This window comes from Asparagus officinalis, chromosome 4, assembly GCF_001876935.1.
Source record: "Asparagus officinalis chromosome 4, Aspof.V1, whole genome shotgun sequence".
NCBI classification, from domain to species: domain Eukaryota; kingdom Viridiplantae; phylum Streptophyta; class Magnoliopsida; order Asparagales; family Asparagaceae; genus Asparagus; species Asparagus officinalis.
The window spans coordinates 142,227,292-142,292,293 of NC_033797.1; the positions used below are offsets into that span (position 1 = coordinate 142,227,292).

General features: G+C 39.0%; 4 protein-coding genes across 4 annotated transcripts in view; 2 read left to right on the forward strand and 2 right to left on the reverse strand.

Moving 5' to 3' along the window:
- Positions 1–446, forward strand: part of LOC109839611 — a 705-nt gene extending 259 nt beyond the window's left edge. Inside the window, exon 1 of the mRNA XM_020408102.1 lies at positions 1–446. This exon is cut by the window's left edge and continues 259 nt beyond it. Within this exon, the coding sequence (XP_020263691.1) occupies positions 19–348 (330 nt within the window). The 5' untranslated portion in view covers positions 1–18 and the 3' untranslated portion in view covers positions 349–446.
- Positions 24,489–48,305, reverse strand: LOC109839610. Its single transcript, XM_020408101.1, has 4 exons — positions 47,641–48,305; positions 47,199–47,348; positions 24,633–24,712; positions 24,489–24,559 (listed from the first exon to the last, which is right to left on the reverse strand). The coding sequence occupies exons 1-4, from the start codon at positions 47,723–47,725 to the stop codon at positions 24,527–24,529; spliced, it is 348 nt and encodes a 115-aa protein (XP_020263690.1). The 5' UTR covers positions 47,726–48,305; the 3' UTR covers positions 24,489–24,526.
- On the reverse strand, positions 48,405–52,307 carry LOC109839414 (maltose excess protein 1-like, chloroplastic; the record flags this gene model as incomplete). Its single annotated transcript, XM_020407839.1, has 9 exons — positions 48,405–48,811; positions 49,452–49,513; positions 49,604–49,666; positions 50,398–50,516; positions 50,615–50,716; positions 51,486–51,575; positions 51,656–51,946; positions 52,028–52,186; positions 52,251–52,307. Coding segments are annotated over 9 exons (1,026 nt in total), but the record flags the coding sequence as incomplete, so codon positions are not given.
- On the forward strand, positions 56,614–60,018 carry LOC109839612 (probable serine/threonine-protein kinase PBL15). The gene is given in 7 exon segments (XM_020408103.1): positions 56,614–57,116; positions 58,188–58,323; positions 58,420–58,556; positions 58,647–58,770; positions 59,368–59,666; positions 59,668–59,698; positions 59,701–60,018. Coding segments are annotated over 7 exon segments (1,251 nt in total). The 5' UTR covers positions 56,614–56,690; the 3' UTR covers positions 59,799–60,018.

Genomic DNA, 65,002 nt, shown 5'->3' on the forward strand with positions numbered 1-65,002 from the left:
TCTCTTGACATCTTACCTATGAAGCCAAACCAAAAACTGAGGGAATCACCATCATCACCGTGGCGGCGATTTTTCTGTTTCGGGTGTTTGTCGAGAAGGTCAGCAAGGAAAAAGCTCGAGGGTTTAAGACCTGATGACAACAGAGAGTGGGGAAAGAGCCCGGAGATTCTTACAGATTTCAGTACTTTCTCATTGAAGGAGCAGCAGCTGAAGCTGAAGAAGGCGATGGAGGAGGAGGAGAAGGCGAGCAGGGAGGCTGCGAGCGTGGTTGAGTGGGTGAAGCAGGCGTCGGCAAGGATGGATGTTTCTGCAGTTGATGAGTTGTTACTGAGTGAAGATGAAAAATAGTATGAGAAAGAAAGGTTAGAAACTGTGATCTGTATGCAAAAGAACATAAAACTGAGAAATTTTGATATTTCATTTATATGCATGTCATGTTGGGAGAAGCAATAGCTATGGATATTCCAGTCGTACCTTCTGTTTCAGGGTAAAACCGCATCCAAAAGCCTCTTATAATAGATAATGAGATAGAGAGGAATCAAGTTTCATGGACAAATATTCTTAGGCTTAGAGAATCAAAGAGTTACAGCGAGCTATCTAAGAAAAGTTATCAAATACACAACATCTCTTTGTTGTGGAAAGAGATTATGCTTCTCTAAACACTATATGAAATGCATCAGAATCCTCAAGTATATTGCTATATACTGCAAGTGATACCTACATGGATTAACCAATAATTCTTGATGGCTTGATCTCAATTCGCATCATTCAGTTCCAACTCTCAAATTTTGAATGCAGACGAAACATGGAAAATTGTAACAAAAGTTACAACAAGGCATCTAGTTTGTTATTTCTGCGCTCCCTTCCCTATTTTGCAGCAAATAAGACGAATCATAACCACCTATTAAGCAAACAACGGTTAGATTGAAAGCAGTGGTCCCTACTCCACTACTTATTCCACTATTTTTTCTTAGTGAAAAGTAGTGGAGAGAATCCGAATCCATTAATATATGCGTGTAGGTATGACAAAATGAGATGATGAATTGAGATTCTTTCATGGGCTCACTCAATACATTACTACTATGACCGTTTGAATATCATATGATTCGTGCATAAAGTTATATAGGCAGATATCTCTAGTCATTATATTTCTGTAAAATTAACGCTCGTATTTAGAAAATTCAAAACTATCTAAACTTATCAATATAGTTTAATGATGTTTTTAACAACTCATTAGACTAACTCATGTAAGATAGAAGCTAATCAGTCAATAAAACCATTCAAAAAGCCAGGAATTTTATGATCACGATGGCTGTTTCCACATACTCAGTTTTACAATCAGTTGGACTTCAAACCATCTTTATCATTTTCACACAAGGAGCTTCCCAAAGTGAAAAAAATTTCCAATTCAAAAAGAATCATTAGATGTCATCATACTTACTGGCTCATAGTTCCTTAGGACAAATTTTCAAAACAGTCCTATTTTGACTTTTATTTGCAAAAACCGACCCCTTTCGAACTTAATTGTAAAAACCGACCTGGTTTCAGTCCTGTTGCTGAAACCAGGTTGGTTTCTGAAAAAAAATTTACGAAACTTCACGAGAGTTCAACTCCCATGAAGTTTAGCATATTTTTAAACTTCACGGGAGTCCAACTCCCGTGTAGTTTAATTTCTTAAATAAACTTCACGGGAGTTGAACACCCGTGAAGTTTTACTCGCACAACAGACTTCACGGGAGTTCAAATCCCGTGAAGTCTGTTAGAGTGTTAAAAACTCCACGGGAGTTCAACTCCCGTGGAGTTACAGGCCAAATTTCCCAGAGAATCGCTCTCTGGGAAATTTAGACTGCAACTTCACGGGAGTTGAACTCCCGTGAAACTGCAGGTTTTACAAAACATGCACAGGCTGCTGTGCTGTGCATGTTTTGTATACATCTACCTGTTTTAACTCATATATATAACTATTTACCTGTTAACAACAATTACTACAATATATGTATGATTTAAACACGCACGAATCAAACAATACTCAAGAAGACAAACATGTACAAGTCGATCGCATCAATAACAAACATGTTATGAATATTGTACAAATTATTAAAAAATCAATCATCAAATATTTACTTCTTCACCTTCTATTTACCAAAAAATATTGTACAAATCGAAAACAATATTAGGAATAAATTTGCACAAAATTATATCGATCGCATCAAACATGTTATGACCTAACCCTAACCCTTTTATTTGCAAAAGGAGAAACAAAACCAAAAGGTCTGAAGGGCACAACTACACAATGGTCAGCTTGTTGGGGCTCGGACGAAGTAGTTGATGTCACTGATTACAAATAGCTGTGACCCTTACTGACTCTTTAAGTGGGTTGAAACTCTTTGATACGTGTGTATCTTCTTCTCTGCTTCGGGAGCTTAGTGATCCTCATGGGAGCTTGAGGATAGGTGATTCTCATGATATCTTGAGAATAGTGATGTGAAGCGATACGACGAAGCACAGGATGGAGCGTGAAGCGAGTCGGAAGAACAAAGAATCAAAGATTTCAGTTCTCAGCCTGAATGACGGGTTGATGAGTCGACTGACAGTTGATGAGTCGACTGTCGGGTTGATGAGTCGACTCAAAAAATCGCCTCTAGATAGCAAAATGCTTCTGCTGAGTCGACTGATGAAATCATGAGTCGACTCATGCAGGCTAGCACGGTTTGTGCACATTTTGAGTCGACCATGAGTCGACTGGTGATCATGAGTCGACTCATCTCAGTCATGAGTCGACTCATCGAGGTTTTCTGGGCAGACTTGGTTTCTGTTTTGAAAGAATCCTAGCTGGGTTTGGTTTTGGTTATTTACCAGATTGTCATCACGTTGTAAACCCTATAAATAAGAATTGTTTAGGGTTCTAAACAAGGAGGTCAGAGGCCAAGATGTAGATCTAAAGGGTTTTAGGTCTAAGTGATATCCTAATCAAAAGGATTAGGGTTTAAATTATGAGGATCTATGAGATCTTAAATCAGAGGTAATTAAGAGAGATTCTAATCATTGTATTAGGGTTTAGAGAGGAATGAGAGGTTGTTCTCGATTCTAGTGAGATTGTGAGGGAGAATTTTGTAATAATTGATTCTTCATAATCTAGAAAAGGTATTTTCCTTCGTCATACTGAATTATTCTTGTGTTTTAGTTGTCTTCTTCTCAACCCACCTTTTGATAATTCAGCGACCAAATGGTGCTCGCACGGTGACTCGTATCACTCTTCAATTTCTTTTTCCCAAGAGTTCTAACTTATAACTTCATCCTACTCATTCCACAACTCTATTTTCTCAAACCCTTAGCCTATTTAGAGGTTTTCCTATCTCAAGTCTCACAAAACCTCTCAAAATCGAAATACTAGTTTATGTTTCTCCCAAACTTTCTCGGGTCTCTCATTGCTCAACGATGTCTTCTCACACCACCGAACTTCCAACGGGCTTAGGTCATCAGGATCTCCAGCCGCGGGTTCTTGTAGGCGCCAATAGATGGCTCCTATTGGCCAATTTGTTGACAGAAGGGCCTCTAATTGCTCAACGATGTCGTCTCCCACCAGCAAACTTCCAAAGGCTTAGGTCTTCAGGATTTCTAGGCGCGGGTTCTTCTAGGCGCTAATCGATGGCTCCTATTGGCCAATTTTTGGCCTCTAACATGTATGCTTGATTGGAGGACAAAACTCTGGTGATGGGTAGTTTTGTGGATTGCAAAACTATCAGTATGGACAACAAGCTCTAAGGTGCTCTATCGATCAAGGTTGGATTAGGTTCATTGAGATAATGTCGATACACTCTGATTCTACGCGAAACTTTTTGTGAAACATCCATCTGGTTCATGACAATTGGTTCATGACTCGAGTGTTCCGCATGGACATTCGTATCTCTATCACAAACCTAGCTCGGGCATCCTAACGATGGTGTCAACATCTCCAGCAAAACAATTGATGATTTTAACTACGAGGAGGCAGAGATGAAGTACGATGTTGATGCGACTTATGACATGATTTTGGATGATACAGAGGCCAATCGCAAGTGTAAGAAGTTGATTACCCTCAACCAAGATGCTTGAATCAGTGTTGACGTTGTTACAGCTAATATCTTCCCAAAGGCGGGAGGCCGTGATGAGGTGTTTCATCCAGCTTTTTTCTTGAACTTGTTGCCTATTCCCCATGGCTCGCGTCAAAGTCAACATTGACAAAATTACTATTCCACAATCTCACCCACGTCATCCAGCTTTTTTCTTGAACTTGTTGCCTATTCCCCATGGCTCGCGTCAAAGTCAACATTGACAAAATTACTATTCCACAATCTCACCCACATGTCATCCACACTACAATTGGTTCATTACAGCTTTTTGATGCCAGCGCTTTTGACGAGCAAAGAATTACCCCTCGAGCGTGTAGAGATTAGTCAATCCATCACAGACTTCAAAGGCAAAAGCATTAGTATCATAGACGCCGGTCGAGCTCATAGTGATGCAATCGACAAGCTCCCCTTGCGACTGCTCCACAACACTTGCTCCTGCTCCTTAAAGTGAATCACCACTCGTTACTTTGCAGGTTCTGATGAGTCACGATGCTTTCCTCGACTATATGCAGGTTCCTTTTATATGTGATGTTGAGGACCACGAACTTTACTCTCAGTATATACGGACTGGGATGGAGGCGGTTCAAAGGTATCGCTCGCAGGACCACTCTCACTCTGATCAGGTTGTTTGTGATGCTGCTATGGCCTTAGGTATTGCTGACACTGCTACAGATGTCTGTGGATATGACGTTGATTACCCTCAACCAAGATGCTTGAATCAGTGTTGACGTTGTTACAGCTAATATCTTCCCAAAGGCGGGAGGCCGTGATGAGGTGTTTCATCCAGCTTTTTTCTTGAACTTGTTGCCTATTCCCCATGGCTCGCGTCAAAGTCAACATTGACAAAATTACTATTCCACAATCTCACCCACATGTCATCCACACTACAATTGGTTCATTACAGCTTTTTGATGCCAGCGCTTTTGACGAGCAAAGAATTACCCCTCGAGCGTGTAGAGATTAGTCAATCCATCACAGACTTCAAAGGCAAAAGCATTAGTATCATAGACGCCGGTCGAGCTCATAGTGATGCAATCGACAAGCTCCCCTTGCGACTGCTCCACAACACTTGCTCCTGCTCCTTAAAGTGAATCACCACTCGTTACTTTGCAGGTTCTGATGAGTCACGATGCTTTCCTCGACTATATGCAGGTTCCTTTTATATGTGATGTTGAGGACCACGAACTTTACTCTCAGTATATACGGACTGGGATGGAGGCGGTTCAAAGGTATCGCTCGCAGGACCACTCTCACTCTGATCAGGTTGTTTGTGATGCTGCTATGGCCTTAGGTATTGCTGACACTGCTACAGATGTCTGTGGATATGACTACGGTTGGTGACAACTTCATTGTTGCTACGAGCCATGGTGTGTCAACTTGTTAGAGGGCTCAAGTCACTTCCTTAGTACAAGTTCAAATTCGCTGCTTCTGATGACAATAGTGTAGGGGTATAGGATAGGGTATCTAAGATAGACCGTTTTTCGGTTTGGTTTATGAATGAACTTTTATTTCTATGTCATGTCTTCTCCTCGAGAAGTTAATGTAATCTACTTGTCGTGTCGGGTTTCCTTTATGATCGTGTAAAGAGGAAGTCTAACTATCCTCTATAAATATACATGCCATTTTGCTTGCATGTGTGTGCACTTGTGTGATATTGGGTGCAATTTAATTTGTAATCAAGGCATTATCATGATATATGCACAGATATAATACATGAGTCAAAATGTGAATATGAACAATTTAGCGGTAATTTGAATCAATGCAAACTTGAGAGGATGAAAACATACCTTAACTTAGTGCTTGGCGATCGATGATTTTGTAGGAGTGGTTTGGTCGTCGTGAGAACATGTAAAAACAATACTTTAACTTTTTTCTAACATTTTTCTCAGCCTCCACGAATTTAGAAAACCTCATTAAGTAAGGCTATTTCTTGGTAGACTTTAATGGTTTGAAAAAGTAAAACTTTCGAGAATAAATTTCTATTTGGAAACATTCCAAAACCTTGGGCTTTGTCACGCCCCATGAATTAAACAGCGTGTGACTGAACACACCTTGACAATAACGTCGTCGAGATAATATGCTTAAGCCTATTAAAACTAAGTACTATAAAGCTTTCTCGAAAAATGGGTCAAACAAATAATTTAAATTGCAGAATTTGAAGAAATCACTTATCTAATTCCAGAACCAAATATTAGGAAATAAATGTGTACAAAATTATCGATCGTATCAATAACAAACATATTATGAATGTTGGACAAATTATTAAAAAATCAATCATCAAATATTTACTTTTGCACCTTCTATTTACCAAAAATAAAAATCATAAAGAAATCATTTATCAAATATCTATTCTCTTTATATATAACCCTAACCCTAACCCTAAGGGTTTTATTTGCAAAAGGAGAAACAAAATCAAAAGGTCCAAAGCGCACAACTATACAATGGCCATCTTGTTGGGGCTCGAACGAAGTAGTTGGTGTCGCTGATTATAAATAGCTGTGACCCTTACTAACTCTTGCAGTGGACTGAAAGCTCTTCAATTTTTTTTCCCAAGAGTTTTAACTTCTAACTTCATCCTATTCATTCCCCAACTCTATTTTCTCAAACCCTTAGCCTATTTAGAGGTTTTATGTTTCTCCCAAACTCTCTCGGGTCTCTCATTGCTCAACGATGTCTTCTCGCACCACCGAACTTCCAACGGGCTTAAGTCATCAGGATCTATAGTCGCGAGTTCTTTTAGGCGCCAATCAATGGCTCCTATTGGCCAATTTGTCGACAGAAGGGCCTCTAATTGCTCAACGATGTTGTCTCGCACTAGCAAACTTCCAAGAGGCTTAGGTCAGACTTCAGGATCTCTAGGCGCGGGTTCTTCTAGGCGCTAATCGATGGCTCCTATTGGCCAATTTTTCGACAAAAGGGCCTCTAACATGTATGCTTGATTGGAGGAAAAAACTCTGGTGACGGGTAGTTTTGTGGATTTCAAAACTATCAGTATGGATAGCAAGATCTAAGGTGCTCTATTGATCAAGGTTGGATTAGGTTCGTTGAGATAATGTCGATAAACTCTGAGGCTAAGCGCAACTTTTTGTGAAACATCCATCTGGTTCATGACAATTGGTTCATGACTCGAGTGTTCCGCAAGGACATTCGTACCTCTATCGCAAACCTAGATCGGGCATCCTAACGATGGTGTCAACATCTCCAACAAAACAATTGATGACTTCAACTACGAGGAGGCAGAGGTGAAGTACGATGTTGATGCGACTTATGACAAGATTTTGGACGATACAGAGGCCAATCGCAAGTGTAAGAAGTTGATTACCCTCAACCAAGATGCTTGAATCAGTGTTGACGGATACAGAGGCCAATCGCAAGTGTAAGAAGTTGATTACCCTCAACCAAGATGCTTGAATCAGTGTTGACGTTGTTACAGCTAATATCTTCCCAAAGGCAGTTGATTACCCTCAACCAAGATGCTTGAATCAGTGTTGACGTTGTTACAGCTAATATCTTCCCAAAGGCAGGAGGCCGTGATGAGGTGTTTCATCCAGCTTTTTTCTTGAACTTGTTGCCTATTCCCCATGGCTCACGTCAAAGTCAACATTGACAAAATTACTATTCCACAATCTCACCCACGTCATCCAGCTTTTTTCTTGAACTTGTTGCCTATTCCCCAGCTTTTTGATGCCAGCGCTTTTGACGAGCAAAGAATTACCCCTCGAGCGTGTAGAGATTGGTCAATCCAACACAGACTTCAAAGGCAATAGCATTAGTATCATAGACGCCGGTCGAGCTCATAGTGATGCAGTCGACAAGCTCCCCCTACGGCTGCTCCACAACACTTGCTCCTGCTCCTGAGAGTGAATCACCACTCGGTACTCTGCAGGTTCTGATGAGTCACGATGCTTTCCTCGATTACATGCAGGGTGCTTTTATATGTGATGTTGAGGACCACGAACTTTACTCTCAGTATATTCGGCCTGGGATGGAGGCGGTTCAAAGGTATCGCTCACAGGACCACTCTCACTCTGATCAGGTTGTTTGTGATGCTGCTATGGCCTTGGGTATTGCTGCTGACACTGCTACAGATATGTCTGTAGATATGACTACGGTTGGTGACAACTTCATTGTTGCTACGAGCCATGGTGTGTCAACTTGTTAGAGGGCTCAAGTCGTTTTCTTAGTACGAGTTCAAATTCACTGCTTCTGATGACAATAGTGTAGGGGTATAGGATAGGGTATCTAAGGTAGACCATTTTTTGGTTTGGTTTATGAATGAACTTTTATTTCCATGCCATGTCTTCTCCTCGAGAAGTTGATGTAATCTACTTGTCGTGTCGGGTTTCCTCTATGATCATGTAAAGAGGAAGTCTAACTATCCTCTATAGATATACATGCCCTTTTGCTTGCATGTGTGTGCACTTGTGTGATATTGGGTGCAATTTAATTTGTAATCAAGGCAATATCATGATATATGCACAGATATAATACATGAGTCAAAATGTGAATATGAACAATTTAGCTGTAATTTGAATCAATGCAAACTTGAGAGGATGAAAACATACCTTAACTTAGTGCTTGGCGATCGATGATTTTGTAGGAGTGGTTTGGTCGTCGTGAGAACATGTAAAAGCAATACTAACCTTTTTCTAACACTTTTCTCAACCTCCACGAATTTAGAAAACCTCATTAAGTAAGGTTATTTCTTGGTAGACTTTAATGGTTTGAAAAAGTAAAACTTCCGAGAATAAATTTCTATTTGGAAACATTCCAAAACCTTGGGCTTTGTCACACCCCATGAATTAAACATCGTGCGACTAGGTCGGCAACAAACACACCTCGACAATGACGCCGTCGAGATAATATGCTTAAGCCTATTAAAACTAAGTACTATAAAGCTTTCTCAAAAAATGGGTCAAACAAATAATTTAAATTGAGGAATTTAAAGAAATCACTAATCTAATTTCAAAACCAAATATTGCTTCCACAAGTTATGTTCTCGACTTAGCCAATTCGCTACTCCAAAATTCATCAACCACCTGAAAGGATGGGGATAATGAACCGTTAGACATGTTCAGCAAGTACCGCCAAATGATTGGAATCAAAAGACGGACTTTTGAATAATAATAATTCCCAATAACAATAAAATCAACTGAAGATATATTTATTTAACGATGATCAAATAGAGAAATACTGAAAAGTGTGAATAGGAATGAGATAAGATAATGCATAATTGAGATGTCACAAGAACATACGCCTTTAAAAGGGTGAGAGTAAAACCTCAAAATATGCAAGAACATTTCATATTCATTGTATTTCGCAAAAATAAGAATGCGCATGTGGAGAAATTTGGAAAATTCAGGTTTTTGCAGATTCTGTGTCATAAGTCGACTCATGCACAGGCATAAGTCGACTTATGGTAAGTCGACTTATACAGACTGTTAAGTCGACTTACGTTCTGCTCTGGATTGTTGGTTTTTTGCTCTGCCAAGTCGACTTATCAGGTCTGATAAGTCGACTTACGATCTGTTCTCCAGTTGTTGTTTTTCGCTCTGCCAAGTCGACTTATGCAGACTGTTAAGTCGACTTATGACGGGTTTTTTGGAAAGTTAGAGTTCCTATTTGCAGTCTGTTTGGGTTTCTGTTTTGGTATAAATACCAATACGATTTGAGGGTTTAGTAGGAGCAAATCTGGGGATTTTGGAGCACAGAAAAGAGAGATCTTTCTGAGCTATTTGTTAGGGTTATTGGTTGAGAGTTTGAGAGATTTGTTGGTGAGATTAGTTGGTTCGTTTGAGCGATTTGTAATCTCAATTTGTACTCTCCTTCTCTATTAGTGAAAACCCACCCCCCTTCTTGCCCCGTGGACGTAGGCAATTGCCGAACCACGTAAAACTTTGGTGTTTGTGTTTTGTTTGGTCTTTCTCTCGGCGTTCGTTGGTTTGGTTTCTCAAAGCATCAGTCACAACAAGTGGTATCAGAGCACGGGCAACGCTTGGGCTATTTGGAGGAGTAGATCGCTTTGGAAGTTCATCTAGGGCTTCGTTTGGTGATAAAGGTGGGATCTTTTTTTGTAAAAATCTCGTCTTTTTCAGTTTGGATCTATTTCTCGTTTGTTTCCGCATTGGTTTGGTGGTGCCTTGAGGATTATGGCCGAGAAAGAAGGAGTTGTGGGCAGTACTTCCGGCGTGAAGACCGTCCAAAGCTTGAATATCCACTCAATGAAGATTGATGTGGAAAAGTTCAATGGCACAAACAATTTTGGACTTTGGCGATGCGAAGTCATGGATGCGCTCAACGCGCAAAATTTGGAAGATACGTTGGAGTTGGACGGGAAACCGGACAACATTGATGAGAAGGTTTGGAAAAAGATGAATCGAACGGCGTGTGGTGTGATTAGGTCTTGTCTCACACAAGATCTAAAGTATGATGTGATCAATGAGACTTCTACAAAGAAGATTTGGGAGATCCTTGAGAGCAAGTATTTAACCACGAGTGTGGAGAATCGCTTGCATTTGAAGAGGAGGCTTTACCGCTTCCAGTTGAAGAAAGGAACCTCCATTGGTGATCACATGAACCACTACACGAAGCTTCTTGCGGATTTGGCGAATGTAGATGTGGTGATTGAAGATGAGGACAAGGCGTTGTTGTTGTTGAGTTCCTTGCCCGACGAGGAATATGAGACATTCGTTCTTACTCTTATTAATGAGAATGCATCTCTTTCTCGTATAGTGAGGTCACCGCTGCACTTGTGAATTATCAGCTTAGAAAGAAGGATAAGGAGACTTCGATTGAGCCGGTAGCGGGGGCGTTGGTCGCAAGAGCAAAGGGTCCAAACCGTAGTGGGAGGTCGCAGTCTAGAGGGGCACATCTTGGAGTTCGTAAGAATCAGTGTGCCTTTTGCAAAGAAGATGGACATTGAAAAGCCGATTGCCCAAAGTTAGTTGATCGAGCCGGGAAGAATAAGGGAAAAGCTATTCAAGCTTCAGAGGCGAATGTTGTCAAGGCTAGTGGCAACGATTCAGATTCGGATTCTTCGGGCTACTCGTTATCTGCACTGCCGTCAGTTTGTGTTGCCTACTCTACAGAGTGGATGTTGGATTCGGGTGCTACATACCACATTTGCCCTAGGAGGGATTGGTTCTCCAGCTTTCAGGAGTTGGAAAGAGGGGATTTCGTGCTCATGGGGAATGATCACAAATGCTCTATTGGTGGTATCGGTACTGTTCGGATCAGGATGAGTGACGGGGTGATTCGGGAGTTGGTTGGAGTGAGGTTCGTTCCTCAGTTGAAGAAGAACATCATTTCACTTGGAGCTTTGGAGGCAGCTGGCTATAGGGTGACCTTGGCGGATGCACGCTTGAAGGTTACATTTGGGTCCATGATTGTGATGAAGGGCGTCAGAAGAAGAAATTTGTATTATTTGCACGGAAGCACGGTGATTGATAGGGAAATGACGACTTCATCAGATTCGGCTAGACTGTGGCATTGTTTGGTGCTGGGGTATATGATTGGTAATACCGTGCATTGGTTGTTGAGGAGTGCTATGACCTGCAGATTGAAGTCCTGTGAGCACATTAGGATGAGCGAGACCGTGGTGGAGTTTGGCACTTCTATCCATCGAGCGAGGGGTCTTTTTGGAGGTGTTCAGTCAGGCATTTGGGGGCCTTCCAAGGAGGCATCATTGGGAGGTAATCGTATCTTGGTTTCCACAGTTGGTGATTGTTCTAGGCATTATTGGGTCGCGACCAGTTCCCGTTGGTGTAAAGTCCTAGAAGTCAACAACAATTGGAAGAAGTGTATTGGCAGAAAGGTAACTCATTGTTTCAGCTTTGGTAGGGGTCCTTTCTTGCGTTGGTGCCGAGCTCACGGCAATAGGAGACACTTCATTGGTGTGGAGACTTTGGGGCGACGAGATGAGATGACAGTTTCGATGGGTCGTTCCTTTCTGGAGGAGGATCGGCGTTTGATGTCGAGCATTGGCATTGGTGTGCGGGCTTCGACATATTTGGGTCATCTTATGCATAGGTCGCCGACTGCTGCTTTAGGAGTTATTAGATCTGGTGGAGCTGCTTCAGATTTTGGGTCGCGTCGGATATTTGGATACCCAGCATTTGGTCACATCGTGGATGTGAGATTGGATCCGATTGCGCGTTTGGGGTTCGGAGGCTCAGTTGATTATCGTTTGGGAGCTTCTGATTTTGTTCTGAGCAGGTATGTCACTTTTGACTCTCGGCAGGTGGAGAGTGTTGATCAGGTCATTTGGATATCGCAGCAGGTGGAGAGTGATGCTACTCCACGTTGGGTGGAGATTACTCCACATACTCCAGATCATACTGCGTCATTTGGGATTCCAGCTAAGGTGACACAGGTTGGAGATCATTTGGTTTTGGATGCAGATGATGGATTGGTTTTGGATTCAGTTGCAGCTGGTAGATATAGTTTGGATATGGCCATTGGTTTACCTCAGGTGGAGGTGTTTGATTTGTCTCAATTTGGGGTCATTGGGAATACTATCAGTTGCAGATCGTTTGGTGATATTGGAGAAGAGTTGCAGACTTTTCTATTTGATTGAGGGCCTTTGGAGGCCGTTTGGGTGAACTACGTGAAGGCTTGATTCCTTGGGCAAAGGATACGTAGGCAGTCATTTTGATGCAGCCGATTTGGTGAGCGACATCGACATTTGGGGTGAGTGTTCACACTCTCATTTGGGTCTCAGCATGTGAGGCATTTGTTTGGTTGGTGTCGGCTCAGTTTTGGGAAAACTTCGCCGAGGTGGAGAATTGTGGAGAAGAATTGGAAAAAGCAGATTTTTGGTCATAAGTCGACTCATGCACAGGCATAAGTCGACTTATGGTAAGTCGACTTATGTTGGTGCATGAGTCGACTTACGTTCTGCTCTGGATTGTTGGTTTTTTGCTCTGCCAAGTCGACTTATCAGGTCTGATAAGTCGACTTACGATCTGTTCTCCAGTTGTTGTTTTTCGCTCTGCCAAGTCGACTTATGCAGACTGTTAAGTCGACTTATGACGGGTTTTTTGGAAAGTTAGAGTTCCTATTTGCAGTCTGTTTGGGTTTCTGTTTTGGTATAAATACCAATACGATTTGAGGGTTTTGTAGGAGCGTTTTGGGGGATTTTGGAGCACAAAAGAGAGATCTTTCTGAGCTATTTGTTAGGGTTATTGGTTGAGAGGTTGAGAGATTTGTTGGTGAGATTAGTTGGTTCGTTTGAGCGATTTGTAATCTCAATTTGTACTCTCCTTCTCTATTAGTGGAAACCCTCCCCCTTCTTGCCCCGTGGACGTAGGCAATTGCCGAACCACGTTAAAATTGGTGTTTGGTTTGTGCATTGATATTTGGTTGTTTTTGGCCTTCTTGGATCGGCGTTTGTTTTGGTTCCTCGGCGCCGCCGTCTGCACAACAGCGCAAATATAGGTGTCTGAGCTCTCGATGTAAAACTAAGCTCTATAACAATCTATAAAGCATCAACACAAAACAAGCTTAAAAAGCATATAAAGCATTACAGATTACATACAAACATGCGCATCTCAATTTAGTCCTAGCACACTTTTATTAGTTAAAGTTATTTAAAATTGGTTAATTAGGATTATTTAAGGTCGATAAAAATAATGACATGGAATATTTCCATCAAAGGGATCACCAGTAAAAATATGAATAATGGCCAGAAATAATATCAACACCTCAATATGTCTAATTATTTCTTAGTTTCCCCATTTAAAATCCAAGGTTTCACAACTTATTTTATGGAGATTACACACAATGTATTCCAGTCTCAGCTTTTCTATATTGCATGGCTAACTATTGAATGAATAATCCAGTGTCAAGCCAATGAAGGTAGTAAATCTCCACACTCGCTCGAACTCGTGCCCTTACTCAACACTTAGTGAGAAATATAGAATTTCTAAGAGATTAGACTAATAGGCTCTCAACTATCTGATGATTTTCTCAACGTAACATATCACAATCTTGATAGGCGGCAAGTTTGCACTCTCTTGCATCATCCACCATCTCAGCTAAAAGCCTACCACGTTGATCGTGACAAACAACCGATGTTCTAATTCCTATTGTCCAAGGCCACGTGTAATCATTTATGATAAGGGTATAATTTTACACAGTTGAACCAAGGTATTAAGAGTCATTAATGTGGTCCAATTATGCACTGAAAGCATCTAATAATGAAAAATAGGCTCCAGTGAAGTTTAATAGGCTCCAGTGAAGTTTCGCATATAATATGATTTTGGCTCAACCGGTTTAATATGAAAGGGGTTAAAAACACCCTAATAATATTTAGTTATTTACAAATTTAAACACAATTAATACTATCTAGATAAAGTTTGAAGGTCAGATGATAATGTACAAAAGAGTTATGAAGTCAAACAACTCATCAAAAGAATGTGCACAAGTCTGTTCATGTTTTCAGTCAGCTGAAAAATAAAATCCAACCAGCTGAAGGCTATCCAGGCAGCTGACATTAAAGATCCAGACGGCAGAAAAAAGCTAACAAAGAACTAAAGTCTGAAAGTAAAAAACAAAGCCAGCCGGAATGTGGTCCACCTGGCTTATCTCATGGCCAGAAAGTGGTCCACCTCGCTTATCTCATAGCCAGGTGACTGATAAGCAAGTCAGCCAGATGACTCACAGATCTGTTAGATTTTGGTGATCTGATTTTAACAATTTCAACTCGTTTCATCATCTGATCAAAAGTCTCTCTCTTCTCTAGATTTAAGGGATTCTATCCTAGATTTTAGAAGGAGAATCTACAAGAGTTTGGACCAAGAATTCATGAGAATCATCTCACGTTTTAACTAGGTTTGTGTTGAAATGTCAAACTATTATAAAGGTCAAGTCTTTCATTCAAGAACAAACTACTAATCAATAATTTAACCTGCTCAAAATCCAGAAACATGGAACTATTAGTTCCTGTCATTATCAGTAACAATCATGTTCTACCTATGCATAAATCACATATTTCTATCGAAACTATCAATAACGGAAAACACGACACGGGGAGAAACCTGATTTGGTGATATAGATCAATACATCTGTGATTATACATTTTAATACACAAGAATAGAACCAAAGGAGGAGGATAGCAAGCGGTGCAGCTTGAAATTACTCTACCGATAGAAGATGCTCCGAAAGGCTGAAAACTGACAAACGATTGTCAAAAAACTGATTTATCTCCTCTCTTACCTTGGCCACCAGCATGGTGTTCTCCAAAGATCTGAAATTCTGAACTCCTAGAGTTTAGATCAAATTTTATAAGGGTTTAGGCCTATTTGGTTAACTTGCGGTTTGATCGCTTTGGCTTAAAACTCGTTAATTCTAATTAACATAAAATGGGTTCATTCATATAAACCACCTTTAAAATAGTGACATTCTATAAAACCGACCTTAAATTTTTAATTTATACATTAATCACCCTTAAAGTGTTTTCTGCTGCAATCGACCACCTAGACTCACTTTTAAGTCGAGTTTTTTCGATTTTGTTGTAATAATTAGTTGCCAAACACCAAGTATATTAGAGAGATGATCCTTAATTGAGGTTAGGCAAGGTCAATTACCGAAAAACCCAAACGGTTGACTGCAATGAGAAACACTTCAAAGTTGGTTTTTATATAAATTTGACAATCAAAAATGGTTTCTATAGAATGACCCTATTTTATAGGTGGTTTCTATGAAAAATAACCTGAACATAAAGCCCTTGTAAAAACCTCTATTTAGCTAAACTAATTGCTGGAGCTTAGCAAATCTTATCACTCGAGAGGATATGACTTGATCATATCAACGAAAAACCCTAATGGTAACGGTTATTTGGTTAACGGCGGAACAAGGTGCTACAATTAGTCCTTGATAGTGAAGTTTGTAGGTATTGGAGGGTGGTTCTGTGCTAATGTATTAGGATGTGTTGAATATTTGGAAGTCAAAGTTAGGGAATTTATTTTTTAGGAAAGTATTTTAGGAATAAAAGGAGAGATCGGTTGTGATCTTCTCCTGTGATTCTGTTCCCTGATTGTTAGGAAAGAATCAATCTAGTTAGTTATTTCCTTTATTAGATATTGTTTGTATATATGCAGATACAAGACTGATTTTAGAAAGTATGAAGAAATTCAGAAAATCTTCATGGTATCAGAGCTGGTTCTCTGAACCCTAATCCCTTCAGGCCGCCTCTCTCTGGCCATCATTCTTCCCGGCCATCTCTCCCTGGCCATTGTTCTCTCTGGTCGATTCGTCCCGGCCTTCTTCTTCTCTATTTCCAGCAATCTTATTTGCTATTTTCCCTCATCTTCTTCTTCGCAATATTTGGAGCATGACAAAATACGGAATGGTCTCATCACAAACATCCAGCATCACGACACCAGATTCAGGAGATATTTCAGAAATTCCAAACCTTGGTGGCAGTGTTGCATCTCCTATTCTCATCACAGGACACAAATTAAATGGCCATAATTATTTGCAGTGGTCACAATCTGTGTTGCTGTTCATTTGTGGTAAGGGAAAGGATGAGTATCTCACAGGTGCAGCAGCCATGCCAGAGATTACAGATCCAAGTTTCAGAAAGTGGAAGATTGAAAACAGTATGATCATGTCATGGCTTATCAATTCTATGAACAATGACATAGGTGAAAATTTCTTGCTATTTGGGACTGCAAAAGAAATATGGGATGCAGCCAAAGAAACTTACTCCAGCTCTGAAAATACTTCAGAGCTGTTTCGGGTTGAATCAATACTCCATGACTTTCGCCAAGGAGAGCAGTCTGTTACTCAGTATTACAACACGCTCACACGGTATTGGCAGCAACTTGACTTATTCGAGACTCACTCATGGAAATGTCCAGAAGATGCAGCAACGTACAAGCAGATTGTGGAACAAAAAAGGCTGTTCAAGTTTTTATTAGGACTTAACAGGGAGTTGGATGATGTTCGAGGTCGAATCATGGGCACTAAACCACTGCCCAGTCTCAGGGAGGCTTTCTCGGAGGTTAGACGTGAAGAAAGTAGAAAGAAAGTGATGATGGGGTCTAAGGAACAATCTGTCTCAACGTTGGATGCATCTGCCCTTGCTGTTCGATCATCTAACAGTAATGGTGGAGATCGTCAGAAAAGGGAAAGGCCTTGGTGTGATTACTGTAAGAAACCAGGCCATTACAAGGAGACTTGCTGGAAGCTCCATGGCAAACCAGCTGATTGGAAACCAAAGCCACAGTCTAATAGAGACAGCAAAGCACATGTGGCTTCCAACTCTGATTGTGCTCCTATTCCTGAACCTAGCCCATTCAACAAAGAGCAGATGGATTTGCTACAAAAATTATTTAGTCAAGTTGGCAGTGGTAGCGTTACTGGGACTGGTTTGGTTGCTCAAACGGATTCACATACAGCCTTCACTGCTATTAGAGGAGGAATGAGGTCGTGGATAGTCGACACTGGTGCTTCTGATCACATGACAGGAGATGCTGCACTTCTCCAAAATTACAAGCCAAGTAGTAGTCACTCGTCCGTCCGTATTGCTGATGGTTCAAATTCAAAAATTGCTGGGACAGGTTCCATCCAACTTACTAAAGATTTGTATCTCAACTCTGTCCTTCATGTTCCAACCTTGGATTGTAATCTTTTGTCCATTAGCAAATTGGCTCGTGACCTTCAATGTGTTACTAAATTTTATCCAAACTTGTGTGTTTTTCAGGACTTGAAATCGGGGAAGATGATTGGCAGTGCTGAACTGTGCTCCGGGCTCTATCTCCTCTCATGTGGTCGATCCTCAAACCAAGTTTCTCAAGCAAGTTGCGTCCAGTCTCAGAGTCTGTTAGAGTCTTTCAATTATGTGTCAAATTCCAATGTCAATAAAGATAGTGAAATTATATTGTTACACTATCGTCTTGGTCATCCTAGCTTTGTGTATCTTGCAAAACTGTTTCCCAAATTATTTATCAATAAAAGTCCAGCATCTTTTCATTGTGAAATTTGTCAGCTTGCAAAGCATACTCGAACAGTATATCCTCAAATACCATACAAACCTTCAACTCCTTTTTCTATGATCCATAGTGATGTGTGGGGTCCCTCACGGATAAAAAATGTTTCTGGAACTCGATGGTTTATAACATTTGTTGATGATCATACACGGGTAACTTGGGTTTTCCTTATGAAAGAAAAGTCAGAGGTCGGGCAAATTTTTCAAACCTTCAATCTTATGGTTCAAAATCAATTCAACTCTAGAATTCAGGTACTCAAGTCAGACAATGCTAGGGAATACTTCACTAGTAGTCTCAATACCTACCTTCAGAACCATGGGATTATCCACATAAGTTCTTGTGTTGACACCCCGCAACAAAATGGGGTGGCTGAACGCAAGAATAGACATCTCTTGGAGGTTGCCCGGTGTCTTATGTTTTCCTCTAATGTCCCAAATTATTTCTGGGGGGAAGCCATTCTCACAGCTACCTATTTGATCAATCGTATGCCATCCAGAGTTCTTACTTTTAAATCTCCACGTCAACTTCTTTTGCAAAATTTTCCTCACACTCATGCAGCTTCATCTGATTTACCACTCAAGTTATTTGGTTGCACGGCATTTGTTCATGTGTATCCTCAACACCGTAGCAAATTTGATCCTAGAGCCAATAAGTGTATTTTTCTAGGGTACTCTCCAACTAAAAAGGGGTACAAATGTTATTCTCCACACAACAAAAAATTTTACACTACCATGGATGTATCTTTCTTTGAACATGTGTTCTTCTATCCCAAGTCTCATGTTCAGGGGGAGAGCATGAATGAACATCAAGTTTGGGAGTCCTTTCTTGAGTCTGTACCCGTTGCCCATTCAGAGTCACCAAGTTCTTTTCAACCCGTGCTTGTGCCCACTGACCATACACAAGACTTGTCCACACCCGTGCCTGTTCAGTCATCAATCCAGCCTATAAATATTTCTCCTCCCGTGGCTGTCCAGTTTCCCATGCCTGGTCAATCTGCGACTCCACAACTTGCTAATGAGAATTTTCAAGTCTACACCAGGATGCAAGTGGATTTTCACTATAAAGTACAAAGCAGATGGATCAGTTGAGAGATTCAAGGCTCGATTGGTAGCTAGAGGATTTACACAATCCTATGGGATAGACTATCAAGAAACTTTTGCTCCTGTCGCAAAGCTTAACACTATCAGAATTCTTCTCTCATTGGCTGTCAACCAAGACTGGTGCTTGCAACAACTGGACATAAAAAAATGCATTTCTAAATGGTGACCTTGAAGAGGAGGTCTACATGGAAATCCCACCTGGTTTCGAAGGAAGTATGGCAAAGAATCAGGTTTGCAAACTCAAGAAGTCCTTGTACGGCCTTAAACAATCTCCCCGAGCCTGGTTTGACAGATTCACAAAGGCTGTTTTGAAGCTTGGCTACATACAGGGTCAGGCTGATCATACTCTGTTTGTTAAGAAATCTCAAGCTGGGAAAATTGCTATATTGATAGTCTATGTTGATGATATTATTCTATCTGGGAATGATGTGAGGGAATTACATAATTTGAAGAAGTATTTGTCAAAAGAGTTTGAAGTTAAAGATCTTGGAAATCTTAAATATTTCCTTGGAATGGAAGTGGCTAGATCAAGGAAGGGCATTGTTGTTTCTCAAAGAAAATATATTCTAGATCTTCTTAAGGAGACTGGTATGCTTGGATGCAAACCACTTGATACTCCTATGGATAGTCAGAAGAAACTTGGCAATGAAAAGGAAAGTACACCTGTAGACAGGGGGAGATATCAGCGACTTGTTGGACGCTTGATTTATCTTTCACACACTCGGCCAGATATTGGTTTTGCAGTGAGTGTTGTAAGTCAATTCATGCACAATCCTACAGAGGAACACATGGAAGCAGTCCACAGGATTCTTAGATACTTGAAGATGACACCAGGAAAAGGCCTATTCTTCAGAAAGACAGAGAATCGTGACATTGAAGTGTATTCAGATGCAGATTGGGCAGGAAACGTCATTGATAGACGATCAACTTCTGGATATTGTTCTTTTGTTTGGGGTAACCTTATTACATGGAGGAGCAAGAAGCAATCAGTGGTAGCCAGAAGTAGTGCAGAAGCTGAGTACAGAGCACTGGCACAGGGAATTTGTGAAGGGATTTGGATAAAAAGGGTTCTTAGTGAACTGGGACAAATGACTTCATCTCCTATTCTAATGATGTGTGATAATCAGGCAGCAATCAGCATAGCAAAGAATCCCGTGCATCATGATAGGACTAAGCATGTTGAAATTGATAGACACTTCATCACAGAGAAGGTGACTAGTGAGACTGTTAAACTGAACTACATTCCTACCAAGCAACAAGTTGCAGACATCCTCACCAAAGCTCTACCTAGACCTAACTTTGAAGACTTAATTTGCAAGCTGGGATTATATGATATATATTCTCCAGCTTGAGGGGGAGTGTTGAATATTTGGAAGTCAAAGTTAGGGAATTTATTTTTTAGGAAAGTATTTTAGGAATAAAAGGAGAGATCGGTTGTGATCTTCTCCTGTGATTCTGTTCCCTGATTGTTAGGAAAGAATCAATCTAGTTAGTTATTTCCTTTATTAGATATTGTTTGTATATATGCAGATACAAGACTGATTTTAGAAAGTATGAAGAAATTCAGAAAATCTTCAGGATGGTATATGAGGGTGTTTATGTGTTTGTGTATGCTAACGTGTACATGTTTGCAGTAGTGACTTAAGGCTAAATCTGCTAGTATTAAGGTTACTATATGGTTTAAATACTAGATAATTTGTCAAATTGTTATCATATTCTGGACTAAAATCATGTGCTTTGACTATGTCTTACCAAATTTTAGAGATTTATGTACCTCGAAATGTAGCAATTTCACTAAGCGTGGGTTTTTATGGTGCTGGTAAGGCGCTCAAGAAATGGCTTATTACCCAACAAATAAAACTCCATTTCTTTTTTATAAGTTATTTCCCATCAAAATTTCATGTCGTTGTTTTTCTATTACAAACAGAAATTTTTATCCGGAAGCAAGGAATTTCTATGTTTGAAGCAAAATCTTGTACTTTCTACTAGTTTCACAAGAAAAAGTTCAGTACTTACATTCTAAATCTCAACACTAATTGCTGTTTCTTTTCGCAAAAATTTTTCAAGTTTTCAATCTTAGAAAATTAATATTTATTACTCTAGAAGTTCGAGGATCCATTTTAGTTTGTTTAGAGCTTGTTCATATTGTTTAATAAACATACAGATGTCACAAGCAATGGCTAGGTAGGAAAAGCAATTCTTTATTATTCGGGCAAAAAAAGAGAGCAACTTCGATTTGCTTGTGTTATCAAATACTAGCATTTCTTAATTATCAGTGAATTATCACTTGCATCAATCAAAATTATTACTTATATATAAGCTTCATTGCATGTTGTCTGTATTTTGCAGCGAGTGTTGTATGATTATGGATTATTGTGGCTCTTTTATAGGATGATTTCCAAATACCGTGCTTTATATATTTTCATTTAAGTAATTTGCCTTGTTGCAGGATATAAATGTCCTAGTTTGAATGTTAAGCCTAATAGCATATGAACTAGAGTTCCCTTTGATTAAGGGAAGACTATGGATTAACATGAATATTTGACTCTGGTTTTTGGTTTGTTGATTGTTGAACAGAAGAATGATGAATTCGGTTCATCCTTTGTTTTAATCATTTGGTTGATAGATGAGAAGATGGAGCTTCTCTTCAATTGCTATGGTTGGTTATTCTTCTTTTGATATTTGCGTTTGCATTTGAAAATATATATATATTTGTTCTTGACATTTAGCATGTAAGCTGCCTAATGCATTTTTAATTGTTTGGACCCATAAAATATGTTGTAATGTCGCAGGACATTTTCGCTAAAATTCAACTTAAAGAAGAGGAACTTGGGATATCTGATATACTACTTAGAAGGTGTTCATCAATTGATGCATTTCATTTTACGGTTTAAGACATTATTTCAATTCAGAGTAGCTGTTCCCCTGAAATCATTTTCTCTAAATGGCCTACGATTTATTTTGTTGCTAATTAAATTAGAGGGAGTATATTTGTAGATGACTTTGTTATCTTTAATGAATAATAAGTATTTTTCTTTACTTATATGGTTCTGAAAGTTTATGAGGTGCCAGCCTAAAGTCTTGAGCTTTCTTCTTCCTTGGCAGTTTACGAAATTCTTCATAAGTTCTCTTTTCCATTATTGTATTAATAAGTTGGAAGTTTTTGCTCAATCTTCAGAGTTCTATCTTCAAAAAGTAAGAGAGAAAAAGAATCAATATGTCAACAAGACAACAACTAACATGAAACCTTTATTTGCATTTTAACCCCAAGTCCCCAACCAATGGCTTATCTTCGATTTGAGTCTTTGACTAAAGTGCCCACATTTTCTATATTCCGGAGTGATTTTATATCAGGGTATATAATAGGTAGTAGAATGCAGTTGTGTAGTTGTTAGAATTGGAAATGGTTTAATCAGGTTGTCTCAGCACGTGAATGCTTTTCACCACATAATTTCATTTAAACATTATACTCTTATTATAATAATTCAATATACCTTTTCAATTGTCTTGAGAAATTGTAGCGACAAGATTTTTTCTTTTAAACCCTTTTCTACTGATGAAAATCTTTCAAACCTGTCTGAGTTCGAAAAACTGTTAGGATCTAACAAAAATAAACTTCAAAGGCTTGTAATTGTTAGATATGCAAACTATACTATTCAAACTGCACTCAAGATAAGAAAGGTGTTTTTCTTTTTCTTTTTTTTTTCTTTTTTTTCTTTTTTTCTTTTTTTTAACTTCAATTTGCTTTATTTTCCTCATGGGTTTTTGTTTCTTAGAAATAAAATTCATTATATTCTTGTTATAACAGGGAACTTCACTTTATGATGAATTAGTTCATGCAATAAGAAGACTCCCTAAATAACTGGAGGATAATTTTTTTGTAAGAAAGGTTTTATGGTGCATTGGGTCTCTAGAATAGGAATTGAAGAATTGAAAAAGTGTTCAAGCTATTGAAGCAAGATTATGTTGTACTGGATAACTACTATTTGTCGTTATTTTTTCTAGATGTTGTTTTCAGTAGTTAAACATAATGATAATCGAAAAAGTAGTAAAATAATAATGACTGCTACAATAATTACATTGTAATAAGTGACTATTGTACTGGGCATATTAACTTGGAGAAAAGTTATTTTATAATGATACGACAGGACTAGATGGTTTCATGGTTCACCAATGATTTAGTAGTCAACTTTGGAGAAAGGTTATTTGAAACTGATAGTAAGTCTTAGATGTTATCACTATCTGTCTCTAGGACGCTTGGCATCTCATATGGCAAGGAAATGAATACCAAGATTAAGAAAAGAAAAGATGCCAGATATAGAAAGTTATCGTTGCACCCTCTCAAGCCGTAAACTGTAACAAGATGAAACTCACCCCAGTAAAATTGGTGTGTCCATCAATAACTGATACTAAACACCATGTTCAGTGTTTGTTTGAACAGATAATTATCTACTAGATCTCTCAAAAAGACATAAATCTAAGTGTATATACTACTTCTGCTTTAAAATAAAAAGTAGATTTTGTTTCAGTTAGCTTACTCTAAAGGTTTTCCTAGGCTCTTCATATGATATGTGCATGTTTTATCTGCATGTGCCAAGTACACATATGTGACAAGCAAACATGTGCATGATCCTGTATTTGTCTCTAAGTCAGTAACCACAAATCACCCTGCTAACATATCTGTATAATATGAGAACTGGATCCTCAAACTGAGTATATTGCATATTGTTAAAATAAGAATGGTTAAGTAGGTCACTTTGTTGGACTATACTTATAGGTATCAAAACAGTATACTGATTTCATTTAACAAGTTCATGGATGATACCAACAAGCACAACAACTTCATAAAAATAGAATACTGATACGTGAAGACCAGGCTTGCAGTGATTGACAATTAGCGTGTTCAAACCTTCTACACTGCATATAGGCATCAAAATACACATGTAGCATGTAATTCCATCACAGAGAACAAGGTTTACTTCTAAAGTTTCTAAACTGCATGAGCCTTATGGATGCGGACTAAAGATTTATCATGATTTTTAGATTAAAGTCATGCAGGATGATGAATAATCAGTTTGAAACATAAACTGCATGAGCCTTACTGATGCAGACTAAAGATTTACCATGATTTTTATATTAAACTCGTGCAGGATGATGAATAATCAGTGTGCAACACTGCATGAGAAGTTAACAAAAAATTGAAGTGCAATGACAAGCAAGAAGATTAACAGGGGGAATAAGTAGGTTCGTTATTTGGATGGGATAAAGTACTTATGGTGATAGCGCTCATAGTCAAATGTATACATTCCTCAATCATATTATATCATGTCAAGCAAAACTTGATAAATTGTAACACCTGAAAAACAATTCAAAACTGCAAATTAAAACAGTAAATATTAAAGAGGAATATTTAAAGATCTAGAACTCACATATGGCTTTAAATATGTCCCCAGAGTGTAAATAAATGGGTATATGTTCCTGAGCAAATCCTTGCACTCCTCAAATTTACCTGCATAAATAACAATGGAGGAGAAGTTCATGTAAACTTGTTAACAAAATAAACATGCAAAAATGTTTTAAATATGAAGATTACATCATGACACATGCCTTCCCTTATGTGAACTGTGAAGGGATTAAAAAAGAAACCAGTAACCAATAGCAGTAACAAATTCTAGGATAAAAGCTCTTTGATAAGTGAACTTGTAAGTTGTAAGACAACTGGTAAACAGACTTCCATAGAACAAAAGTTGCAAGAAACCTTGCCAAATGTAACTAGAAGATCGGTATGCAATTTGACATTAATAAGTACCTATGTTCCATTTCATGACACTTGCGAGGTAAGTTTTCTGAATATACAGCAGTTCCTCCCAAAATAAATGCTAAACCCTATGTCCTCCTGCACATCATAACGATCAAGAAAACATAATTGCAATTTGTAAATCATCCATGGATCTTCCAACTGAGCTCTAGCATATCAAACATTAAGCTTCATGCTTCCAAATTATACACTTGACTGACAATTTAACTCCTAACTACACTGTTATGATTCAACTTGCACATTTCTATCTGTTTGCGGGAAAAATTGCAAGAAAATTGAGAAACAAATTTGTATTAATCTCCCTAACTGTCTTAGGAAAAGAATGAATATAATCTCTCAAAGTAACTTCTCTCTAACCGACTTAGAAAAAAAATTATAATTTTCTTTATCGGCTTCTTGATTTACAAAAGAGAGAAAGATCAACGAAGATCTTTCCCTTTGTTTAATACTAGGTTCTTCTTGGTGGCGATGGGAGCTAGAGTCTTGTATTCCATTGACGATCTGAACACCTCGCTTCGTGGAACTTTGTCTTCTCTTGACTTAACGTCGGGAAGAACTTGTCAGACAAGTTTAGAACTCTAAACGAGTTTAAAACTCTGGAAAGAGTAATTTCAAAAAAATTTAATCTTTTTCAACCGCGAAATAAGCTAAACAGCCATCTCAAAGGTATTTCAACCAAAGATGTTCAAAAAATAGCCAAGCTTCCAAAGCTCCAAAACACCCCAACTCCAAAAGCGACCCAACATGATCCAAAAAGGATTTTGTATCAGCTGAATTCTCAGTAGATCTAAAAAGTGTAACTCCCAAATAATCTCCTTCATAATTGGGGCTCTAAATGCCCATTATGTGAAAAACCGTTTACAAATTACAATTTGAAACTGTTGCTCGCATGGCTGGAATTCCTGGCACTTCGTCGGCAGCACAACAAGAGAGATTAGATCGGATAAGAATTCCCGTCTCAGCAACGAAACAAGAATCTGAAGCCGGATACTCAACCAAGTGAATATCGGCTTCCTCTCATCAGTTCTAGGACTGACCTGTCGAGCGGATCCTACCAAGCTATTACAAATCACCACAAGAACACAACTTTTACGTGCGGCCAAATAGCCTACGTCACGGCCAAGGAGGAAGATTTACTAATAGAAGGAGCAGATAAAACTAGGGTTTACAATCTCCTCAATTTAACCCTCACACAAACTCCTCAAATCCCTCACTACAAAATCTCTCTCAAAAAACACAAAAGACTGACCAGATAATCCACACACAAAGTCTCTTGTTGCACGAAATTCACTGCTCCTTTTGCTCTTTTGTCTGCCTGCGCCACAATGAAACCCCAACTTGTACTTCCTTGTGCACCGCCCGCCACCCCTCAAAATTGCTCAACCTTGCACCTAACCTAGTGCTAAAAACAATGTTCTATTTATAGCCACTATGGTTAATCGGTCGCCTCGGTTTCCGGTTTTTTTTGTTCCAGCTCTTCTACGCTTTCTCCCCAAGGCCAATCATAAAATTCGTAGGCCCTGCCCCCCCACGATGATAACTTCCTTCACGCGGAAACAATTTCTTTCCAGCACTGCACAACTCGTGGCGCCCCCACAAGAAACAACGTTCACAATCTCCACCTCGGTGAAGCTTTCCCAAAACTGCAGCCGACATCCATACCAAAACAAATCGTCTTCACTTTGTTGCATCGCGAGTACCCCATCGGCAACGGATCGATGACAACGGACTCTATCCACAAACAAAGTCGAGACCCAAACGGGAGTACGAACACTCACCCAAAACAAATAGTGTCTACTCACCAATCAAACTGAGTCTACACCGACTACACCAAATGCCTCACTTGCTGAGACCCAAATGGGAGTGCAAACACTCACCCCAAATATCGATGTCGCTCACCAAATCGATCTCACCCCCAACTAATCCAAACCGGCTGCATCGTAAAGACTGCCTACGTATCCTCTTGCCCAAGGAATCAAGCCGAACGTAGTTCACCCAAATGACCGCGAACGACCTCAATTCAATAGAAGAGTTTGCAACCATTCTCCAACATCACGATCAAGTCTGCGGCTGATAGCACCTCCAATGGCCCTAAACTGAAACAATCCAAACACCTCCACCTGAGATGAACCAATGGCCATGTCTAGACTACATCTATCAGCTGCAATCGAATCCAACTCATCATCTGCATCCAAATCCAAATGATCCCCAATCTGTGTCACCTCAGCTGGAATCCCAAATGATACAGTATGATCTGGAGTCTCCACCCAACTTGGAGTAGCATCACTCTCCACCCGCTGCGATGTTCCAAAGATCTGATCACCACTCTCCACCTGCCGCCCTGCTCAAAACAAAGTCAGAAGCCAATACCTGATAATCAAACACGTCTCTGATTCTCAAATGTGCTATCGGATCAAATCTTACATCCACGATGTGACCAAGTGCTGGGTAGCTAAACATCCGACGCAACCTAAAATCTGAAGCAGCTCCACCAGATCCAAAATCTCTACATGCAGCAGTCGGCAACCTATACATGAGACGGCTCAAACATGTCGTAGCCCGCATACCAATGCCAATGCTCGACATCAAACGCCGATCCTCCTCCAGAAAGGAACAGCTCCCCAAATCTGCCATCTCATCGCGTCGCCTCAAAGTTTCCACACCAATGAAGTGTTTCCTATTGCCGTGAGCTCGGCACAAATGCAGGTATAGGTCCCTCTTGTACCTCCTTCTAACATCAGACTGAAGTACCTTCACCTTTCTGCCAATACACTTCCTCCATTTGTTACGGGCTTCTAGGACTTCACACCAACGAGACTTGGTTGCAACCCACCAATGCCTAGAACAATCCCCAACTGCGGAAACCAGATTTTTAGACAGCCTACAAAGTCGTCATCTCCCTATCAATCTCCGTGCTTCCGAGCAAATAATACAAATTGCTTCTTCTGACGCCCTTCATCACAATCATGGACCCCGATGTGACCTTCAAACGTGCATCCACCAAGGTCACTTTATAGCCAGATGCCACCAAAGCTCCTAGTGAAATGATGTTCTTCGACAACTGCGGAACGAACCTCACTTCTTCCAACTCCCGCACCATCCCGTCACTCATCTTAATCCGAACGGTACCAATACCACCAATAGAGCATGCATGTCCATTACCCATGAGCACAACATCCTCTCTTTCCAACTTCTGAAAGCTGGAGAACCAATCCCTCCTAGGGCAAACGTGGTATGAAGCACCCGAATCCAACATCCACTCTGTAGAGTTGGCAACACAAACTGACGGTAGTGCAGACAACGAATAGCCCGAAGAATCCGAATCTGAATTGTTGCCACTAGTCTTGACAACATTCACCTCTGGAGCTTGTACAGCTTTCCCCTTATTCTTCTCGGCTCGATCTAACTTTGGGCATTCAGCTTTCCAATGTCCATCCTCTTTACAAAAGGCACACTGATTCCTACGAATCCCACGATGTGCACCTCTAGACTACAACCTCCTGCTTCAGTTTGAACCATGGTCTTGAACTACTAATGCATCTCCCGATGCTTTCTCGGAGGAAGGACTCATCCACACTCTTCCTCAACTCATAATTCACTAACGCTGAGGTCACCTCCTTGTAACTAACAGTAGTTCTTCCATTAATCATAGTTAGGACAAAAGTACCATAATCATCCTCGGGCAATGAACACAAAAGTAGCATCGCCTTGTCTTCATCCTCAACCATGATATCCACATTGGCCATGTCTGAAAGTAGCTTTGTGAAGTTGTTAACATGCTCCCTAATGGAAACTTCCCTCTTCATCTTGAACTGGTAAAACCTCTTCTTTAAGTGAAGCCGATTCTCAATGCTCTTAGTAAGATACTTTTCATTAAGTGTTTTCCACATCTTCTTCGCCGACGTCTCGTTCATTACGTCATAAATAAGATCCGGCGTCAAGCATGACCGAATAACTCCACACGCCCTACTATTCATCTTCTTCCAAACCTTAGCTTCCATCTCGGCAGGTTTCTCTTGTAACTCAAGAGTCTCCTCCAAATTCTGAGCGTCCAAGACGTCCATCACCTGACACCTCCACAATCCGAAATTAATCTTGTCGTCGAACTTTGGAACATCAATCTTCATGTTATTGATGCTCAAACTATGTATCGTCTTCGTACTTTTTCAACCGAAATAAGCTAAACAGCCGATCTCAAAGGTATTCAACCAAAGATGGTTCAAAAAGCCAAGCTTCCAAAGCTCCAAAAACTCCAACTCAAAAGCTGACCCAAATGATCCAAAAAGGATTTGTATTCAGCTGAATTCTCAGCTAGATCTAAAAAGGTGTAACTGACCCCATAAATCTCTTCATAATTGGGGCTTAATGGCCCCATTATGTGAAAAACCGTTCAAATTACAATTGAAACGTGTTGTGCGCAGCGGAAATTTCGGCTGCACTTCGGCAGCACAACAAGAGAGATTAGATCGATAAGAATTCCCGTCTCACCAAGGAAACAAGAATCTGAAGCGGATATCTCAACCAAGTGAGATATCGGCTCTTCCTCTCATCAGTTCTAGGACTGACCTGTCGAGGGATCCTACAAGCTATTACAAATCACGACAAGAACACAACTTTTACGTGGTTCGGCAAATAGCCTACGTCCACGGGGCAAGGAGGGGAAGATTTACTAATAGAAGGAGAGATACAACTAGGGTTTACAATCTCTCAATTTAAACCCTCACACAAACTCTCAAATCCCTCACACAAAATCTCTCTCAAAAGAACACAAAAGGACTGCACAGAAATCCACACACAAAGTCTCTGTGTTGCACCGAAATTGCACTGCTCCTTTTGCTCTTTTCGTCTGCTGCGGCCACCAAAAGAAAAGCCCCAACTTGTACTCCTTTGCAGCCGCCGCACCCCCTCAAAATTGCTCAACCTTGCACCTAAACCTAGGCTAAAAACAATGTTCCTATTTATAGCCTATTGGTTAATCGGGTGGGCCTTCGGTTTCGGTTTTGCTTCCAGCTCTTCACGCGTTTCTCCCGCAGGCAATCAGAATTCGTGGCCCCCACGAATCACTTCCTTCACGCGGAAACAATTTCTTTCCAGCACTTGCACACTCGTGGCCCCCACAAGAAACACGTTCACAAAACGGTCAAACGCGAGATTCGCGTTCTGAGCGAGCCTCGCGTTCAGCTTTGTGAAACGCGGAGGTGATCCTCGTATACTTGTGATTTGAATAAGATTTTTGTGGACTTATCACCCTATTAAAGAGAGTTGATAAGTTGATTTTATTATCAGAGGTGTGGTGTGAGCTTGATGATTTTCGCACTTGTGATTTGAACAAGAATTTTGAGGACTTATCACTCTATTAAAGAGAGTTGATAAGTTAATTTTATCATCAGATATGTAATGTTAACTTGATGATATTTTGATACTTGTGATTTGAACAAAATTTTTAAGGACTTATCACTCTATTGAAGAGAGTTGATAAGTAGATTTTATCATCAGAGGTGTAATGTTAATTTGATACTTTTTTGGTACTTGTGGTTTGAACAAGATTTTTGAGAACTTGTCACTCTATTGAAGAGAGTTGATAAGTTGATTTTATCATGAGAGGTGTAATGTTAATTTGATGATTTTTTGGTACTTGTGGTTTGAACAAGATTTTTGAGGACTTGTCACTCTATTAAAAAGAGTTGATAAGTTAATTTTATCATCAGAGGTGTAATGTTAATTTGATGATTTTTTAGTACTTGTGGTTTGAACAAGATTTTTGAGGACTTGTCACTCTATTGAAGAGAGTTTATAAGTTGATTTTATCATCAGAGGTGTAATGTTAACTTGATTTTTTGATATTTGTGGTTTGAACAAGATTTTTGATGACTTATCACTCTATTGAAGAGAATTAATAAGTTAATTTTATCATCAGAGGTGTAATGTTAACTTAATTTTTTGGTACTTGTGGTTTTTAAACAAGATTTTTTAGGACTTATCACTCTATTAAAAAGAATTGATATGTTGATTTTATCATCAAATGTGTAATGTTAACTTGACAGATTACTCCTTGGGGAGATTTTCATTGTCAGATGTGTATTGTTAACCTGATAATTTTAAAAATTCGTTATTTTATTCAAGAAATAACAAATAATCAACCCCCAGTCTTGAGCGAATTTAATTTTTCTTTTTAGACTTAGATTTTTTATGAGTAATATTTCTTGAGAAATTTTCTATTAATTAGCATCATGAGCATATCGTCTTTCTGATTAATGAGACGATAAACTCCATTTGAATAGACTGACTCTACTACGAAGGGTCCTTCCCATTCGGAATTGAATTTTTCTTTTGTCTTATGTGTCATGATCATGGGTCGTCTGACTGCTAAGACAATGTCGTCTTTCTTGAAGATCATTTCTTTGACTTTTTTGTTGTAGGCTTTTGAGATTCGAGTTTGGTATAACTCGATCTGTTATTGGGCTTGAAGTTGTTTTTCATCTAACACTCCCAGTTCTTGAAAGCGTAGTCGATATTGTTCTTCATCAGTCATCCCGATTACAATAGTAACTCTTTGGGATGGGATATGTATTTCTAATGGTAATACAGCTTCGCCTTCATATACCAAAGAAAAAGGCGTAGCTTTCGTCGGGGTTCTTACCGTTGTGCGATAAGCCTATAGACATTCGCCAAGTTTTTCATCCCAGTCACGTCGACTTTTAGAAACAAACTTTTTTAGAAGCATCACAATGGTTTTATTGAAAAGCTTCTGCAAGGTCATTAGCTGACAGATAGTATGTCATTGATGCGACAATTTGAATTCTGAACTTACTGCAGAATCTCTGAAAACCGTGACAGACGAATTGAGTTCCATTGTCGTGAACTATTCGTCTTGGTACGCCAAAGCAGTAGATAACGTGATGTTTAATGAATTTGATCACGTTTGAAGTCTTGATTTCTTTCAAAGAAATTATTTCTGCCTATTTAGAGAAGTAATCGGTTACTACCAAGATAAACCAATGTCTTTTGGATGTTGACGGGGAGATAAGTCCAACGATATCCATTCCCCACATCTTGAATGGCCAAGATAAAAATGTTGGATACTTGAATGCAGATTCTCTGGTGCTTGTTGAATAAAGTCACCATGGATCTGATATGTATGACATCGTTTAGCATAATCAACAGCGTCTGCTATCATTTTTGGCCAAAAATAGCCAAGTATCTAGAGTCGGTCCCGTAATTTTGGTCCGGACAGATGAGCTCCACACATTCCATCATTAGTTACTTTGAAAGTTTTTTGCGCTTTTTTTCTAGAAAGGCAACGAAGCAAGATCCCATCATGCGATTTATGATATAACGTTCGAGAAGTCGCGAAGGGCTTTTCGTTTGACGGCAGCCACTTCTTTGGGATCAACCGTCGGTATGTCATATAACATAGTCGATGAACAGGAATCGCCAATCCCTTAGTTCGAAATCTGCGAAAGTTTCGCAGACGATCTCTGTTGTTGCCTCTTCTGTACAGTCTTCTAGAGGGAACTTGGGGTGATATAAGTCACGACTTGAGACGAATATCTTTACTTCCGCTTTTGGTGGTAATGCTAGTGAAACCGCCAATAAGGCTAAAGCATCCGCATATATATTTTGTTGGGGCGGAACGTATCCGATAAAGAAGCTTTCAAACTTTTGGGCTAACTTTAACGTCGCAAAATGGTATAGGAGCAAATCCTCATTGCGTACTTCATATTCTCCTCGAACTTGATTCACGATGAGTTGGGAATCACCGTAAGCTTCAAAGTGTCGAATATTGATTTCCTCGGTCAATTGCATTCCTAGTAGCAAGGCATTGTACTCTGTTATATTATTGGTGCATGGCTTGGTTAAAGATAATCCTTTTGGAATTACGAATCAAGTTGGGATACAAATACAACCCCCACTCCGGAACGATGATGATGTTGAACATCATCTTTAGCTTTGACCTCGCATATTTTCTTCTTCAGCTTTGATCCTGGTAACAATTTCTTGAGCTTGTTCACCTTGGAAGACTAGTTGTCTTTAGGAACGCTACTCTGTAACTCCCATTTAAGCTAGGAGTTTGGTCTATAAGTTGTGTCGACAAGTTTCCATCAAAGTAGATTGCGTCATACTTGTCAGATATCAAAAAGTCACGCTTCGAAACCTCTCGACGAAGGATTTGATAGGCTCTCCCTTCTTCTGCTTAGTGACAAGAAAGGTAAGGACAGAGACTTTTATATCGTCTTCAAAGAATCTTAACAAGAAGAGTCTCTCTAGATCCGTCCATTTCTGGATACATCTCACAGGCAGTTTCATGAATCATTCAAAAACAACCTCCTTAAGGGTGCCAATGAATAAACGAGCTAGTATGGCGTCATTTGATATCACATTCCTAGTCTGCGACTTAAAATACTAGATATGTTGGTTCGGTAATCTCAGGCCGTCAAAAGCTTGCAGAGTCGGCACTTTAAATTTTAGAGGATAAGGGGTTGTATCCCATTCGACTGGATAGAGCCTAACAACTCCTTCATCTTGGAGCTCGTTTCTATTGGCAATAGCATTGAGACGGGTTTTCAGTTCTTCCATTTTCCCTTCTTCAGAAAAAGATTCTAGATTGTGGACTTCTTGATCAAAAGTTACACTCTCAATCACTTTTTCCTTCCCCTTTGGTGTAAAGGGTCGGGATGAAGATGATCCTCCTCTTCGGGAAGATTCATGCCTAGAAGGCGAATCTGTCTTCTGGGATTTGGCTCTGTCTCAGGATCCAGAGTTCATTGATAGTCTCCTGCTGAGACTTGATCATAGCTTGTTACTCATCAAATCTTTTCACAAGATCATCAGGGCGTCCCGCCATATAAGCGGAGCTCTCGTGTTCTACGAAAGAGCTAGAGAATTGAGATTCCGCGATAGCTGAGTATTCATCATCAGACTCAATTCATTTATCCCACTTTCGATAGTTGACGGGGATATGACCCCTTCCGAGTTCGAGTGTGTTGATAAACTCCTTCAGACTTATTCAGGAGGTCTTTTAAGAGGAGATGGGTCTGTCTCCGACTCATCGGAACTAAAGCTTGATGATCTCCCAACACTGATCATATTGGAAGTAACTCCAAAATATTCGTCCTCTGAAGTTTTCTTCCTGTAAGAACGTCGTCGTTTGTTGGGCAAAGCAACATTCGTTAAACGGACGAACACTGATGGTTTAGCCGCATGTGAGCAGTATCGACATCTAGAGAGGACCGTAGAAATCAATCGTTCACATTGACATGAACGAGAGACTCGTTGTATCGGTCTCTCTCTCGATATGAACTTTCTCAAGTCTGTTACAGAAACTCGAGAAAAGTTACTCACTGATCGTGAGGTTTGAATTGGAACCTCATATCTATAGTTAGACGGGGCTGGTTATTGGTGAACATGGATCTTAAATCCATGTTGGTCCTTTTGAACACGACAGATCACATCGCGTTTAGTATTAATAACACGAGAATCGCGTTTTAACACTGAAACGCGAGGGTTGTGTTGAGGAATAAGAACGCGAAGGTCGCGTTGAGGAGTAGAAACACGAGGGTCGCGTTTCAGAGTGGGGACACGAGGTTCGCATTGAACAATTGAAACGCGAGGGTCGCGTTTTAGTTGAGCTACACAGAGCTGACGCTCGCGTTTAACGCGGAATTAACCTTCGCATTCTAGTTGCGGAACGCGGAGTTGAAACTCGCGTTCAGACTGAGCAACACGAGGGTCGCGTTCTGAGATTAAAACGCGATGGTCGCGTTCTCTAATTGAAATGTGAGGGTCACGTTCTGACTGAGCAACACGAAGCTGAGGTTTGCGTTCAACGCGGACTTGAGGTCCGTGTTTTAATTGTGGAACGCGACGCTGAGGGTCGCGTACAGTCTGGCTTTCATGAGGTTCACGTTTGGGCACGTAAACGCGAGGCTCGCGCTCTAGAATAGAAACGCGAATCTCAGGATCGCGTTAAGGCTCATAAACACGGATTTCGCATTGGTTGGCTAATCGACTTTCTCTAAGTTATGCTCGTCATAAGGATCTTCTCCTTCGGCAAACAGCGCTCTTCTTTGCCCGAGTTAAGGCTTGTGCAGCGACGTCACCATCTGTATTGATCAGGTTGATCGCAGCAATGAATCTCTGATACCCTTTGCTAAGGTACGGGTGGAAGGTCCTCAACTTGCTTGGCGAGTTCGGCTGAATTAAAGTCTTCTCCTTCAGAGGGAGACTGTATGAACAGTATGACCCTAAGGAAAGATACTCCTTTGGTGAGTCGACGTTAGGAGGAATCTTAGTCTCCTTGGAGACTTTGCGGATCTTACGCATAGCCTTGGGGCTAAGGGATGCAGTGGAAATGAGTTCCTCATACTTATTTTGGTCGAACTCCACAATAAGAGTTTCGACAGTCATTTCGACAAGCTTGGTATCGGATTGCGCCACCACTTCTTTATCGGTGAAAAAATTAGTCCCCAGCGGAGTCACCATCTTTTGTTTGTAGGAAAAATTACAAGAAATTTAAAAAATAAATTTGTATTAATCTCTCTAACTGACTTAGGAAAAGAATGAATACAATCTCTTAAAGTAATTTCTCTCTAATTGACTTAGAAAAAGAAATTATAACTTTCTTTATCGGTTTCCCAATTTACAAAAAATAAAAAGATCAACGGAGATCTTTCTCTTTGTTTAATACTGAGTTCTTCTAGGTGGTGATGAGAGCTTGAATCTTGTATCCCGTTGACGATCCGAACACCTCGCTTCGTGGAACTTTGTCTTCTCCTCTTGACTTAACGTCGGGAAGAACTTACCATGCAAGTTTAAGACTCTAAACGAGTTTAAAACTCTAAACAAGTTTAAAACTTTGTAAAAGAGTTAATTTCAGAAAGGAAATTTAATCATTTTTCAATCGAAATAAGCTAAACAGACGATCGCAAAGGTATTCAACCAAAGATGGTTCAAAAAGTCAAGCTTTCAAAGCTCCAACCCAAAAGCCGACCCAAATGATCCAAAAAGGATCTGTATTCAGCTGAATTCTCAGCTACTTATAGAGATCTAGGGGTGTAACTGAACCTATAAATCTCTCCATAATGGGGGCTTAATGGCCCCATTATGTGGAAAACCGTTCAAATTACAATTGAAACGTACAAAAGTGAGATTCGCGTTCTGAGCGAGCCTCACGTTTAGCTTTGTGAAACGCGGAGGTGATCCTCGCGTTTTGGAATTGGAACGCGGGGGTCGCCCTCATGTTTTGGAATTGGAACGCGAGAGTGGACCCTCGCATTTTGCTTTGAAAAAATTGTTAATTGTAATCTCTTTTTTCGAATTTTGTAAGGATCGTCAGTTTGTAATCCTTATATTTCGTTCTTAGAAATGTGAGAGTCATCAATTTGTAACTCTCGTTTGTTTTCATGAAAGTCGTCAGATTGTAGCTTTCATCATCAGTGTTTTGCGGACACCAACTATCTGCATTATTTTTTTTACAACCTACACTATCATCATGTTTGACAAATCCTATACAACCTTCTTGTGGGAATAAATATAATCTACCTAAACAATGTTAAGTCTCTTCATTGCTCATAGCTCAACAATATCAGCAAAGGTAGAATGATAGTATCTATAGAATCTTATATGTTTGATAGTTAGTTAACATTGAAGGCAAGCAAATTAAACAAACGTTGATTTATCAAGTGATAGAGACTGATAACACCTCTATCTGCGTTAAAAGCTTTGCCACTTTCCTTTAGACATTTAAAGATCAACGCTTAACTCCCTTCAAAATAAAAACAAGATACTCAATAAGATTAAGATTAAAAAGATATTAATTGTTTAGGATACTATAATCATTATTTTTATTCTAATTATCATTTAAGGTGAAGAAACCGCCAAACCGCTCATGATATTGTTTCAATACTGGCAGTAGTTTTGGTCCAAACTCTCCACTCATTTTTACTTTAGTCACTTGTTGCCTCTTCTAGTCATCTTTTTCCTCTCATTTCACAAGAAATTTTGATTTCGAAGACAGTTTAGCGCCACAGGTTTCACCACCCATTTCAACAATTTCAACGAATATGAAAATGTTGGATTCGAGTACGGAGGTCGATGTTCGATATATTCTCAAACTTGGTAACAGTTTCCCCCCTAATGAGCTTAAGCTCCCTACTTTTTTCACATCCCTCCTTTCGTCGTGATTTCATCATTGAACTTTCTTTTACTTGTACAGACGCTAATCACCTACGCTTCCCATGTCATCAATCCCATCTTCCCTGATGAAGATTTTCACCGCCTGATCCCAAATCCTCTACATGACCACCATCTCGATGCTCTCGCACTCTTGTACAAAAACTACCTCCATGGTTTTTTTCAGAAAACCTGTGTTGTAAGAGCAAGAGCAGGCCGAGTGAAAGGGCAAGTAAGGTATCACCGAGGACCAGCCTTTTTCTTCCTTGTTTTCAACTCCACCACCACGCAGCAGATGGAACGAGATGCTCCCCTAGACATCATGGCCTATCAAAACATCTTAGGAGACACTGGGGTTGCTGATAACTCTGGAGCTACCTATTGGCCAAATAATGAGCTCCCTAATATTGCTAGTGTTATCAGTTTTCAGACAGCAAGGCGCAAATGTTTATCGATTATTATCTCCTGCTGGCTGCTGCTAATTGCCAGCTTGGTGTACTACTTAATGTGAATTGTGTTGTTGTGTCAACACGATATATGATGTTCCTCCTCCGAGTCACTTGGCCTGGGCATCCTATGATACGTACTTTGAACACTGTCAAGCATATGCTCGATATTAGAACCAACGATGAGGAGAATGGAGTGTTGTCTTGAGCCTTAGGAGAAGCTGATAGTCATGAGTTTCAAAAGTGAGATCCCGCTGTGAGTAAACAATCAATGTTTCGATGGATAGCAGATTAAGATATCTCTACACTAACCTATGTAGGCTGATATTCCACTGTAGTCTAGAGGAGACAACAAGAAAGAGTAAAGTAAAAAATGACTATTAAGGGTTAGGACCAATGCTACCACCGGTATTAAGACAATAGCATGAGCGGTTTGGCTGTTTCCCACCCCTAAGTAATAACTAGAATTAAAATAATGACTATAGTATCCTAAATAATTAGAATCATTTTGATCTTTTTAATCTTAACCTTATTAAGTATCTTGTTTCCTTAAGTGCTTATTTGTTAGAATAAAAACAATTGCAAAAAATTTAGGATTTTTGTAAATTACAAAATATTTAGGGTGTTTTTGGTAATTTTTAAAACTTTTAGGGTATTTTCTACAAATTTTAAGTTTTTGTGGGTGTTTGTTTGCATGTTTTGAAGTTTTTAGTGCTTTTTAAATTTTGAATTTATAGAACTTTTTGTAGTACTAAGTTTTACATTATTGAAGATGCTTATATTTTATAATTGTTCATTATTTATAATCTTTTACATTACAACGGATCTTGTTGATTTTTAGGTTTCAAAAAACATGTATATTTTAGAACTTTTTACGGTGGAATATCAGCCTACATAGGCTGCAGGTGTAGTGCAAAGATATCTTCATCTACTATCTATAGAACAACTCAATTATTCACCTACAGCAAGATCTCACGATTGAAACGCATGACTATCGACCTCTCCTGAGGCGCAAGACAACATTGTGTGCTCCTCATTATTGTTTTTTAACAGCGAGCATGTGTTTGACAGTGCTCAAAGTACGCATCGCAGGATGCTCAGGCCAATGGACACAGAGGAATATCATATATAGTGTTGACATAGTAACACAATTCATATTGAACAGTACACCAAGCTAGCAATTATCAATAGGAGATAATAAACGATAAACATCTGCATCTTGCCCCGCCTAAATCTAGCATATTTAGAAGCTCATTATTTAGCCAATAAGCAGCTCTAGAGCTATCAACAACCTCTGTGTCTCCTAGAATGTTTTCGGTAGATCAAAATGCCTAGGCGATAAGGGTGTTAACGGAGCGGATACGGTTCAAATATGACACTTATCATATCCATATTCGCTTTCTATAAACGGATACGGATATGGATACGTATACGGATTATCTTCGGTAAGAAAAAAACATTAACCATATATGCACTCATCGGAAACGGATACGATTCAAATATTTGAGAATCGGATCGGATACGATCACGGATATGAAACGGATATTCAACAAATGGATATGAATCGAATATGAATTAGTACACTTATGTATAAATTACAACCAAATGGGTAAATGTATGTGGTCGCAAATACGAACTTCAAACTGAGAAGAGACCATGCAAAATGAGCTTAGTAAATATCAACATCAAATGATAAAAATATAATACAACAATTGCATATACATGCAATATCATAAATTGTACCTGGAAATGCAATAAAGTATCTAAGTAGTTGCTATAACCAACAAAGCAAAGCATCAAAAGAGCAATTTAGATATGTAATATCATCATTTCAAAACAACTTAATTCACATATAATCAGAATTACTTCAAACAAACACCAAACACAAACAAATAAAACCACATAATTAGTTCTCTAAAGTTTCAAGCTAACACATCAATGCAAAAGCTAACTAGAATATGACACTAATGGATGCAAGCATAATATCAAATCCCATCATCCGAGTTGTAGACCTCCATGATGTCACCTTGCAAAAAAAATAAGTAATAACTAGAATTAAAATAATGACTATAGTATCCTAAATAATTAGAATCATTTTGATCTTTTTAATCTTAACCTTATTAAGTATCTTGTTTCCTTAAGTGCTTATTTGTTAGAATAAAAACAATTGCAAAAAATTTAGGATTTTTGTAAATTACAAAATATTTAGGGTGTTTTTGGTAATTTTTAAAACTTTTAGGGTATTTTCTACAAATTTTAAGTTTTTGTGGGTGTTTGTTTGCATGTTTTGAAGTTTTTAGTGCTTTTTAAATTTTGAATTTATAGAACTTTTTGTAGTACTAAGTTTTACATTATTGAAGATGCTTATATTTTATAATTGTTCATTATTTATAATCTTTTACATTACAACGGATCTTGTTGATTTTTAGGTTTCAAAAAACATGTATATTTTAGAACTTTTTACGGTGGAATATCAGCCTACATAGGCTGCAGGTGTAGTGCAAAGATATCTTCATCTACTATCTATAGAACAACTCAATTATTCACCTACAGCAAGATCTCACGATTGAAACGCATGACTATCGACCTCTCCTGAGGCGCAAGACAACATTGTGTGCTCCTCATTATTGTTTTTTAACAGCGAGCATGTGTTTGACAGTGCTCAAAGTACGCATCGCAGGATGCTCAGGCCAATGGACACAGAGGAATATCATATATAGTGTTGACATAGTAACACAATTCATATTGAACAGTACACCAAGCTAGCAATTATCAATAGGAGATAATAAACGATAAACATCTGCATCTTGCCCCGCCTAAATCTAGCATATTTAGAAGCTCATTATTTAGCCAATAAGCAGCTCTAGAGCTATCAACAACCTCTGTGTCTCCTAGAATGTTTTCGGTAGATCAAAATGCCTAGGCGATAAGGGTGTTAACGGAGCGGATACGGTTCAAATATGACACTTATCATATCCATATTCGCTTTCTATAAACGGATACGGATATGGATACGTATACGGATTATCTTCGGTAAGAAAAAAACATTAACCATATATGCACTCATCGGAAACGGATACGATTCAAATATTTGAGAATCGGATCGGATACGATCACGGATATGAAACGGATATTCAACAAATGGATATGAATCGAATATGAATTAGTACACTTATGTATAAATTACAACCAAATGGGTAAATGTATGTGGTCGCAAATACGAACTTCAAACTGAGAAGAGACCATGCAAAATGAGCTTAGTAAATATCAACATCAAATGATAAAAATATAATACAACAATTGCATATACATGCAATATCATAAATTGTACCTGGAAATGCAATAAAGTATCTAAGTAGTTGCTATAACCAACAAAGCAAAGCATCAAAAGAGCAATTTAGATATGTAATATCATCATTTCAAAACAACTTAATTCACATATAATCAGAATTACTTCAAACAAACACCAAACACAAACAAATAAAACCACATAATTAGTTCTCTAAAGTTTCAAGCTAACACATCAATGCAAAAGCTAACTAGAATATGACACTAATGGATGCAAGCATAATATCAAATCCCATCATCCGAGTTGTAGACCTCCATGATGTCACCTTGCAAAAAAAAGAACAATTGTCATGTTAAACATGTAAAAATAAAAATTTCAAATCATGTGCTTATTGAGTCAGATAACATACCTAATTGTGCTTTTACAAAAATCTCGGCAATCTTCGAGTCATCGTCATCCACTATCTTAGCCACATCAAGGATATCATCCTTACTAGTTTGAACTTGTGTAACTACAAAAAAGTAGAAAAAAACATATTATCAATAGATGCATCATTAACCAAAAATAGATAGATAAACTTTGTACAAATTTATTATTTACCTCCTTGTTCCGCTTTAATCCAATACTGTGCACATATCAATGCCTCCACCATATCCGCTGTCATTCGGCTTCTATAATAATGAATTACACGTCCCCCGATGCTAAACACGGACTCGGATGCTACGATCGAGGCCGGTATGCCCAAATCATCTCTTGCAACTTTTGCTAGTATAGGATACTTCCCAAAGTTTGCTTTCCACCAACTCAATATATCAAATTTCCCTATTTTTTCATCATCCCATTTGGTAATAATGCTCTCCTCCATATATAAATCTAAATCCGTTTTTGTAAGCTCTTTATCAATTGTTTCAACAAATTGTGCAAATCTTGATTTTTTTATCACCACCTCTTTCCACTTCTTGTATTTAAGAACTTGAAGCATTTTTGATATTTTTAGATTCCTCTGTCCCTCAATGCATATTCTCCATGCATCTTTTTAATAACAACTAAAATATCATTTGTATACTTTTCACCATTCACACCATAAATCAAGCCAAAGAAATATTTGATTGCAATCATTTTGTATCTTGGATCAAGAAAAGTAGCAACCATAAAAATCTTATTGCACATGTCCCAATATTTATCAAATTTTCTTTTTATTGCAAAAGTCATAGCCATAATTGTATCATCATCACTTTTTAACCACTCCATAAGAAGCAAATGAATTTCACAAAATTCTTTAAACAAAAGATTGCAAGTAGGATAAATAGTGCCGGAGAGGAGATTTGTTGCACCATAAATGCTTTAAACATTTGCTCAATGTTTCAATATAATTCCATTCTTCCTTCGATGGACAATGAAGATATTTATCATCTCTAAGCTCAAATCTATTAAAAACAACTTTATACTTTAAAATAAATGTCAACATTAGATAAGTAGAATTCCATCGAATGCAACAATCAAGAACAAGACATTTTTTCTTTTTCACATTAGCTTGTTTAGCAGCATGATGAAAATTCTCCTTCATTTTTAGTGAACAAATAACATACTTAACACTAAGCCTTACTTTTTTAATAGCTTTAGTGATAACTTTTAAACCCTCTTGAATAATAAAATTAATTATATGTGCTCCACATCTTACATGAAAAAAGACTTCGTCACAAGGTAGCTACTTTTTAAGCGTTCTATTCTCAATTTCACGACAACATCATTAGCTTTATCATTATCCACTGTAATCGACAATATCCTATTATCGATTTTTCACTCAAGCAAACACGAAATTAATACATTGCAAATATCTTTCCCCATAAAACTATGAACTTTAATAAATCCAACGATACGTTTTTGTAGTTTCTACGATTCATCAACAAAGTGAGCGGTGACGCACAAATAAGACAAATTTTGTGACGATGATGTCCATTTATCCATTGTTAAACTTAATCTTATAAAAAATTTCGCAAACAAATCCAATAGAGATTTTTTATAATCTTCATAAATCTTTATACACAACTTTGTGATGTGTACGTTTTGGAACCTTGTGATTTGGACGGAAAGAATGCACATACTTGAGGAAAAAATCATGTGTTACAATATTAAATGGATATTCGTGCACGATTATTGCCTTTGCAAGCAAATTTTGACTCTTCTCATTATCAAATTGATAATTACTAAGTGTGCAAGTTCCATCTTCATTTTTCAATTTTCATAGTAGCTTGAACTCATTGTTGATGAATATCGGGTCTTTTCTTTTTAGTATATCTCACAATGTGATTTTTAAGATGTGAAGTACCCCTAATACTACGTCCATCGGCTTCAAATGGACAATGTTTGTATTTGGCTCTAATGATTTCGATGATAACCTCTTTCCCATCAACTATTTTCTTTTCCATTTTATCTATTTTATCAAAATCTAACCACACTTCAGAACAACATCTTCTTTTCTTTTCAGGTTTTTCATCAATTTTACTTGAAGATTCCTCAACCACGAGTTCAACAGTAGTTTCAACATTAGGCTCAAAAGTTTGTTCTTCATTAGACACTTGAATCGAAGGATTAGACATGATTTCTATTCAATGAAATTAAAAAAGACTTAATCAAAAATCTTATAGTCACATATTGACAAAGCAAGTATATGTAAAACTAGAGTTTTGATTCGATCTTATGGAACAGACGGTGGATTTGACGACGGCGGATCTGAAGGAGGAATCGGCATCGCAGAGGTAACGGAGGGCGACGAAGAGGAGGCGGGGGGGAAGGGGGGAGGTCAAGTGACTCGACGGAGCGGCTATCAGAGTTTGAGGGGAGGAAGATGAGGCGGAGACGCAAAGAGAATGGCAGCGGAGGGAGGCGACGTGATTGGAGTGGAGGCGTGCCGGGTTGAGAACTTGAGCAGAGACTAGACAGAGACTGGAGTGGAGGCTAGGTTTTTAGTTGGGTTTTGGGTTGGTTAGCGGTTATAGGTTTGGAACTTTGGATTCCCAAATAGACCTAAATTCTTATGTTTATTGAATTGTGGATATCCGTATTCGTAACTGAATCTTACACTCATCTGTATCCGGATCTGTATCTGGAAAAAAATAACAAAATCCGTATCTGAAACCGTATCCACCCGGTTTTAAAAATAGCTTATCATATACGCATCCGTTCGGATGCGGATCGGTTCGGATAAAACCGAACTGTTTGGCACCCATACTAGGCGAGCATCTCACTCTACCCATTGCCTAGTGATGGAGCTGAAAACATAGAAGTAGGTTGGTCCTTAATGATACCTCACTTGCGCTCTCAATCAACATGCTCTTACAACACAGGTTATCTAAAAAAACCATGAATGTGGTTAATATACAAGATTGCGTGTTGAGGGGGTGGTCATATGGAGGATTCAGGATCAGATAGTGAAAATCTTCATCATGAAAGAGGGGATTGATCACTGTTTTAAAAAACCTCCGCCTAATCCGCTTAGGCGTACGTCTACACTTAGGCGGTACCTAGGCTATCTAACTAGCGCCTAGCGCCTAGATGGTATTTAGGTTGCCTACCTAGATTTTACGAACGTTTAGAGGAGCATTGTCTGCTTACGTGGATTGCACCCTATAGGCATTGATTGTGATTTTATGTGTCGTAGCCTACACGTCCTCCAAACTCCATTAACCTCCAAATATGAATACCTCCACTACCTCCTCCGACCTTCAGCAAAACCTCATCGACCACCACTTAAATAAAGAAAGAAAAAAACACCCAAAAACTGCTTAGGCGCTCGCCTAGGCGACTAAGCGCTGGGCGCCAAGTCCGACACCTAGAAGCGCATAGCGTTTAATGTAACATTGGGATTGATGACATGGTTGGCGTCAGTGACTAGCGACCATACAAGAGATATTTCAATGATGAAAGCACAGCAAAAAGAGGAAGGATGCGAGAAAAGTAGGGGGCTTGAGCTCAATTGGAAGGCGGGGGCGCAAAAACCTAAGTTTGAGAATATACCAAACATTGACCTCCCGTACTGGAATCTAGCATCCTCATCTTCATCAAAGTTGTTGAAACGAGCGGTGAAACCTGTGGCGATAAATTGTGTCTCCGACATTAAAGCCATTTCTTTGTGAAATTGGAGGAAAAAGACAACTTGAGGAGACAACAAGAGAGTAAAGTAAAAATGATTGTTGAGGGTTGGACGAAAGCTACCACCGGTATTGAGACAATATCATGAGTCGTTTGACGGTTTCCTAACCCTCAATGATAACTAGAATAAAAATAATTACTATAATACCCTAAATAATTAGCAACTTTTCATCTTTTTAATCTTAACCTTATTGAATATCTTATTTTCTTAAGTGCTTAATTGTTAGAATAAAAACAATTACAAAAAAAAGTCAAGGTTTTTTTGTAATTTTCAAAAAATTAGGGTGATTTTGACAATTTTAAAATTTGTTAGGGTGTTTTTTGCAAATTTTATGTTTTTTGTAGGGGTTGTTTGTATGTTTTGAGATTTTACAAAAAAAATTCAAGGTTTTTTTGTAATTTTCAAAAAATTAGGGTGATTTTGACAATTTTAAAAATTGTTAGGGTGTTTTTTGCAAATTTTACGTTTTTTGTAGGGGTTGTTTGTATGTTTTGAGATTTTAGTGTTTTCCAAATTTGAATTTTCAGAAGTTTTTGTGGTATTTACTGAGTTTTACATTATTGGAGGTGCTTTTGTAATTTTATAATTGTTCATTATTTATATTTTTTTACTTTACAAGAGATCTTGTCAATTTTCAAGTTTCAAAAAAACTTATATGGTTTAGAACTTTTTTGGGGGGGATGATTGTAATTCCACGCGCTTATATGAACCAGCTTTTCACCCCCCTTTTCTCCTTAACTTGGTTAAAAGTTTACCCTCACATAGGATTAAACTTTATCCTTAATGAAGTTTTAGAAAGATAACACACATGCATAAAGATAAGATAATGTTTAATAAGGTAAACTTTACCCCCCTTCACCTATGCACCAAACAAGCCCTAAGTGTGCATGATTGGTAAGAATCGTTACTTTTTTAGCCCACAGACATCAGCTTAAGCCTTCCCTAATTATCATTTTCCATATTCACTTAGTTCCCCCAAAAAAAATGCTAAACCTTATGTCCCACCTGCACATCATAGAGATCAAGAAAACATAATTCCAATTTTTTTTAAATCATCCATAGATCTTCCAACTGAGCTCTCGCATATCAAACATTAAGCTCCATGCTTCCAAACTATACACTTGACTACCAATTTAAGTCGAACTTCACTGGTATGATTCAACTTCATATCCTATCTAATATATACGTATTAGTAACCATAACGTCCTAATGGATATAAATACGGATAAATCCTCTGATATGGATTTTTTTTGGCATCCCTATTATATTAGCTACATACACTATTGTATATAGCTTTATACCTTGCACTCAATATTTTGGATTAAAGGTAAACAAACATTGTGTTTTGGGTTTATTAGAACATACAGATTAGGTGGATTTTTTGGTAAATAGGAAAAAACTTTGGGTTTAGAAGCAATAAAGAATATTTTTAAACCTATGCACTTCTATATTGGGATTATACATGTTCAACCAAGTAGTAAAAAATTACTGTACATATTTTTCATTATACGCATTAATTTGAGTTGAATACTCGACTTGCACAGTTGATTTGCTCACAAGCAGAGGTAAAATCCTGGATTCGCCTTTAAGTATGTATCGGAGAGATTGGATAGGGGCAAGCTGAGCAATTTGTTTAGCAAGAAGTAAGTTTTGTGTTTTTTGTTAATGTGATAAGCCCTGAATTTGAATTTGTATTAAGGTTGAATTTGCAACTTTTTTTGTAAATTTTTGGAATGAGATGTAAAATATTTCCTCTTGCACTAACTGTGGACATTGCCATATGTAATTCCTTTAGTAAACTAGGGGATACAATTTTATGTACCATGAGAATATGATGAAGTAAACATGGGATTGGGATCTAAGTTGATCTAGTCCCAGGATGTTCAAATGGTGAAACATGGGATGGAACCATTAGTCCAATCCTACTTAATCACAATCCCATCTTTTGTCCTAATCCCACTACCATGGTGAAATAAACGCTGCCTAAAGAAATCACCATCACCACCATGATAGCAAGATTTTCTGTTTCGGATGTTTGTCGAAAAGGCCAGCAAGGGAAAAGCTCAAGGGTTTACGGCCTGATAACAGAGAGTGGGAAAAGAGTGAGGAGATTCTTACAGATTTCAGTACTTTTTCGTTGAAGGAGTAGCAGCTGGAGCTGAAGAGGCGATGGAGGCGGAGAAGGTGAGCAGGGAGGCTGCAAGGATTGTTGAGTGGGTGAAGCAGGCATTGGCGAGGATGGATGTTTCTGCGGTTGATGAGTTGTTACTGAGTGAAGACGTAAAATAGTACAAGACAGGAAGGTTAGAAACTGTAATTTGTATGCAAAAAAGATAATCCTGGAAAATTTCGAGGAATAATATCTAATATATAGGATTGTTCTATATTTGATAATCAGACTATTGTATTGGTCATTTGTAGAATTGTAAACAAAAATTGCTAGACAAAAGAAAGAATTTTCGGTATTAATAACAATAATAATAAGAAGCATCATCCTCCGCAAAAAAATATAACTCAGAGAATCAAAGAGTTATAGAAAAAACACTATAAGAAATCTTACCAGATATTTCCTTGAAAGGAAGCAGATTATACATCCCCAAAGTTCCGTGCATCTTTTGATGAGACAACATTTTTATCAGAAGCATTGCATAGATTCACGAACACTGTAGCTTCACCAAACAAAGATTTTAGAACGAACAAAGAACAACAAACTTACAGCAACCCAAAGGAAACTTCTAATTCCATATATCACCTCCCTTGAAATTCATTTCCTCTTGTTCATATGAAGCAATATTAAAATTGCACCAAGGTTCGCACACTATTTCAGAAAGAAGGTTGATATTCTGAGATGAAAATTTACACTTCAGAACTTCACTTACATATCTCCCTGCCTGCCTTGCTTTGAAAAGGAAGTTCAAAGTTTATCCCAAATTGTGAAAAGAACGCAAAGATCGAAAGAATAACGGTCCAGTTTCAGGTAAAATAAACTTGTATGGATTAACCAGTAATTCTAAATGACTTTGAGCTCAATTGACATCATTCAGTTCCAATTCTAATTTCCATGCACAAGGAACATCAATATTACAAGCAATTTTATTACCTTTAGATCATCTAGTTTGTTATTTCTGTGCTTCCCATGTCTATGTTTATTGTTTACTAACCAAGCAAGTAATTTATACTGAAGCTATTATTAAGATTCAGAAAGTAACTGAGATAACCAAACAAGCAACTACCCAAAATTCCCCATATCCAACAACAAATAGAAAATAGTTCTAGTTAGAAGAAAAATGTACTAGAGACAAATAGTCATGATGGGTATATCAATTGGTACTAGAAAGAAATTTTATTCTACATACTTTTTTCAGTTATTATTACATCGATCAACGAAACAATATAGCTCTATGGACATACATCTGTTATACAAGTACAAGAGCAACAAAACCTCTGCGTATAGCCCTTGGTATTATGGCTGAGTGAAGCTTACCTGGAAGCAGACATAAGTACAATTGTTAGAACAAGCTCCTGGAATCACCTCCATCATGGGCAATAATTGTTTTTATTTTTTATAATCTCCAGGAGAAACATAGTATCCAGTGATCAACAGTCCAGAATACCTATACCGAAGTATCACCTCAATAGCAAATCGCATCATGGCCCAAAAACTAATTCCCTCAAGGATTTCATAGGAGATCTGTTTCCACATGCTATAGTATCTCTCCAGAGAGTCAGTCCTGAATAAAAGAGATCCAAGAGAATTACACCATTATGTCAGCAATAAAAAACATGAAGAGGATTACACCCACGCAACAGTTCCAAGTTTAGGAAAACCTATTAAATGACAACCATTCTAACTCTTTCAGGCCTCTTATAATGCTAGATTTGTCATAATTTGAGACATAACCTGCCCAGAACCACGTTATGCATGGTGACTTGTAAATTTGATTCAAGGATCAAGAGCAGATGCTCTTATTGCAAGTTGCCTCAAGAACTAAATGCTAGCAACCTTTTTTTTTTTTTGGATAATGAAGCAACCGGGAATTGAACCCAAGATCGTTGGGGCCAATATTGGAACCTCCTAACCATCTGGGTCACCCGCGGTGCTCATCAACAAATTATTCTTGAGTATTGCCAAATATGCCATAATATCGAGGAAGCAACAACATAATCAGGTATGGACCTTTTATATAGCTTAATCTTAAATACATGTGCCTTGATCTCAGAACATAACTTCAGCATGAATAAAGGTTCTAAAGAATGTTTTTCACAAAGAACAGGATATATGATATTAAGGATGCATAGTTCAAAGATTAATTAAAATTTTTGTCATAAATAGCATTTAAAGATATGAAGGTAAGTGCGAAGAAAAAAAACCTATCCACATAGAAAATCCAAGTGTTGCTGCCAAGAAAAATCCTTTGCTGATACTTCTGAAACTGGAAGAAAATGCTAAAATTAGTATCACTTAGAAAGAAGTTATCTGAAAGACTTCAGCAGCTGAGGCCTCAAAGAGGGAAGGAGCTCACCAATACATGCAGAGCAGGTTACCCCACCCATGTAGAAAAGATGCCCAGGCAGAACCAGTGAACCTGCAATTCAAAATGATTGAACTTCTTGAAGCAAAATGGACATTATCCTCAGATAGCTCATATCGCTGACAACTTAAATACACCACTATACTTAGAAATTGAATAAGGCATCATATAACTCGATTTTATGTCATTTGAAATGAGTGTGATACTTTCATTAGCAACATTAATATACTAAATATAAGCATGAATGGCGCTGGCAGTCATTGTTCAGCAACAAATTTTGTGAAGCTCCTATGAAGTGCCAAGACAAAATTTTAATTTACACAGTAAAAGACTCAATATATTCTCATTCAACAATTTCAAGCAGAAAATAGATGTGAAATAAACATGACTGATGTGTCAGACAAATTGCTTGAATTAATTTATGATGAAGGTAGCCAGAGTATAATGAGAGGCTTATTTCTTCTTCTTTGCTGCAAAATATTGGATACGATCCACTCCAGTTTCTTACTTATGTAAAGTGTATAACTATACAAAAACCAACTTAATGCACATTACTTAGAAAATATCCCTCCGCGAAAATGGCTACATTATAATTCATTAAATTATTTTAAGAACCATAGACTATTCTTAAACTTGAGACTTCCCACAACCCAAACCCCCACTTTACCAAAGAGCCAGGCCTCAGTGGCAAATGGATGGGAGAGTCAAAAAAATAAAAATTTAGAATAATACAATAAGGGTACTCTTTCAATCTATAGCATGAGAACAACGAGGCAAAAGTATACCACATAAGGTCGCGAATGAACAAGGCACGCGGGATCATGAGACCATTTCCGAGCATAGAAAGCAACATCGTGAAAGCTGATAAGCCTTTGATATTATCTGGATTTAGATAATTTGTCCACTGTAAAAAAAAGGAAAAATTAATAACAAGAACGTTAGTGCTCCAATTCCCTTAATGGATAGATTATGAAGAAAATAACATCTAAATTTGTGGCATACCATCTGAGCAACAGGCATCCACATGAAAAGTAAAGTGGCAGTCCATCCAGATGTTGACTGAACAAGCTTTGTTCCTTGCTCAGAAAGCTTCCCTGCTCGTGCCTGCATGTCTTAGTTACCACAGAATCAAGGTGTGGCCATAAACTAAAATCTTTTGCAGTAGAAAAAGAAGATGAAGGAACCATAATCAGATAGTAATAACGATCTTCAATCATGTACTAGATTTTTCTCACTTCTCACTCACATGACAAAAGACTATGCAAACAAAAGGAGATAAGAAAAATTGAACTTAGAAAAATAGAATATTCCGAAATAACAATATGTCAACAAATCCGCTATAAACTTGATAGAGTTCCCTGCCAAAAATGGAAATGTGGGAGACTAGACATATATCTTTTCCTCAAGCCCCTCTCTATAGGAAGTTCTCATCAGCCCATGCTGATATTCAACAAATCAAGATACCTCAACTTCACTCTGTAACAAATCTAAAAAAGTTCATACAGAAATAAAAAAGAACTGCCAGAAGAACTATTGGCATAAAAACAAATGCTTATATTGTAAATGCAAGAAATCACTCACGATAATTTGCAATTTTTTAAAACTTTTTAGAGAACTTCAAATAATCCCTCAACCAGATGATTTATCGGTAAGACATCAACATACAGTAAACAACACCAGAGGACCTGAGGGATTAACCATTTATTATGGATAGGGGCTTAACCATTTATTATGTTTTTATTAGCAGATAGAGCAATTAAGAAGCTGACTTAGTTCAAATAGCTTACAACATTAACAAACTACAACTTCGCAATGCTCCTTGCTACACAACCAGCAGAATCTAAGACAAAACAATTAAAAAGGTAGAACATACCATAAAGACAGCTGCAACCGCCACAATACCAGCAATCATCCCTGGCAATATGCTACTCGGTACAAAGGGAACAAATGTCGACCACATCACCTGCAACCAAAAAAAGACCAATTAGAAACGAACTATCCAAATCAAAAACCCAAATCTGTTGTCAATTCAATCTGCTTTACCTGAGGAAGAACAGAGAGTCCCCCAATAGTGATAAAATCCTCCCAAGCCCTCCAAACCCCTTCGCTCAACCACCCGAAGTAATTCAAGAAGTTCAAGAACAGGCCCGAGATTACAACCGCCGAGGTCACAGCAAAATGAGGCAGCGGCATCGATTCCGCCATCGCCAGCTGTGCGATCACCACGTAAGTCGAGATCACTCCCAGGGTTTGTACCACGACCGCCTCTGTCTCCTTCTTCTTCGCGAAATAAGATAAAAGAGATAAGTTTCCGAGCAATCCAGTCAACATCCCCTGCAGCATTGCTCATAACTTAAACAGAAAGTAACAAAGACGGAAATTTGTGAGGAAATTAAGGAATTAGGGTTTGCTCACGAGCCAGGGGACGGCGAAGAGAGCGGCCTTGTTGCTGGAGAGGAGATTCTGAGCGTTGAGTACAATCTGAGGTAGTTGAAGGAGGAGGAAAGGCACATTTGCAGCGGCGGCGAACTTGGCGGTGATCGAATCCCATTGCGAGTAGTTTGAATCAAAACCCTAAGTACATTGGCGGTTAGATTTTTGTTTTCATAGAAGTAAGCGGGGAGAGCGGTGCGCTTACATTCTCGGAGGCGGGAAGCGGAGGGGGGAGGGAGGCGGCGGAGGAGGAGGGAGGGGGTTAGGGTTTTGGAAGCGATCGAGATGGAGAGGGGGCGGTGATCGGACTCGAGAGAGGAGAGAAAGCGGTGAGAGGGGGAGAGGAGAGGAGGCGGCGACCGGACTCGAGCGCGGAGCGACGACGACACCGCCAGCGACGACATCCCGAGGGAGGAGAGAGAGAAGGGAATGGACGAATGAGGAAGTGACACGTAGGAGAGAGGGGGTGCGAGGTTGAGAATGCCTTCTTGATTTCGCTGTTTGGATCTCGGACTTCCGGGGGCCCAGATTTCGGTCAGGATACTTCGGATCCCGCGAACTTTTTCTCGAAACGCGTCAATCGTCCGTGTAAAGCGAGTCGGTGAAAAGATGGGCTAAAACTAGGCGTTGAGGCTTGTAACCCATTATGAGGCGGCCCAAGGCTTGGCCCATTCTAGTGAGTTTTTGGAATATATTTAGAGGGATTATTGTTTCGCGAGCAAATCTTCATTAATAAAATTTATTTTAAATTTTCTTTTTTTCTTCTTTAATAAAGATTCATGGGTATCACGTTATTGGCATTGTCCAAATGCCTTTCAGCTCACGATCTCTCGATCTTTATAACCGGATCTTGTATTTCATCTCAATAGAATAACATTCTAAATTTTATTTTCACAAGGAATAAGTTGAGAAACCTCACATTAATTAGCATGCAAATTCTTGATGTGAAGGTTAGGCTCACATGTAAGAGTTAGGATGTGTTTGGCAAAACCCTCAAAATTGAGTCAGTAAACTGATCCAGTTTTTTGAACCTAGCGAGGGGCGGTTCGGGAAAAAAAAAAACCGGTTTAAGTCTTATTTTCGGCTTAAGAAAAACCGGGTCAGAACTGGCTCAGTTGTGCCAATTAAAAAACAAACATAAAACTGAGTCAGGTTCAGTTCTAGTCCAGTTTGCTAAACACAACCTTAAGTCATAATCCAGTTTGCTAAACACAACCTTATACACACATGCCGAGGTATTATAGTGAAGCCCAAAGAGAATTACTCGCTATTATTTATCATAAAGACATGGGCAGGCTATTGATGAACAACACCCAATTGAAGATTAACCCTCTTTTTAGTGGAGTAGCAAATGAATGACATACGTGCTCCACTCGCGAGTATTGTCTTATGTATCCAAATCCTCAACTTGAATTTGGGTTTATTATGAAGGGATATGATAGTTTATGCCTGTGAACCTAATCATAATAAATTCCTTCTTTCGTGTACTTGCGAGCACCTCAAATTCAATATATGCACCAGTGAGGCAATCACCATTGTTCAAAAGATTTCAATTAAATGGATGATGGTCCTACAGTACTACGTCACGGTACATTAAAATTCAACCGCGCCTAATTCTTTGTCAAAGGCAACCTTAAGCAAAAGGCAGAGGTACTTATCCTCCATGGACCCCACAAAATACCTACTCCAAGGGCCCGTTTGGATAATTGAAGTATTGGAAGTAAGAAGTAGGTTACAGAAGTAACTTTCAAAACTATGAAGTAGGAATTAGTGGGAATAAAAAAAAATTTGTTTGATTCATATATTTTTAGAAGTAATGGAAGTAAAACTTCTTCCTCTTCATTAATTTTTTTTGTTTGGATAACATTTGAAAACATTACTAGGAAATAATTAACACATGTTGCTTCCACAATTTTAAAGTCACGTCACGCTCTTTAATTTGATCTAGCACGTTACAACCAGTTTCATGCCACTATGACCCCTCGCCATTTGAGAGCAAGAAGAATCATTCAACCACATAGCTTCAAAATAATTGTTTACCTCTCGCCTACGATGAGACTCTAGATGACCATAAATTTCTATGAATTTCCAATTTCCCTCATCCCTTGCTCCTTTGATCGTAACATCAACGTGATATTTAGACAAAGAATTAATAGACAAAATGTTCTCTTCATCCCAAAGAAAAGCTGGCCGACGATCATCATAAATTACTACAAAATAATTGTTAAAATTAAGAGCAATTTTATCAATGAAAAGTTGTTTAAAGTAACTAATAAAGGAAATATTAATAAAAATATTTATTTCCTAATTAATATGCATTTCAACTACTTCCGAGCCACTTCTGAGTATTGAGGATTGAAAAAATATTTTGAAAGTAAAGATAACACGTAGACGCTACATAAGTGTTTAAGGAAGTATTGGAAGTAAGTTTTTCAAAGAATCAAACACACTTTTTTTTTTTTTGGAAGTAGCAGAAGTAGTATCTACTTCTTTTACTTCAGCTACTTCATAATTATTTCTTTGCAAACAAACAGGCCCCAAGGGCTATTTCGTTTGTGGATTAGTATTGATGCATGTAATGGATTTTGAAAAACCCATAACTAAAACTGTGCTTGTTTGTGATGGATACTAAAGAGGATTTGCACGAGGAATAAAAGGCAGTTAAATTTTGTTTGGTTGTACGTGAATTTCATTGAGAATATATGTGACTAAATCACAAGTCAGGTTAAAAATCAGCAAAATTTTAGGGAATTATATTTATCCTATGTGACAACCCCAAATCTGTGTATAAAAAAATGACAAGCAAACAATGTATTTGCTAAAAATCCATGATGATTGGCTTGTGAGTCCCTCTTTTTAATGTAAAGTTGTAAAATTCATGAAAACAAACACCCCTAAAAATTCTCAACCTAAGTCCCTAAAATTGGGAGAATATGAAAAATGAAGAGTTTTAGCACACAGTTTTAGATTTATCATATCAAATCTCTGACAATAATTACTTACAAATGAACGATAACATCCTCTACATATCAAATTGACTAGGGGTGCAAAACCATATCTGTATCTGCAACCATATTCTTTAGGATATAGATATATGTAGGTTGTCTAAAAATTACTGCAGATAGCTGATCCTCATCAAACACCGATGATGGAAGTTATAATTTGACGGCTTCCAGAAGGATACAATTTAAAAATTTTTACGTAGATCTTTCACAACAACCGATGAAAACTCTAATTCAACAGCCTTCAAAATCAACATCGGGAGTTACAATCTGACGACTCTCATATTTTCAAGGAGCCAAGACGAAGGTTACAAGAAGACGATCTTTGCAACGTTCTAACAAAAGAGACTACAAATTGATGGTCTCTTCAAATCAAAACGCAGATATCTCTCAAACCGTAAGGAATTTGGCAAAACAGACGGGAACAAACCAAACCCTTTGGGTTAGCTTGGTTAGCTTCGTCTCGTCGAGATAGTCGATTTTTATCTTTTAATTTTCCCACCAAACAATATAGTTACTCAAATCTACAATCGATAGGATATGGTAGCAAATATGTTATGAAGTGCAATATCCGGATTCATATCCGAAATATTCAAATATATATTGATCACACAGTTGTAATTTTGTTTCAATCTTTGGATAAATGAATTTGAGACTAATTTTGATGATTGGAAAAGCTAATCTTAAACTTTCAGATATAACAAACATATTAATGAACTCTCTTGTAACATATGAAACTATATATTTTTTGATATGATTTGGTCTTCTCATATCTGTTTTGTATCCCTACGTATATATGTATCCATATCTGATTTTAATGGATAATGATATGTGTTTTTCTTACCGAGGCATATATGTATCTATATCCATATCCGTGAACGGTAAGTGGATATGAATATGATAAATATCATATCCGAGCCGCATTCGAACCAGTTGCACTTCTAAATTTCACACATGAAGCGTAGAAAACAATACTTACAACCAGTCAAACATGGAACTGTCTTTCTCATACAAACAATTCCATTTGGAATATCAAAATTTGTATTATTATCTATTAACAATGAAGATGATCTAAATTCAAGTGAATCATCTTATAACCCTCAATTCTCATAACAATTCAAAAGATCAGTGCACAAAAACCTTAGACATACTACCAAGGTTTGTAAGTGCAAATTTCAATCCATGAAAGAGGTCTCACCATGTGAATGCATGTTAGATCATTTAAGATTATAGCCCACAGTGCTCATGAGTACAACTTCAGAGTGTTGGTGCTTTCTAACGTCTTTTCAAGATTTCAACTTTTTGTTAAGATATGCACAAATTGAAAACTCTTTCCAGCATCTATATTCATTTTGCACCCAATCTCGGTGATCAGCACCTTGACCCATGTCTATTTCATGACTAAGTTCTTTATCGACCACCGACTGCATCACAAAAATGTCCCTAGATACTGACAAGATGAATTCCATAATCTCACATAAGCAAGTTACCACTATACAAAAAGAAACTCATAAAATACACACACTAGCTAGTAGAGCAGTTGAGAGAGAGAGCAGTTGGGAAAATGCAACCATTGCACATTATAATTCTCTCCTTCACCACCCTCAACCTCTTCATTAATTCCTCTCTCAACCTCAGCAGACATGAAGCTTCCCCGTCGACCATGGCGACCTATCACCGCCGCCCACTGCTGCACCGTCAAAGGCACCCCCATCGCACTCAACAACCTCACCCGATGCCGCCCAACTCGCTCCGAATTCTCCAAGAAAGTATCTGAAGCCTCATCTTTTCGTCGACTCTCCTTCTCCGATCTCAGCAGCTCCTCGTCTGTTCGATTCAACACTGATGACTTTGTGAACTCTTTTGGGGCTGGGTTGTTTGCATTCACGGTGGGAGAGCTGAGTGCGATAACTCAAGGTTTTTGCAGTGATTACTTGCTTGGTGAGGGAGGGTTTGGGACTGTGCATAAAGGGTATGTTGATGATAAGTTGAGGCCTGGCCTTAAAGCGCAGGCTGTTGCCGTCAAGATTTTGGATGTTGAGGGGCTGCAGGGGCACAGGGAGTGGCTGGTGAGTGTAGTTTTCTGTCTTTTCTTTTTTAAATACAAATCTTATCAAAACATTTTGTGCGCGTGCTTTTTTTTCGGGGGTAGCACAGTGGGCCAAAAGAAAGAGGACCCTTGAATCTGTACACAGTACTGATCTAAGGAATCACCTCTCTTGTTAAATCATATGTCAAGGGATACTACCTCCATAGTCATGAGAAAAACAGTTAAAATTTTTAAATTGTCTCTTTAGTCTCTTATATACGACTTAAAACAACATTCTCTCTGTGGGTGTTCTGATAACATTTGTTCTTTCTTTTTTTTCTTTTTTTTCTTTTCTTTTTTGGTGCTTAATTTCAGTGGTAAATTTTCCTTAAAGAATGTAAGGTAAATTATAATTTGTCATTACTTATATAGTCTACTGTAAGAGGGGATCATATGTCATTTTTCTTTTTCAAAATATTAAACAAAAGATGATAAGTGCTAATATACAAACATGAGAGGTGATTAGTGCAACTGAAGGTACTAACGAAGAAGTTATCTGCAACTTACCCTGATTTTCTATTCATTTAGATTAGCGTAGCTTGTTTCTAGGTCAATGAAGTGGATGGACCTAGGGAACTAAGATAATGTTGCAGGTAATAGTATTAGTTAACTGAGTATCCAAAGTTTGTGGGTCTATATGTAGCCTACAATTTTTTTTAAGACTGAAATATATGATAGGCATTATTAAATATGTGTCTCGCATTCATTAGAAAGTGTAAAGCAACCTAGTCAAAATGAATAAAACAGTTTGATCAGAAAAAGTAAATGAGAAGTATGTATCTCTGGAACTTAGCTCTAAATCTACAAGGGTGTCATATGCATAATTGGCGATAGAGTTTGGAAAATAATTCGGATCCAATGCAAACACAATGTGATCCATACTGCACTAAAAAGTAACATGAACTATTGTCCTACTATAATTGATCGAAAAAATTATACGTAAACGAATGAATAATTCGCAATGTGCACATGATACATAATCTTCTTGCTTAGAAAAGTTACTATGTTTTGGATAGAACCCTGGAAGAAACTGAGACGAGTTTATTCGCAGGCAGAGGTAATATTTCTGGGTCAGCTAAGGCATCCGCACTTAGTGAAACTTATTGGGTACTGCTGCGAAGACGAAGAGCGCCTCCTCGTCTATGAATTCATGCCTCGAGGCAGCCTAGAGAACCATCTTTTCAAGAGTAAAGCAATCCTACACTATAGTTCTAAACTCTACTAAAACGTCATAGTATATACGTGAAATTATACTTCTCATAATGATAACTATTTGTTAATAGGGATGTCGATAACTCTGTCATGGGGAACAAGGCTGAAGATTGCAATTGGAGCAGCAAAAGGACTTGCATTTCTGCACGGAGCAGAGAAACCTGTCATTTATCGCGATTTCAAAGCATCCAACATCTTGCTAGACTCTGTCAGTATAGTGTAACACTTGAATGATTCAAATGATTGGTTATCTATGAATTGTTTTGATTATTTTTATGTTGTTTTGCGTGTGTAACAGGATTTCACCGCGAAATTATCGGATTTTGGGCTTGCGAAAATGGGGCCTGAGGGTGAAGAGACTCATGTTACTACTAGAGTTATGGGGACTCATGGGTATGCAGCGCCAGAATATGTTATGACAGGTACAAATAAAACTCCATAATTTTTGTACCTTGATAAAAAATAATAATGCGGCCTATAATTATGTACCAATTTTGATATAGAACATGATTACAATACAACAACAAGTGAACCATAGAATAGATTATAGAATTAAGATGGAACTTTTGTGAGAGTTACGTGATATTAGAGAATGTATTCGGTGAATAGAGGGCCATTTTTGACAGAATTGAGTAAATTCATGAATAATTCAACGAATCCTGCAAAGCTGTTTGGCTTGTGAAAAATTAAAATTATAATTGTCTTTTGCAGTTTAAAAAAAAAATAGTTACAGATGAAATTTGGTGTCTTGTTCTACTGTGACTGTAATGTTTTTTTTTTTTTTTCAATTGCAGTTGTTTACATCGATAGACTTAAGAGTCAAAATAGCAACTAAAGGAAGGGTGAATTATACATGGATCCAATGCAGCATCCCGTTTTATTTTTTTATTTTTTTATTTTTTTTTTATTGGCACATAGATCAGGATCTATCTGCTTTGTGCAATAACCGAAAACAAATGACCCATGGACGTTTAAAATTTCAATGACGTTTAAAATTACAATGACGTTTAAAATTTCAGGTCATCTAACAACCAAGAGCGACGTCTACAGCTACGGCGTAGTCCTCCTCGAGCTCCTAACAGGCCGTCGATCCATGGACAGGTCCAAACCAAAGCCCGAACAAAAGCTCGTCGACTTTGCCAAGCCCTAGCCAGCAGCCGCCGACTCCGCCTACATCATCGACCCAAGACTCGCAGGCCAGTACTCCGTTAGGGGCGCACGCGTCACCGCGACGTTAGCGTTGCAGTGTATAAGCCCAACGCCGAAGGACAGGCCGAAGATGCCGCAGGTTGTTGAAGTTCTTGAGGGGTGTGAAGGATTTGAAGGATATGGCGGCAAGCGTAGGGTTGTGGCTGCGACGACAGGGGTAGCCGGAAGGAATGCTGTTTCGGCCAAAGTTAGGGTGGATGGTCGACGAAGGGTGGGGTCGGTTTCAGGAAAATTAGCTTGAAGGACGGTTTGAGGATGAAGCTGTTGCACATATATATATACGTGCGACGTTTGAATTTGGAGATGTTTGCATATATGCATGTTGTGTTTTAAATGAAATTCCTCTGTTCTGAACAATTTGGTTGTTGGAACTCTCGGGTAAATTGCATCACTCATCTGTTTTGAGCTATTTGATGTTGTTTCTGCCGGCGAGGTTGAAAAGATTGAGAGAAATGAGTGATCCCTCTGATAATGTTCTCCTTAATGCATAGTAATATCTCGCATTGTTGTCATGTGGATGTAGGTCGAAATTGGTCGACCGAAACCATGTAAATTTTAACGTTCTTCTTCTTAATTGCTATTTATTGTACCTTGAAAATTACCAAGACCAATAAGAACGGTCGCGTGATAACTAACTAGCCGACTCCCAAAGTATCCGCAAGCGCAACCCGGACGTTAAGCTGGATGACTCGTCTCGCAATCCAGATCCAAGACTAAAGGCATTTTCGACCTAAATCCCGCTGGATGTCCGACTCCAAGACAAAAGGCCCTCTCCACTCGAACCCGACACAAGGCGTCTCAAATATCAGTACGGCCTAACGAATGTCATCAAAAATCATGCTGCATTTAATGAAGGTGTTATGGTAATTTACTATCTAAAGATGAAAATATCGAAAGATTGTATGCATGGGCTAAAAAATCCATGGTCCAAACCAGCTTAGAGGCACAAAAGCCCAGCCAAGAGCAAGTCTATCGGCCAGTCAAGCAGACGAGTCACTTTTGACCAAGGGTCATTTTATTACCGACTCGAAGTGCAGGACCAGTCGGTCCCTCGTAATCAAGACGACTCCTCAAGCAGATGTCTCGACTATACACTCGACCCGAGTCTCACTCGGCTGTCGAGTCGGGAAATCACAAAGACAACTCATGAACCGACTCGCCTCTACTAAGGGGATAAGATCCAGCTAAGTTCACCTCAGATGTCAATCAACGCAACAGCACTGATCAGTCTCATCAAGATCCCTGCTCTGACAAATCCCCTGCACAAGCCGCTTATTCTACTCACAAGTCACTTCTCTGGGATCGCCATGATGCTTTTCTGGGCTCGAATGACTTCCCCTCCAATCACCAACCTCCATCTGGAGAGGAAAGCACAACCGAACAGCCTATCATTTGCCCTGCCTCATCTGTCAAATCTCGGATACTGAGAGGACACCTCTCTCCTATATTCGAATGACTTTCCTTCCAATCGCCAGCTGACACTTGGAAGGAGGAAGATGACTCAGCCTCCAGGTCACCCCTCAACCGCCTCCTGTGTATAGTCAAAGCCGAAGGGTCAAACTCCCAGAGGCGATGGGCTATAAAAGGAGGGAAACAAGATAAAAAGAGGGAGAATTCTTTTCTGCTACTTCCTGAAAAAAGCTCTGAATCTTCTTTTTACATAAGTGTAGGCTGTCTAAAAATCACAATAGATAGTTGATCCCCCATCAAACACCGATGATGGAAGTTACAATCTGACGACTTCCAGAAGGCTACAATTTGAGAACTTTCACGTAGAAGGCTACAATCTGACGACCTTCACGACAACTGAAGAAAGCTCTAATTCAACAGCATTCACAATCAACATCGGGAGTTACAATCTGACAACTCTCATATTTTTAAAGAGCCAAGACGAAGGTTACAAGGTGACGATCTTTGCAACGCTCTAGCAAAAGAGACTACAAATTGACGGTCTCTTCATATTAAAACGCATATATCTCTCAAACCGTAAGGAACTTGGCAAAATGGAGAAAGCGAACCGAAGCCTTTGGCTTAGCTCGGATGGATCCGCCTCGTCGAGATAGCCAATTTTCATATATAATTCGTCTAATTCCGACTTACGGTTTGAAAGTTATGACCTGTTCTTCGTAGCAGATTATGTTCTGAAGTCCGTCTGCAAGACCAGACTTCGTCAGAACATTGGACTTAGCTCGAAGCTCGCCAAGCCCGCCTAAGGTTCGCTTCTGCATTATAGAGTCAAAACGCACAGGTGGAACCAGCGTTATAACCACAAAACGCAGAGGTTGTGGACTTAAAACGCAGAGTTTAACTCTGCGTCCAACAACAAAAATGCACAGCATAACTCTGCGTCCCAGATCCAGAGACGCACAGTTAATGTAGAGTTCAACTCTGCGTCCCAGATCCAGAGACACACAGTTAATGTAGAGTTCAACTCTGCGTCCCAAGTCCAGAGACGCACAGTTAATGCAAAACCTAACTCTGCGTCCAACAACAAAAACGCACAGTTCATCTATGCACAGTGCGACCCGTGCGTTTTCAGCCTAAAACATCCCAACTCTGCGTCTCAGAGTTCATCACGCTGCGCGGCCTGTGCGTTCAGCCACCAAAATAGGCCCAACTCTGCGTTTTTAGTCTAAAAACGCAGAGTTCGGGCCCTGAACGCTATTTTTCAGCGTTTGACTCGTTCAAAGCACGCAACGAACAGTTCCAGGAACTGTTTTTCCCCCACAATTTGAGCGATTTTTGCCCCACTTAAGAGCGGATTAAGAGGATAGTTACCACCCTTAATCCCCTATAAATATCAGAAACTCAATTGAGTTGAGGGATCGAATTTTTTCTCATCAACAAAGGGAGATTCGGTCAAAAGGCTGGCATATTTTGGATCTGGGACTTGGCAGCACCAGAGGAGATCTTTAGAGCATTTTCTGGAGCTCGGGAGATCTGCAACAAGAGCTTATTCAACCTTGGCTTATAACCGACTTTCGGTTCAAATCAACTCTTTTTCAAGAGTTCAAACTCGTTCAGAGTTATCAACTCGATCAGAGTTCAAAACTTGCTCTGCAAGTTCTTCTAAAACTCGTTCAAAGTAATCAACTCGTTAAGAGTTATTTTCAAACTTGCCACGCAAGTTCTCCACAGCGTCAAATCGTGAGGAGAAGACATCGTTCCAGTGAATCAAGACGTTCGGATCGTCAACGAGAAGCAAACTCGACGCGAGCATTCGAGGGAGGCATCTCATCGCCACCGTGAAGAACCCAGAATTAAACAAAGGGGAGAATCAAATTCATTCTCCTCTCTTTTGTAATCGGAATCCAAATTGTAATTGATTTTGAGAGGAATACAAGTCAAATTTTCTTTCACTGTCTTTTTACTGCAAATTTCCAACAAACAAAAGATGGCGACTCCGCTGGGGACTAGCTTCTCTGACAAAGAAGTGGTGGTGCAATCCGACGTTCATCTCACTGGAATGACCGTTGAAACTCTGATTATCGAGTTTAATCAAGCCAAGTATGAGGAGGCCATCTCCTCCGGATCCCTTAGCCCCAAGGCTATGCGCAAGATCCACAAAGTTTCCGAGGAGACTAAAGCTCCAGTTGTAGCCAACTCATCTAAAGACTATCTCCCATGGGGGTTGCACTGTTCATACAGTCCCCTCTCTAAAGGAGAAGACTCGACTTCGGCACAACGCCAAAAAAGCCGATCCTCCAATCAACGCGAACTCCGCGTTTGTGAGCCTCAACATGAGCTCTGCATAAGCCAAGCTAAACGCAACCCTTAGGTGTGTGTTTCCCAGATAGAACACAGCATTCAGAGGCGCGTTCTAACATCAAAACGCAGACCTCAAAACTGCGTTGATTTGGCAGAACGCAACTCTCAGGAGTGCGTTTCAGAACCAAAATGCAACTCTCAGGAGTGCGTTCTAATATTTAAACGCAGACATCAAACCTGCGTTGATCTGGCTGAACGCAACTCTCAAGAGTGCGTCCCAGAACCAAAACGCAACTCTCAGGAGTGCGTTTCACAAACTGAACGCAACTCTCAGGAGTGCGTTTCACAAACTGAACGCAACTCTCAGGAGTGCGTTTCAGAATCCGAACGCAGATCGCAGAACTGTGTTTCGTTAGCAAAACGCAGACTTTGGTCTTGCGTTAATCAAGCTAAACACGACCCTCGTGTAACTTCTCTGGAACACGATGTGATTCGTCGTGTTCAAAATGATCAACATGGATTTAAAATTCATGTTTTCCAAAAATCAGTCACATCCTTTAATGGACAGGGGGTTCCATCTTTACCCTCACGCTCCGTGAGAGGTTCATCCCAAGTCTCTGACTGGCGGGAATTGCTGTCGATGTTCAACCAACCGACGAATGCCGTTTTGCTCAATAATCGACGACATCCTCATAGGAAGAAGACTCTAGAGGATGAATACCTTGGAGTCACTTCTAACATGGTTGGTAGAGGGAGATCATCAACCTTTAGTTCTGACGAGTCAGAGACAGATCATTCTCCAAGTGTCAGAGAAATCACTAACGAGTTTGAAGGAATCTACCAACGTACTAGGACTCGAACATGAGCCATTCCCCCTATCAACTATCGGAGTTTAGCCAGAGGAACTAATTCTGATGACGAACACTCAGCCATTGCGGAGTCCCAATCATCAAGCTCTTTCGTTGGGCATGAGAGCTTCGCCCACATGACAGAACATTCTGAAAATCTTTCAAAGAGAGTTGATGAACAGGAGGCCATGCTCAGATCTCAGCAGGAGGCCATCAATGAACTCATGGCCATGTTGACTCAAATCGTCGCAGACAAGGCCAAATCTCAAGAGACAGATTCGCCGCTTAGGCAAGAATCTTCCCGGAGAGGAAAAGCATCTTCATCCCGACATCCCGAGGGAAGGGAAAAGTGGTTGATGATGCGGCTTCTGACCAAGAAGCCCACAGCCTGGAATCTTCCTCTGGTGAAGGAAGAGAGACTGAGAACGAGCAGAATCTTCAGTCTGCCAAAATGGAAGAATTGGAAGCCCACCTCAAAGCCATTACTAACAGAAGCGAGCTCCAAGATGAGGGAGTTATCAGACCCTATCCTGCCGAATGGGATGCAGCCCCTTATCCTCCAAAGTTCGAGGTCCCGACGCTACAAACTTTTGACGGCACGGGATCACCGAACCAACATATTTATCATTTCAAGTCACAGACTGGAAATATAATATCAAACGATGCCATACTGGCTTGATTGTTCATTGGCACCCTCAAGGGAATTGCCTTTGAATGGTTCAGGAAACTGCCTGCGGGCTGTATCCAAAAGTAGGCGGATTTAGAGAGACTCTTCCTGTCAAGATTCTTTGAAGAGGATACAGAAGTCTCCATCCATACCCTTCTCTCTACTAAGCAGAAGAAGAGGGAATCAGTCAAAGCCTTCGTCAAAAGGTTTCGAAATATGGCT

Bases quoted from the DNA above. Each gene is read 5' to 3' on its own strand.
- LOC109839610 (XM_020408101.1), bottom strand. From the start codon at position 47,725: ATGCTTCTGATAAAAATGTTGTCTCATCAAAAGATGCACGGAACTTTG. The intron at 24,713-47,198 runs GTAAGAATCTCC...TTATTTATGCAG, and splicing joins ACGAAAAAGTACTGAAATCT to GTAAATTTGAGGAGTGCAAG. The intron at 24,560-24,632 runs GTGAGTTCTAGA...ATTGTTTTTCAG, and splicing joins GGACATATTTAAAGCCATAT to GTGTTACAATTTATCAAGTT.